The sequence below is a fragment of the Pristiophorus japonicus genome, chromosome 13 (assembly GCF_044704955.1).
Source record: "Pristiophorus japonicus isolate sPriJap1 chromosome 13, sPriJap1.hap1, whole genome shotgun sequence".
Lineage (NCBI taxonomy): Eukaryota > Metazoa > Chordata > Chondrichthyes > Pristiophoridae > Pristiophorus > Pristiophorus japonicus.
This window is the reverse complement of record NC_091989.1, coordinates 25,184,849-25,256,775: the sequence shown is the minus strand read 5'-3', so window position 1 is coordinate 25,256,775 and position 71,927 is coordinate 25,184,849. Positions and strand designations below refer to the sequence as shown.

The window sequence follows — 71,927 nt, the reverse complement described above, 5'->3', positions numbered from 1 at the left end:
CGTGTTGACTCTGCCCAATCCGATTATTATTTTCTAAGTGCCCTGTTACCACGTCCTTAATAATAGATTCTAGCATTTTCCCTACTATTGATGTCAGACTAATTGGTCTGTAGTTCCCCATTTCTCTCTCCCTCCTTTCTTAAATAGCGGGATTACATTTGCTACCTTCCAATCCGCAGGAACCGTTCTAGAATCTATGGAATTTTAGAAGTTGACAACGTATGCATCCACTATCTCTATAACCACCTCTTTCAAAACCCTAGGATGCAGGCCATCAGGACCAGGGGATTTATCGACTTTCAGTCCCATTAATTTCTCCAGTACTATTTTTTACTTATACTAATTTCTTTCAGTTCCTCATTCTCGCTGGACCCTTGGTTCTCCCTTGTTTCCCGGAGATTTTTTGTGCCTTCTTCAGTGAAGACAGACACAAAGTACTTGTTTAATTTCTTTGCCATTTTCTAATTCCCCATTATAATTTATCCTGTCTCATCCTGTAAGGGACCCATATTGACTTTCACTAATCTTTTCCTTTTTACATACCTATAGAAGCTTTTACAGACTTTTTATGTCTCTCGTTAATTTACTCTCATTCTATTTTCACTTTCTTTATCAATTTCTTGGTCCCCCTTTGCTGAATTCTAAAAATCTTCCAAATCCCCAGGCTTACGGCTCTTTTTGGCAACATTATACGCCTCTTTCTTTGATCTAATACTATTTTTAACTTCTCTTGTTAGCCACGGTTGGACCACTTTTCCTGTGGCATTTTTGTGCCTTAAAGGTATGTATGTTTGTTGTAAATTATGTATTAATTCTTTAAATGCTAGTCATTGCTCGTCTACCATCATATCTTTTAATGTAGTTTCCCAATCAACTTAGCAAACTCACCCCTCATACCTACATTGTTTGCTTTGTTTAGATTTAAGACCCTAGTTTCGGATTTAACTAAAACACTTTTAAACTTAATATAAAATTCTCATCATCATAGACAGTCTCTCGAAGCGAGGATGACTTGCTTCCATGCCAAAAAGGGATGTGTTGACAGGTGTTTCAATGAAGGACCTAATATTACAGATCCCGAACTACATTGTGAAGGGTGGAAGATGCCTGTGCTTGTATTTTTTTAACGTGTGGTGGCCGTTGCACACCGGGCTTGGCAGAGCTAGGTCTTGGTCCAGTGGCAAGGATTACCCAAGACTAACTGGAGACCAGCTCTGCTGCACAGACCGAGCGCGCGCACATATCGCAGTGTTGACTGGCCCGTGCTGCCCCTAGGCGCTCGCCTCTCTGGGCCCCAGATTCACGCCTCTTCTGGACCCCGGTCACTTCCCTCTATGGACTCTTGCCGCTCCTTCACCCTTCATAGAAACATAGAAAATAGGTGCAGGAGCAGGCCATTCAGCCCTTCTAGCCTGCACCGCCATTCAATGAGTTCATGGCTGAACATGAAACTTCAGTACCCCCTTCCTGCTTTCACGCCATACCCCTTGATCCCCCGAGTAGTAAGGACTTCATCTAACTCCCTTTTGAATATATTTAGTGAATTGGCCTCAACTACTTTCTGTGGTAGATAATTCCACAGGTTCACCACTCTGGGTGAAGAAGTTTCTCCTCATCTCGGTCCTAAATGGCTTACCCCTTATCCTTAGACTGTGACCCCTGGTTCTGGACTTCCCCAACATTGGGAACATTCTTCCTGCATCCAACCAGTCCAAACCTGTCAGAATTTTAAACGTTTCTATGAGGTCCCCTCTCACTCTTCTGAACTCCAGTGAATACAAGCCCAGTTGATCCAGTCTTTCTTGATAGGTCAGTCCCACCATCCCGGGAATCAGTCTGGTGAATCTTCGCTGCACTCCCTCAATAGCAAGAATGTCCTTCCTCAAGTTAGGAGACCAAAACTGTACACAATACTCCAGGTGTGGCCTCACCAAGGCCCTGTACAACTGTAGCAACACCTCCCTGCCTCTGTACTCAAATCCCCTCGCTATGAAGGCCAACATGCCATTTGCTTTCTTAACCGCCTGCTGTACCTGCATGCCAACCTTCAATGACTGATGTACCATGACACCCAGGTCTCGTTGCACCTTCCCTTTTCCTAATCTGTCACCATTCAGATAATAGTCTGTCTCTCTGTTTTTACCACCAAAGTAGATAACCTCACATTCATAACTTCCTCCTGTGCCTGCCTGCACTGCAATCAGCGACCTGGCGTCGTAGCCATCGCCCTCTTGTAGCAGCATATTATGGTCACTCTTCTCTAAGGGCCCATTTACAAAAGGTTATTAATTAATCCTTTCTCATCGCACAATACTAGATCTAAAATAGCCTGCTCCCTAGTTGGTTCCTCAACATACTGATCTAGAAAACTATCTTGTATACATTTCATGAATTTTTCCTCCACATTATTACTGCAAATTTGGTTTGCCTAGTCTATATATAGATTAAAGTCCCTCATGAATACCGCACCTCTAATTTCCTGATTTATACTGTGCCCTACATTACAACCAATGTTTGGGGGTCTATAAAGAACTCCCACCAATGTTTTCTGCACCTTACTGTTTCTTAGCTCCACCCAAACTGATTCGACTTCTTGATTTTCAGAGCTAAGATCCTTTCTCTCTACTGTCTTTATCCCATTCTTTATTATCAGGGCTACCTCTCCTCCTTTTCCAATTGGCCTATCTCTTCCAAAAGTTAAGTATCCTGGAATATTTAGTTCCCAACCTTGGTCACTTTGCAACCACGTCTCTGTACTGGCTATTAGATTAGACCTATTAATTTCTATCTGTGCTATTAATTCATCTATTTTGATGCGAATGCTTTGCACATTTAGATATAGTGTCTTTAGCTTTAACTTTTTTCGGTTTTTCCCTGATGTCACCTTAGTCACTGATGCCATATTACCTTTGTTACTCTCTCATGTTAGTGAGGTCACTAGTAACTTTGTGTTCTGTTTCTACGTTCGCTTGCTGTGAACGATTGCAACAGCGTTTGTTTGCTACCTGCATGAGTAGAGTTTCATCTTCTACTTTAATCCAGACTTGCTCAGGTGTAGGTTTGTTTCTGTTGCAGTTACTCAGTGCCTATCTGGCTGATTGGAGTTCCTGCTGGAAACAAAGAAAATGCTCTTGGCAGGGCAAGTTCCTGAGGGCTGGCAGACTCATGCGCCTAATTTCCTGTACCCTGAGTTTGACTAGAGTTTGTACTGCCGGTTGGCGTACATGTATTCGGCATGTACAAAGGGTAGGCAAACTGCAGAGCAGAAGGAGTCCCAGTCTTGCTCTAGACTAAAGTCGTACATTTGCTTTGCTGTGATGGAGAGGTATCCCCATTAGCTCTGAAGGATGCCGAATCAAAGCAACCAAGTTGTTAAATGTAACTCCAGAATGCTGCAGCTCCTGTCGGCTCTGGTTTTCATTTTGGACTGCATTAAGGTGTCTTCAAGGTGAACTCTGGGTCCGGTTTTACACCTGGATTCTTGTCCTGACATTGAGTTATCCCCTGAATTCTTCTCCCCTGGTCTGAATTACCCGCTGTGTCCCTATTTTTCATAGTCCATTAAGTCGGGTGGTTTCTGCAGAAGAATTTTGTGAGAATTTCTCCATATTTTGCAAATTATTACTGTTGTTAACTGGTAATGGAGTTAACATGACTGAGAATCAAAATGAAAATGGTGCCCAAGGTGGGCAGTGGCAACCAACACATCCAACTCCCCCTGACCCGACACATGGGAGCCAGCAGGTACTCAACTGCCAGCAAAGAGAGAGACACAACCGAATGGAGAAAGACCACAGGTGCAGAATCCGTATTTGCTGTGATGAGCTGAATTATCTTGTTCCATTCTGCAATTCTGAGACTGATAAAGCTACAACTTTACAATGGATCACTGCCTTTCTCAAGTATATTCAGGAAAAAGGTACTGAACCAGGAACTGAGTGTTCATCACGGATATCGTACCCACAACTAAAATTGAGAACGCTTAGGATATTAAAAGCCTCCTCGAGATAAAGGCCAACATTCCATTAGCCTTTCCCCGACCTGCGAGGAAACATCAGCGGCAGGTCGGGGCCTTAAAAGGAGCGGCATGGAGGCGGCATGCCACTGCACTGTACAGCGCGAGCCGGTTCAGGAAGACGACAACTTGGAGGATGGCGACTGGATTGGACGTCACCATAATCCAGGTTGCTGATTGGAGCATGGGCAGGCACAGCAGGAGAGGTGGCAAGCAGCAGAGGAACGGCGAGAGATTGTAGAGCGATGTGATTGTGGCCCAGGAGAGGCGTCATTCTGGAGCATCCGCGATGCTGAGGATGTCGTGAATAGCACGTTTAGTGAGTTAGTCACTTCGCAGGTAAAGGTTGCACAGCCAGAGAGGCAATGGGTGACCATCAGGAAGAGCAAGGGAAGGCAGGTACTGCAGGGGTCACCTCCCTCCAAAATAGATACACCGTTTTGGGTACTGTTGAGGGAGGTGGCTCATCAGTGGAAGGCAGCAGAAGCCAAGTCCATGGCACCATGGGTGGCTCTGCTGCACAGGACGGCAGGAAAAAGAGTGGGAGAGCTATAGTGATAGGGGATTCTATTGTAAGGGGAATAGGTAGGCGTTTCTGCAGCCGCAAACGAGACTTCAGGATGGTATGTTGCCTCCCTGGTGCAAGAGTCAAGGATGTCTCGGAGCGGCTGCAGTGCATTCTGGAGGGGGAGGGTGAACAGCCAGCTGTCGTGATGCATATAGGTACCAACGATATAGGTAAAAAATGGGATGAGGTCCTACAAGCTGAATTTAGGAAGCTAGGAGTTAAATTTAAAAAGTAGGACCTCAAAGGTAGTAATCTCATGATTGCTACCAGTGCCATGTGCTAGTCAGAGCAGGAATCGCAGGATAGCTCAGATGACTACGTGGCTTGAGGACTGGTGCAAAGGGGAAGGATTCAAATTCCTGGGACATTGGAACCGATTCTGGGGGAGGTGGGACCAGTTCAAACCGGACGGTCTGCACCTGGGCAGGACTAGAACCAATGTCCTAGGGGGAGTGTTTGCTAGTGCTGTTGGGGAGGGTTCAAACTAAAATGGCAGGGGGATGGGAATCAATGCAGGGAGGCAGAGGGAAGTAAAAAGGGGGCAGAAGCAAAAGGAAGGAAGGAGAAAAATAAGAGTGGAGAAAGAAATCAAGGACAAAAATCAAAGGGCCACATTACAACTTAATTCTAAAAGGACAAAGAGTGTTAAAAAAACAAACCTGAAGGCTTTGAGTCTAAGTGCGAGGAGCATTCGTAATAAGGTGGATGAATTAAGTGCGCAGATAAATGTTAACGGATATGTTGTAATTGGGATTACGGAGACATGGCTCCAGGATAACCAAGGCTGGGAACTCAACATCCAGGGGTATTCAATATTCAGGAAGGAAAAGGAGGTGGGGTAGCGTTACTGGTTAAAGAGGAGAGTAACACAATAGTAAGGAAGGATATAGGCATGGATGATGTGGAATCAAAATGGGTAGAGCTGCGAAACACCAAAGGACAGAAAACATTAGTGGGAGTTGTGTACAGACCACCAAACAGTAGTAGGTAGCTTGGGGACTGCATCAAACAGGAAATTAGGGACGCGTGCAGTAAGGGTACAGCAGTTATCATGGGTGACTTTAATCTACACATTGATTGGGTTAACCAAACTGGTAGCAATACTGTGGAGGAGGAGTTCCTGGAGTGTATAAGGGATGGTTTTCTAGACCAATATGTCGAGGAACCAACGAGAGAGCAGGCCATCCTAGACTGGGTCTTGTGTAACGAGAGAGGATTAATTAGCAATCTGGTCGTGCGAGGCCCCTTGGGGAAGAGTGAACATAATATGGTAGAATTCTTCATTAAGATGGAGAGTGACACAGTTGATTCAGAGACTAGGGTCCTCAACTTAAAGAAAGGAAACTTCGACGGTATGAGACATTAATTGGCTAGGATAGACTGGCGAATGATACTTAAAGGGTTGACGGTGGATAGGCAATAGCAGACATTTAAAGATCACATGGATGAACTACATCCCTGTGTGGCATAAAAATAAAAAAGGGAAGGTGGCTCAACTGGCTAAGAAGGGAAATTAGGGAAAGTGTTCCGAAACATAGAAACATAGAAAATAGGTGCAGGAATGGGCCATTCGGCCCTTCGAGCTTGCACCGCCATTCAATAAGATCATGGCTGATCATTCCCTCAGTACCCCTTTCCTGCTTTCTCTCCACACCCCTTGATCCCCTTCGCCGTAAGGGCCATACCTAACTCCCTCTTGAATATATCCAATGAACTGGCATCAACAACTCTCTGCGGCAGGGAATTCCACAGGTTAACAACTCTGAGTGAAGAAGTTTTTCCTCATCTCAGTCCTAAATGGCCTACCCCTTATCCTAACACTATGTCCCCTGGTTCTGGACTTCCCCAACATCGGGAACATTCTTCCCGCGTCTAACCTGTCCAGTCCCGTCAGAATCTTATAGGTTTCTTTGAGATCCCCTCTCATCCTTCTAAACTCCAGTGAATAAAGGCCCAGTTGATCCAGTCTCTCCTCATATGACAGTCCAGCCATCCCTGGAATTAGTCTGGTGAACCTTCGCTGCACTCCCTCAATAGCAAGAATGTCCTTTCTCAGATTAGGAGAAAAAAACTGAACACAATATTCCAGGTGAGGCCTCACTAAGGCCCTGTATAATTGCAGTAAGACCTCCCTGATCCTATACTCAAATCCCCTAGCTATGAAGGCCAACATACCATTTGCCGCCTTCACCGCCTGTTGTACCTGCATGCCAACCTTCAATGACTGATGAACCATGACACCCAGGTCTCGTTGCACCTCCCCTTTTCCTATTCTGCCGCCATTCAGATAATATTCTGCCTTCGTGTTTTTGCTCCCAAAATGGATAACCTCACATTTATCCACATTATACTGCATCTGCCATGCATTTGCCCACTCACCTAACCTCTCCAAGTCACCCTGCAGCCTCTTAGTGTCCCCCTCACAGATCACACCGCCACCCAGTTTAGTGTCATCTGCAAACTTGGAGATATTACACTCAATTCCTTCATCCAAATAGTTAATGTATATTGTAAAGAGCTGGGGTCACAGCACTGAGCCCTGCGGCACTCCACTAGTCACAGCCTGCCATTCTGAAAAGGACCCGTTTAACCCGACTCTCTGCTTCCTGTCTGCCAACCAGTTCTCTATCCACGTCAGTACATTACCCCCAATACCATGCGCTTTGACTTTGCACACCAACCTCTTGTGCAAGACCTTGTCAAAAGCCTTTTGAAAGTCCAAATACACCACATCCACTGGTTCTCCTTTGTCCACTCTGCTAGTTACATCCTCCAAAAATTCCAGAAGATTCATCAAGCATGATTTCCCTTTCAAAAATCCATGCTGACTTGGACCGATCCTGTCACTGCTTTTCAAATGCGCTGCTATTACGTCTTGAATAATTGATTCCAACATTTTTCCCACTACTGATGTCAGGCTAACCGGTCTATAATTACCCATTTTCTCTCTCCCTTTTTTAAAAAGTGGTGTTACATTAGCTACCCTGCAGTCCATAGGAACTGATCCAGAGTCGATAGACTGTTGGAAAATGATCACCAATGCATCCACTATTTCTAGGGCCACTTCCTTAAGTACTCTGGGATGCAGACTATCAGGCTTCGGGGATTTATCAGCCTTCAATCCCATCAATTTCCCTAACACAATTTCCCGCCTAATAAGGATATCCTTCAGTTCCTCCTTCTCACTAGACCCACTGTCCCCTAGTACATTCGGAGAATTATTCGTGTCTTCCTTCGTGAAGACAGAACCGAAGTATTTGTTCAATTGGTCTGCCATTTCTTTGTTCCCCATTATAAATTCACCTGAATCCGACTGCAAGGGACTTACATTTGTCTTCACTAATCTTTTCCTCTTCACATATTTATAGACGCTTTGCAGTCAGTTTTTATGTTCCCTGCAAGTTTCCTCTCGTACTCTATTTTCCCCCTCTTAATTAAATCCTTAGTCCTCCTCTGTTTAATTCTAAATTTCTCCCAGCCCTCAGGTTTGTTACTTTTTCTAGCCAATTTATATGCCTCTTCCTTGGTTTTAACACTATCCTTAATTTCCCTTGTTAGCCACGGTTGAGCCACCTTCCCTGTTTTATTTTTACTCCAGACAGGGATGTACAATTGCTGAAATTCATCCATGTGATCTTTAAATGTTTGCCATTGCTTATCCACCGTCAACCCTTTAAGTATCCTTTGCCAGTCTATTCTAGCCAATTCACGCCTCATACCGTCGAAGTTACCTTTCCTTAAGTTCAGGACCCTAGTTTCCGAATTAACTGTGTCGCTCTCCATCTTAATAAAGAATTCTACCATATTATGGTCACTCTTCCCCAAGGGGCCTCGCACAACAAGATTGGTAATTAGCCCCTTCTCATTACACATCACCCAGTCTAGGATGGCCAGCTCTCTAGTTGGTTCCTCGACATATTGGTCGATCAAATCATCCCTAATACACTCCAGGAAATCCTCTTCCCCGCATTACTACCAGTTTGGTTAGCCCAATCAGTATGTAGATTAAAGTCACCCATGATAACTGCTGTACCTTTATTGCACACATCCCTTATTTCTAGTTTGATGCTGTCCCCAACCTCACTACTACTGTTTGGTGGTCTGTACACCACTCCCACTTGCGTTTTCTGCCCTTTGGTATTCCGCAGCTCCACCCATACCGATTCCACATCATCCAGGCTAATATCCCTCCTTACTTTTGCATTAATTTCCTCTTTAACCAGCAACGCCACCCCGCCTCCTTTTCCTCTCTGCCTATCCTTCCTAAATGTTGAATACCCTTGGATGTTGAGTTCCCAGCCTTGGTCACCCTGGAGCCATGTCTCCGTGATGCCAATTACATCATATCCATTAACTGCTGTCTGCGCAGTTAATTCGTCCACCTTATTCCGAATACTCCTCGCATTGAGGCACAGAGCCTTCAGGCTTGTCTTTTTAACACACTTTTCCCCTTTAGAATTTTGCTGTAATGTGGCCCTTTTTGTTTTTTGCCTTGGGTTTCTCTGCCCTCCACTTTTACTATTCTCCTTTCTAATATTTGCTTCTGCCTCCATTTTATTTCCCTCTGTCTCCCTGCAAGGAAGAGCCATATAAATTGGCCAGAAAAAGCAGCAAACCCGAGGACTGGGAGAAATTTAGAATTCAGCAGAGGAGAACTAAGGGTTTAATTAGGAGGGGAAAAATAGAGTATGTGAGTAAGCTTGCAGGAAACATAAAAACTGACTGCAAAAGCTTCTATAGATAGTTGAAGAGAAAAAGATAGTGAAGACTAATGTAGGTCCCTTGCAGTCAGAATCAGGTGAATTCATAATGGGGAACAAGGAAATAACAGACCAATTGAACAAATACTTTGGTTCTGTCTTCACTAAGGAAGACACGAAAAACCTCTCGAAAATACTAGGGGACCGAGGGTCTAGCGAGAAGGGGGAACTGAGGGAAATCCTTACTCGTCAGCAAATGGTGTTAGGGAAATTGAAAGGACTGAAGGACCATAAATCCCCACGGCCTGATAGCCTGCATCCCAGAGTACTGAAGGAAATGGCCTAGAAATAGTAGAAATAATGGTCATATTCCAACATTCCATGGACTCTGGGATCAGTTCCTATAGATTGGAGGGTAGCTAATGTAACCCCACTTTTTGAAAAAGGAGGGAGAGAGAAAACAGGGAATTATAGACCGGTTAGAGTGACATTGGTGGTGGGGAAAATGCTGGAGTCAATTATTAAAGATGTAATAGCAGCGCATTTGGAAAGCAGTGACAGGATCGGTCCAAGTCAGCATGGATTTATAAAAGGGAAATCACGCTTGACAAATCTTCTAGAGTTTTTTGAGGACGTAACTAGTAGAGTGGATATGGGAGAACCAGTAGATGTGATGTATTTGGACTTTCAAAAGTCTTTTGACAAGGTCTCACACAAGAGATAAGTGTGCAAAATTAAGGCACATGGTATGGGGGGTAATGTATTGACGTGGATAGAGAAATAGTTGGCAGACAGGAATCAAAGAGTGGGAATAAATGGGTCCTTTTCAGAATAGCAGAGTGACTAGTGGGGTGCCGCAGGGCTCAGTGCTGGGACCCCAGCTATTTACAATATACATTAATGATTTAGACAAAGTAATTGAATGTAATTTCTCCAAGTTTGCAGATGACACTAAGCTGGGTGGCAATGCGAGCTGCGAGGAGAATTCTAAGAGGTTGCAGGGGGACTTGGACAGGTTAGGTGAATGGGCAAATGCATGGCAGATGCAGTATAATGTGGATAAATGTGAGGTTACCACTTTGGTGCCAAAAACAGGAAGGCAGATTATTATCTGAATGGTGACAGATTGGTAAAAGGGGAGGTGCAACGAGACCTGGGTGTCATGGTACATCAGTCATTGAAGGTAGGCATGCAGGTATAGCAGGCAGTAAAGAAAGCAAATGGCATGCTGGCCTTCATAGCTAGGTGATTTGAGTATAGGAGCAGGGAGATCTTGCTGCAGCTGTACAGGGCCTTGGTGAGACCACACCTTGAGTATTGGATGCAGTTTTGGTCTCCTAATCTGAGGAAGGACGTGCTTGCTATTGAGGGAGTGCAGCGAAGGTTCACCAGACTGATTCCCGGAATGGCAGGACTGACATATGAGGAAAGACTGGATCGGCTAGGCTTATACTCACTGGAATTTAGAAGAATGAGAGGGGATCTCATAGAAACATATAAAATTCTGACAGGACTGGACAGGTTAGATGCAGGAAGAATGTTCCTGATGTTGGGGAAGTCCAGAACCAGGGACACAGTCAAAAGATAAGGGATAAGCCATAGAGGACCGAGATGAGGAGAAACATTTTCACCCCGAGAGTTGTGAACCTGTGGAATTCTCTGCCACAGATAGTTGTTGAGTCCAGTTCGTTGGACATATTCAAAAGAGAGTTAAATGTGGCCCTTACGGCTAAAGGGATCAGGGGGTATGGAGAGAAGGCTGGGGTGGGGTACTGAGGTTGAATGATCAGCCATGATCATGTTGGATGGCGGTGCTGGCTCAAAGGGCCGAATGGCCTGTTCCTGCACCTATTTTCTATGTTTCTATGAATTCGGGGCCCAGAGGCAGCACGGGCCAGCCCACACTGCAATATGTGTGCATACTAGGTCCTTGCAGCAGAGCTGGTCTCCAGTCATCTTGGTTAATCCTTGCCACTGACCAAGACCTAGATCTGTCAAGCCCAATGTGGTAGCTGGTGTGCAACGGCCACCACATGTTAAAAAAATCCATACACAGGCATCTTCCACCCTTCAATATGTAGTTTGGGACCTGGAATATCAGGTCCCTTTTTGTAACAACTGAACTTTTTGGTGTCGATGCAAGTAATCCTTGATATGAGGGACCGCATAAGAAGTCGTTACTCTCTCTGTCCCTTCCTGACCCACTCTGTTTAATTTTTACCCAAAACTGCTCTGCTCTAAAGCCATGACATTTATCTTGCTGCTTTTAAATTTACTCTTTCCTGAATCCTCCCAAACCCCACCGCCCCCCCCCCCCTTCATTAGTTTAAAACCCTGTCTACTGCTCTAGTTATTTGATTCACCAGGTCACTAGTTCCAGCCCAGTTTAAGTGGTGCCCGTCCTAACGGAACAGCTCCCTCTTTCCCCAGTACTGGTGCCAATGCCCCACGAAACAAAACCCCTGCCTCCCACAACACTCTTTGAGCCACGCATTTAACCTTCTAATCAGCTTATCCCTATAAAAATTGGTGCGTGGCTCAGGTAACAATCCAGAGATTATTACCTTTGAGATTCTGCTTTTTAATTTGGACCCCAACTCCTCAAATTCTCTCATTCATAGTTCATTCTACGTCATTGGTTCCTACGTGGACCACGATAACTGGATCCTCCCCTTCGCACTCCAGTTCTTCTCCAGCCACGAGAAGATGTCTTTAACCCTGGCACTGGGCAGGCAACACAAACTTCGGAACTCCTGGTCATGGCTGCAGAGAACAGTATCTATTCCTCTGACTATACTGTCTCCTACCATAACTATATTCCCTTCCACTCTCCCCCACATGAATGGCCTCCTTCACCATGGTGAGAGAAGGAGGGGAGATAGAGTGGAGAACTCCAGTTCCAACTGTCACAGGGCACAAGAGTGGAGAGTGTAATAGAGCTCCACTTACTGGACTACTGTGATAATGCAACTACTGATGTAAATAATAAAGGATCATGTGGTAAAGTCACATGATGACAGTTGGAGCCATCTTGTAGAGTGTGTTTGTTAGTGATGTCATAAGAATATATCACGTCGTCGAACGAGCATAGGATAATTGGATTCCCTCGCTGAAATTTTTGTCGGTGGGCAATCCAGCCAGCCGACTGAGAGACTTTGCGAGGTTCTTTGTTTACAGAACAACTAAAAATCCAAGGTAAATGGCAAGCACACTTGGCTGACTGTCAGAGTCTAGATGGCTGTGCCTATGGGAATAATAGGGCGCTTGGGTGAGTTCCATCATGACCGAGAGACTTTCAGAGCGTATGTGAAGCTGCTAGAAATGTTTTTCCCCGCAAATAGTATCGTCGAAGTCCCCGATAATGAAAACCATAACCAGGTGGTGTTGGAAAGGAAACGGACTACTTTCTTGACTGAAGCAGGCCCCGAGGTGTATAAAACTCTGAAACTTTTGCTGGTTCCCGTCAAGTTAAAGGACATGCCATTGACGGAGATTCTAACCAAGTTAGAACAGCACTACAGTCCTGAGCCATTGGAAATTGCTGAAAGTTATCGTTTCGGAATACGAGATCAATTCACTGACTAGGGTATCAGTGAGTACATTGTATCTATTCACTATAATTTCGGAAACTTTCAGGACCGAGCATTGCGTGACCGCTTTGTGGGATGAAAAATGAAGCAATCAGAAGAAAGTTGTTGACAACCCCTACCTTGACTTTTGATTTAGCTTGTCATACAACTATGTTGGTGGATATGGCCGACCAATACTCCTGAGAATTTCGCGAGATTTCCAGTCGTCAGACAACCGAGCTGAATCGCCTGCAGGTTAAAAGTAAAAGGCAGTTGGGCCCCAAGGCCTCAGCAACTGGCCATGGTAACAGCACAACTTCAGTGCACTATCAGTGCCTTGGACAACACATCACTCAAAGCTGTCCGTATGTGAAGGCAGAGTGTTTCTTCTGCAAGAAATATTGGCATCCTGCGAAGGTATGCCGACTGAAGAATAAACTGATGTTCGATTCTAGAAGTAGAAATTGCCAGACACTACATAACATTGAAGAGAAGCAACAGGATGATGAGGTTTTAGAGCTAACTTTCTTGGCATAATCTTAGAATAAGGGGCTGCCCATTTAAAACTGAAATGAAGAGAAATTTCTTCTCTGAGGATTATGGATCTGTGGAATTCGCTGCCACAGAGAGCTGTGGAAGCTAGGACATTGAATAAATTTAAGACAGAAATAGACAGTTTCTTAAACGATAAGAGAATAAGGGGTTATGGAGAGCGGGCAGGGAAGTGGACCTGAGTCCATGATCGGATCAGCCATGATCATATTAAATGGCAGAGCAGGCTCGAGGGGCCATATGGCCTACTCCTGCTCCTATTTCTTATGTTCTTATAAACATCATCAGGAGTACGAGGGTATATAACGATTCGCAAAGTATCATCATCCAAGTAGACGTTGCAGGAACCAGTATACCCATGGAAATCGGCATTGATGCATCCGTGAGCATAGTACCGGAATCGCTATATCTCGACAAGTTGAGCGATTTTTGACTGGAGAAATCGAAGGTAGAGCTGCGAAGCTACTCAGGAGAACAAATCCCTGTTGTAGCTTATATCACCATACCAGTGAAACACAAGGATCAGTTTCAGAGCTTGCCTCTCATAGTACTGGCAGGAGACAAGCTTGCCTTGATAGGTAGAAATTGGTTGGGATCATGAAGCTGGATTGGAATTAGATTTTTCATGTAGAAATGAAATTTGAATCGAAAGATGACATCATCAAGCAGCATCCAAAGGTGTTCCGTGAAACAGGCAGTCCGATCCAAGACTTCAAGGCAAGTGTCAGAATGCAGAAGGACGCAACACCAGTTTACTGCAAGCCACATCCTGTACCATACGCATTCAACGAGAAAGTTGAGCAAGAACTCAAAAGACTAGAAACTCAGAACATTATCTCTAAGGTAGATCAAAGTAATTGGGCTACACCCATTGTTGTTGTACCTAAGTTAGATGGTAAGGTAAGGTTGTGTGGTGATTATAAAGTTCCACCATACCACCCTCCTTCAAATGGTGCAGCAGAGTGCATAGTACAAATGCAGCCCTCATCAACCAAATGTTGGATCCAAATCCAAAGAAATGACAGTTGTCGTTGGACCACAAATTAGCAAATTTTCTGATTACTTATAATACTCTTCATACTGGCAGAACACCAGCAGAGTTGTTTCTCAAACAACAGCCACAAACCAGGTTCTTGTTGTTAAATGCAAACTTGGCAGTCAGTAGAAGAGAAACAATCAAGACAGAAAGAGAATCATGATAGAGGTAGAGTAAAAGAGAAGTGTGAAATTGAATCAGAAAGTGAGAATGACGAACCATCACCATAAATGGTTAAAGTGGTTGTCAGGAAGAGTGATGAAGATATGTGCCCCTCGCAGATATTTGGTCAAGATGTGTGATCATGGAAAGGTTAAGTTTGTTCACATTGATCATATTTTACCTACAGATGTGGAAGGAGAGTTGAAAGTCGGAATGATTCGATTACTTCTGATGAATCAGATAGTCTTGTTACGAGTACCAGTAGTAAATCCTCCGTCAGATATACTAGAAACAAGTCCAAGAGAATGTCAGAATTTAAGTCTAAGTCAGGCAGACAAACAGTCTGAGGTTGTAGAGAGTTCAAATGTAGATCAAGGGTTACCCTTGGAGAAAAACTCTCCTCAGGCTCAGCCTAGAATGAGTCCAAGTCCTACCACAAGATTGGAAATTTCTGTTCGAGAGCGAAAACCAGTGGTTAAGTTTAATTTGTAAATATGGAAAAATATGTCCATATCTTTTATTGCATATAACTATGTAAGTTATGTATGCTGATTATTTTATTATGATTACTTTTTCATTAAGAAGTGTATTAGAGTTCCGCCTAGTGGACTACTGTGGTAATGCAACTACTGATGTAAATAATAAAGGATCATGTGGCAAAGTCACATGATGACTGTTGGAGCCATCTTGTAGAGTGTGTTTGTTAGTCATGTCATAAGAATATGTCACACAGAGCACCAGTTCAAACTCGCAGTACGGGAGAGTGGAGAGCACTAGCTTCATATTAGCAATAGAGCCCATAAATGTTTAAAATATTTAATTCTTCTCTAAATGTTATGTTTTAAGTGCTTCTTTTAGTATTATTATTGCAGTGAAACAGTATTCCCAATTTTTGCGTGGATTTATTTCTGTAATATTAGTGTTTGTTTCAATGGTAGTCTGCAAATTTACAAAACGTCTGGCGTAGGTGAACTGCCAGTTGCCTGAATTGGCTACAGTCGAAGGGTTAAATCCCAGACCTATACCGGCCTGATTTTAGCCAGAAAAGCTACAATTGGCTTCAGCACCCCTGGGCAATGGCGAGAGAGGAGAAATGGAAAATTAGCCTAACAGGTAATTTCTGGTCTTAATGCTACACTGGGTGCATTCCCCGGGTTGTGTTGAGTGAGCTGATCTCATCCAGGACAGCAGTTGGAGGCATTGTAACTGGCTTCATAGAAGCGTGGAGCAGGCGAAGGATGTTGACAAACTTTTGGGGGCATCCAAAACGGAAGAGGATGCTCCATAAGCCCTCATGGTTGACTTTGTAAGATGGAAAAAGGCCATGTATAAGGGCTGGTGCTGCTCTCTGCATTTTTCCTGCATCTGTCGCGCTGCAAAGATCATGTCCGTTGTGCCCCATAGGGGCCAAAATCCGCACTGTGGTTCTGGGAGGAGCTCCTCGGCCACAGGGAGAAGACGGTTGAGAAGAACTCGAGCGACAACCTTCCCAGTGGCTGATAGCAGGGAGATTTCCCTGTAGACATGCAGGCCGTGATCCTTACCAGCGGTTCCATTACTGACCCAATCCACGTCTGGACCAGAGTCAAACAGGGCTGCGTCATCGCTCCAACTCTCTTCTCAATCTTCCTTGCTTCCATGCTCCACTACACAGTCAACAAGCTCCCTGCTGGAGTAGAACTAAACTACAGAACCAGTGGGAAGCTGTTTAACCTATGCCATCTCCAGGCCAGGTCCAAGATCACCCCAACCTCTGTCGTTGAGCTGCAGTACGCAGACGACGCCTGCGTCTGCGCATATTCTGAGGCTGAACTCCAGGATATAGTTGATGTATTCACCGAGGCATATGAAAGCATGGGCCTTACACTTAACATCGTAAGACAAAGGTCCTCCACCAGCCTGTCCTTGCCACACAGCACTGCCCTCCAGTCATCAAGATTCAATGCGCGGCCCTCGACAACGTGGACCACTTCCCATACCTTCGGAGCCTCTTATCAACAAAGGCAGACATTGATGCGGAGATTCAACATCGCCTCCAGTGCACCAGTACAGCCTTTAACCACCTGAGGAAAAGATGTTCAAAGACCAGGCCCTCAAATCTACCACTAACCTCATGGTCTACAGGGCTGTAGTAATACCCGCCCTCCTGTATGGATCTGAGGCATGGACAATGTACAGAAGACACCTCAAGTCACTGGAGATATATCACCAACGATGTCTCCGCAAGATCCTGCAAATCCCCTGGGAGGACAGGCGCACCAACATCAGTGTCCTCGTCCAGGCGAACGACCCCAGCATTGAAGCATTGACCACACTCGATCAACTTCGCTGGGCAGGCCACATAGTTCACATGCCAGACACGAGATTCACTAAACAATTGCTCTCTGCGGAGCTCCTTCATGGCAAACGAGCCAAAGGTGGGCAGCTGAAACGTTACAAGGACACCCTCAAAGCCCAGCTGGTAAAGTGCGACATCACCACTGACACCTGGGAGTCCCTGGCCGAAGACCGCCCTAGGTGGAGAAAGTGCATCCGGGAGGGCGTTGAGCTCTTCGAATCTCAACGCCGCGAGCATGAAGAGGTCAGGCGCAGGCAGCGGAAGGAGCGTGCAACAAATCAGTCCCACCCCCCCCTTTCCCCGATGAATGTCTGTCTGTCCCACCTGTGACGGGGTCTGTGGCTCTCGTATTGGACTGTTCAGCCACCAAAGGACTCCCTTTAGGAGAGGAAACAAGTCTTCCTCGATTCCGAGGGACTGCCATTGATGATAGAAGCATACAGCACAGAAGGCCATTCTGCCTCTCATGCCTGTGCTGGCTGTTTGAAAGAGCTATCAAATTAGTCCCGCTGCCCTGCTCTTTCCCTATAGCCTTGCAAATGTTTCCTTTTTAAGTATATAAGAAACTACATCATATTTGAATTCTGAATTTAGTGGGTAGAAAAGCAACGAATAATCAAATATCTTTGATCCAATATTATGTCTGATTTATACGTACATCGCTGACTCTCAATCGTTAAATAACTGAAAACACTTCACAGGAACAAGTAATAAACTGTATCTCATTCAATGACAAATTCTACAAAGACAAGGACAAGAACAAGATCATTTACAGCATTTGTGGAATCCTGTAACTCAAAATGTTGGAGTTGGTAGAATTGTAGAGATCAACCCAGCTGAAAAAGGGGTTAATATAGATGTTTTTTAATAAAGATACTTGCAATTAATATTTTATTTAAGTTGCATATTTTTAAGGGTTCTCTAATTACAGCATCAGTACCTGAAGACTGAAGGATTCATAAAAAGAGAAATAACCCTGGAAATTATGAAACAATTTGCCGTTTTTAGCTCCTGCCGTTGCATTTTACAGGGCCGATTTTCAATGTGCCACCGGATGTTAAACTGATGCTGTGGATTGCCTGCCTGTTATACAATCGGGCTCATTTTCAGTTTGGTTCACCAACCAAGGTAAATATTACTACCACTGTCTTGTTGAATTCACTTCAGACTGTCCGTGAGCTGTAGATATTTTCACATGAAATATTTTTCCAATAATTAGCTTACTTCAAATTTAGCAAAAAATTATAAACAAAGAACATATGATTCAGATGGGAAACGACTAACTTCTCCACCCACCTGTCCCATCCAGACATTGGGCTATCTTTGCCCTCCTGAATGATCCTAGAGTTAGTGGCATTGAAGAGCTGAGTGTGGTCCGAGCCAGATCTAGTGATGGGTGACTGAGGCAGCTATGCTTGTTTGTGGCCCTCGGACTTCAGAGAGCAAAGAGGGGACCTGTACAGGGGATTGACAGGGATGGAGAGCAGCGGATGTATTGCAAGTAACATTGACTGTGTTGAGCAAATCAACACAGTCGAGTTAATGTGACAATGGTAGTCTTAAGACTGGGCAGTTGGGAGTCTAAAAGTTCACTTTTGTATCACACAATATCAGTCTTACTTTATCACACTCTATCTCACTCAATCACTAACTCACTCTCACTCATTCTATCCCTCTCACAATCTCTCTAAATATCAATCACACACTCACTCTCTACCTCTTGCTCTCAATAGCCTATCACGATCACTTTATCACACAGAGCATAACTCTATTATACACTATCACTAACTCTCCATGATTGTCTTGCACTCTCTAACTATCTACTATTCTAACTTTATCACTCGTGCCATCACTCAGTTCCTCTGCCACTCGCTCTCTCTTCACCATTTCCCTCTTTCTATTAATCTCATTCCATCACTCTCACTCTCTAGTGTATCACTCTTTCACTATTTCTCACACAACTATTACTCCCCCACTGTAACATGGCTCTGTCATTTTCATGCTCTCTCTTATATCACTACCTCTACTACTTCCATTCTATCGCTCCAATATTCTGTCCCTCTCTCAATACATAATGTCCTTCTCTCACACACTGACTCAGTCCTCTATTACTATTTTCCCTCTATTATTCTGTTTCTCTCTCTATCTAATACTCTCTTGCACGTTCTGTTACTTCACTTTCTATTATCTCCTACTCTTATTGTAACACAGTGACACATGATCAATCACTGTCACACTATTACTGTTTCTCATCCCATTACTATCTCACTCATTTTCCTGATTTATTACGGTCATTCAGTTTATTTTACTGTCACTCTCAATTGCTCCCTCTCCCCATTATTTCCTATTGCTCTCCCTTTCTCCATTACTCTTCCACACCATATCTCCATGTTAATCTCATTCTATTTTATGATTCTGTGCCTGTATTACTCTCACTCTATTAATCTCTCACTCACTTAACTCTCTGTATTACTCTGTCTCTCCCACTCTCCCCATTACTCCATCACTTTATCATTCTCCCGATTACTCTCACACTCCGTGTTACATTGATTGGATCTTTGTGGTACTAATACTTTTATTCTCCCTTTATTCTTATTCACCCTATTACTGCTATGCTCCATATTATTCTCCCTCTCTGTTACTCTCACTCTCCTATTACTCTCACTATTTTTGCATAGAATTTACTGCACAGAAACAGGCCACTTGACCCAACTGGTCAACTATTCTTCACATGAATCTCATCCCACCTTACTATCAGCACACTCTCTCATACTATCAGCATATCCTACTATTCCTTTCTCTCATGTGTTTACCTAACTTTCCCTCATTATTCTCCAACTCTATTACTCTCTATTATTACTTAATCTCTCAGTTACTCTCACTCTTATTGCATTCCCCATATTACTCACCCCAATACTCTCCCATTGCTCCACTTGGATTATTCTCTCTCCTATTACTTCCATTGGATTACTCTCTCAGCATTACTCCCCCTGGATTACTCTCTCCCATTACTCCCCCTAATTCTGCCCTCTTGTGCATCCCTGATTATAAATCGCTCAACCATTGGTAGCTATGCCTTTTGTTGCCTAGGCCTCAAGCTCTGGAATTCCCTGCCTAAACCTCTCCGCCTCTCTTTCCTCCTTCAAGACCCTACCTCTTTGACCATGCTTTTGGTCACTTGTGCTAATTTCTACTTATGCAGTTCGGTGTCAATTTTTTAAAATCTCATAATACTCCTGTGAAGCACCTTGGGACGTTTCACTATGTTAAAGGTGCTATATAAATACAAGTTATTGTTGGCTTAGACTCTCCATTACTTCCCTGGATTACTCTCTCTCCATTACTCCCCTGGATTACTCTCTCTCCATTACTCCCCATGGATTACTCTCTCTCACCATTACTCCCTCTCTCCATTACTCTGCTGGACTATTCTCTCTCTCCATTACTTGCCTGGATTTCTTTCTCTCTCTCTCTCTCTCTCTCCCCATTACTCTCCTGGATTACTCTCTCTCCATTACTCCCCTGGATTTCTCTCTCTCTCTCTCTCTCTCACCATTACTCCCCTGGATTACTCTCTCTCCCAATTACTCCCCTGGATTTCTTTCTCTCTCTCTCCCCATTACTCTCCTGGATTACTCTCTCTCCATTACTCCCCTGGATTTCTCTCTCCCAATTACTCCCCTGGATTTTTCTCTCTCTCTCCCCATTACTCCCCTGGATTACTCTCTCTCCATTACTCCCCTGGATTACTCTCTCTCCATTACTCCCCTGGATTTCTCTCTCTCTCTCTCTCTCACCATTACTCCCCTGGATTTCTCTCTCTCTCACCATTACTCCCCTGGATTACTCTCTCTCCCAATTACTCCCCTGGATTTCTTTCTCTCTCTCTCCCCATTACTCCCCTGGATTACTCTCTCTCCATTACTCCCCTGGATTACTCTCTCTCCATTACTCCCCTGGATTTCTCTCTCTCTCTCTCCATTACTCCCCTGGATTTCTCTCTCTCTCTCTCTCACCATTACTCCCCTGGATTTCTCTCTCTCTCTCTCTCTCACCATTACTCCCCTGGATTTCTCTCTCTCTCTCTCTCTCACCATTACTCCCCTGGATTACTCTCTCTCCCAATTACTCCCCTGGATTTCTTTCTCTCTCTCTCCCCATTACTCTCCTGGATTACTCTCTCTCCATTACTCCCCTGGATTTCTCTCTCCCAATTACTCCCCTGGATTTTTCTCTCTCTCTCCCCATTACTCCCCTGGATTACTCTCTCTCCATTACTCCCCTGGATTACTCTCTCTCCATTACTCCCCTGGATTTCTCTCTCTCTCTCTCTCTCTCTCTCACCATTACTCCCCTGGATTTCTCTCTCTCTCACCATTACTCCCCTGGATTACTCTCTCTCCCAATTACTCCCCTGGATTTCTTTCTCTCTCTCTCCCCATTACTCCCCTGGATTACTCTCTCTCCATTACTCCCCTGGATTACTCTCTCTCCATTACTCCCCTGGATTTCTCTCTCTCTCTCTCTCTCTCCATTACTCCCCTGGATTTCTCTCTCTCTCTCTCTCTCTCTCTCACCATTACTCCCCTGGATTTCTCTCTCTCTCTCTCTCTCCAGTACTCCCCTGGATTACTCTCTCTATTACTCTCATTGTGACTGTTGCTTTGTTTGGCCGAGCCCATGGCGCCGCTCTGGCCGCTGCTGTTGGGCCTGGTCCTGGCCGCCGCGGGCCCCGGGGTGGTGGTGTTCCTGGCCGATGACCTCGGGTACGGGGACCTGGGCTGCTTCGGGCACCCGAGCTCCCGGACCCCCAACCTGGACCGACTGGCGGCGGCGGGCCGGAGATTCAGCGATTTCTATAGCGCGGCCAGCGTCTGCAGCCCGTCCCGGTGAGAGCGGGAGGCCGGGGGAGCGGGAGCGGGAGACCGGGGGAGCGGGAGCGGGAGCGGGAGACCGGGGCCCCGGGGGACCCGAGAGCGGGGGACTGGATCAATAATCTGCATTGATTAATATCAAAGAACTTCCAGTTATCTAGACAGAAAATGCTGGAAATCTCAGCGGGTCAGGCAGCACCTGTGGGGAGAGAAACAGAGTTAACATTTCAGGTCGAGGGGAGCGGGTAGGTCCGAAGGCCTCCTCGTAGGACTGCTCCTGGGCACGGCCAAGGGAGCCATCAGCCGGTCCAGGCAGCGGGCGGTCGAGGGGGTCGTTCAACCTGACTGCCTGCCTCTCTTCCGCTCTTACATCAGGTCCAGGGTGTCCTTGGAGATGGAGCACGCGGTGTCCACCGGTACGCTCGCGGCCTTCCGCGAGAGGTGGGCACCGGAGGGACTGGAGTGCATCATCACGCCCGGCAACCAAATTTTAATTTGATTTTACGTTTTAAAGTTTAATTTGTTTTAATTGCCGGTGCTTTTAGTGTCCCCTTCCCTTTTATAGGGGGCACTGGGGAAAATTGTGAATTTAGTGCCCAAAAAAAACCCAAAAAAACGGAAAAAAAAACAAAAAAAAGGGGGGGAAAAAAAAGGGCCTTGTAAATGTCTGGAGTGTCACCCAGGTCGGGTGGCACAGTTTAATGTTTTATGTTTTGCAGGTGAACTCCAAAAAGAGTTAACATTTCAGGTCGAAGACCTTTGTCACAACTGGAAAAAGTTCGAAATATAAAAATTTTTAAGGAAGTGCTGGGACCCTGAAAGGGGGAGGGGAGGAAAGAGCAAAAGTGAAGGTCTGTGACAGGTTGGAAGGCAGGAGAGATTTGAGAGACAAAAGTGGATGATGGGCTAAATTGAGATGGTAATAGCACAAGTTAGGAAACAAAGGGTGAGTCTAGATAGGGTGTGGATGGCAGAATGATTACCAACTGTCACGGGAAACAGAAAACATAGAAAAATAGGTGCAGGAGTAGGCCATTCGGCCCTTCGAGCCTGCACCGCCATTCAATAAGATCATGGCTGATCATTCCTTCAGTACCCCTTTCCTGCTTTCTCTCCATACCCCTTGATCCCCTTAACCGTAAGAGCCATATGTAACTCCTTCTTGAATATATCCAGTGAACTGGCATCAACAACTCTCTTCGGCAAGGAATTCCGCAGGTTAACAACTCTCTGAGTGAAGAAGTTTCTCCTCATCTCAGTCCTAAATGGCCTACCCCTTATCCTAAGGCTATGTCCCCTGGTTCTGGACTTCCCCAACACCGGGAACATTCTTCCCGCATCTAACCTGTCCAGTCCCGTCAGAATCTTATATGATTCTGTGAGATCCCCGCTCATCCTTCTAAACTCCAGTGAATAAAGGCCCAGTTGATCCAGTCTCTCCTCGTATGACAGCCCAGCCATCCCTGGAATCAGTCTGGTGAACCTTCGCTGCACTAAATAATAAAAAGGCGGGAGGAGGTTTGTAAAAAAAAGAGAAAAGTGAACAAAATATGGACAGAGGTTATGGTCTGAAATTGTTGAACTCAATGTTGAGTCCAGAAGGCTGTAAAGTCCCTAAACAAAAGATGAGGTGCTGTTCCTCGAGCTTACGTTGAGCTTCATTGGAACAATGTAGTAGGCCAAGGACAGAGAGGTTTATTTTTATTATTTTTGACCCAGTCACTGCTGTTTAAATGATGTCCCTTTGTCTCTTGCACTGTTCACCATTGCTGATGACCTGCACTGTGGGTCTACACCTGGGTTTCTCAATATCTTAGAAATGAAGTGTAGTGTAGTGAGTTATTTTTACATTGGTCGGTAATCTTCATGTTTTACCTCCCCATTTTAGGGCAGCCTTGCTTACAGGCCGTTATCCCACTCGGTCGGGGGTTTACCCAGGCGTGTTCTACCCTGGATCGAGGGGCGGGCTCCCGCTAAATGAAACCACCATCGCTGAGCTGCTGAAACAGCAAGGATATGTCACAGCGATGCTAGGGAAGTGGCACTTGGGCTATGGGCCCAATGGGACCTACCTACCCATTCACCAGGGCTTTGATGAATTCTTGGGCGTTCCGTACTCCCACGACATGGGGCCCTGCCAGAACCTGACATGTTTTCCACCAGACACCAAGTGCTACGGAATGTGCGAACAAGGTGTGGTCCTCTTGCCCCTGGTCAAGAATAACAAGATTATCCAGCAGCCGGTTGACTTTCCCACGCTCACGCCGCTGTACAATCGCTTTGCGAGAGACTTCATTCTGAGAGCAGCAAAGCAGCGCAAACCGTTCTTCCTTTACTATGCATCACACGTGAGTACAGCCTTTCCATTGTATCTTGGCAAAATTTCAACTCGTGCTGACCTGGCCCACCAATGCCTCAAATTTAAAATTCTCATCCTCGTGTTCAAATCCTTCCATGGAATTGCCCCTCCCTATCTCTCTAACCTCCTCCAACCCAACAACCCTCTGAGATCTCTACGCTCCTCTAATTCTGACCTCTTGCGCATTCCTGATTTTCATTATTCCACCATTGCCGGCCGTGCTGTCAGCTGCTGAGGCCCTAACCTCTGGAATTCCCTCCCTAAACCTCTCTGTGTCTCTTTCCTCCTTTTAAGAGGCTCCTTAAAACCTACCTCTTTGACCAAGCTATTAGTCACCTGTCCTAATACCTCCTTATATCTTTGTCTGATAATGCTTCTGTAAATGTTATTGAAAGTTTAGAATGGGGATTGGGCAGTACATTGGCTTAGACACTGACATGAGGGGCAGTGACACAACACTGACCCTAGTTGATGTGGAAATGCCACAACGATGTAGTGACGCCTTTTCTTCTGAGGCTGGGCTGAGGGTTAAAGGGGGTCAGTGTCGAGGTATATTTACTTTGCAAGTGACCTGCATTCCACCTCACGCTGCACACACTAACATCCTGCACATGAGAGAACAAATTCAGAAATCGAGATTGTGTAGTAATTTGTACCTTTTTGAAGATACCGATCATGCTGGCACATCACCCTGTAATGCTCCGCACCCCTCACTGTATTCCTTGATGTGTATTGTACAGCTCCTTCTCTGATGGAGACACAGTGCCCTCTGCCACTCTCTGCATTACCGGGCAGAGAATTACATTGGGTGGCCAGCGACTCGCCAATAGCTCCTCCCGATGAGTGAGGCTCCACACAGGGTGCGCGCGCTGATAAAATTCACCACAGGGTGTAGACGCCACTTGTGACTGCAATCCTAATGTTCTGTTGCTATGTTTGCAGCACACCCACTATCCACAGTTTGCTAGTGTGGACTTCACAGGAAAATCCAATAGGGGTCCTCTGGGGGACGCGCTGATGGAATTTGATGGTTCGGTGGGGGTGATAATGAAGGCTTTACAAGACGCCGGAGTGGAGAATAACACGCTAGTCTTCATCACCAGTGACAACGGGTACGTTGGATTAGAGATACACGGATTCTGTTCATTCTCTGTGGCTGAGATCTGTTAGAATAGGAAGGTTTTTTTAAATTCCATTTATTCATTCTGGGGATGTGGGCGCCTCTGGCAAGGCCAGCATTTATTGCCCATCCCTAATTGACTGTAAAGGCGGTGGTTTGATGCAACTGACTGTCCTGCTAGGCCAGAGGGCAGCTAAGAGTCAACCGCATTGGTGTGGGACGGGAGTCACATATAATTCAGACTGGGTAAGAACGGCAGGTTTCCTTCCCCAAAGGACCACAGCGTGAGACACACCAGTTGGATTTTTACAACAATCCACAGCTTCATGGTCACTTTTACTGATGCCAGCTTTTTATTTCCCGATTTCTTAAACTGAATTTGAATTCTCAAACTACCACAGTAGGATTTGAACTCACATTCTCTGGATATTAGCATAATAACATAACCATAACACCACCATATCCGGCTAATGCCCAGGGTCCATCTACGTGAATCTTTCGCTGCTGTGTTGTGTTAGAAGTCAACATTTTGTATCTTCGCACTCTTCCCGTGGAGAACAGTGTGATATAGTGGAAGGATTCGCAGGCTGATTAAAAGTCTGACAGGCCATGACGTCAATGCTCCTTCCATGGCCGGAACCATCTCTATACCGGCTAATAGGGGGTTATTCCTGTATGGGGGGGGAGGAGGGTTTTATGGGCTCCCACAGCCTGACGATGAGAGGGGGCCACCCACACCCACTGAACGTGGATATTGCGGAATTCGGAGCCAGAACTCCACTCTCCGGGACTGTCTGGAGTTGGGTTCTAACCCTGCACCTTCTGACTCCAACCTGACTCCCCTTGCAGTCAGAATCAGGTGAATTTATAATGGGGAACAAAGAAATGGCAGACCAATTGAACAAATACTTTGGTTCTGTCTTCACTAAGGAAGACACAAATAACCTTCCGGAAATACTAGGGGACCAAGCGTCTAGCGAGAAGGAGGAACTGAAGGAAATCCTTATTAGTCAGGAAATTGTGTGAGGGAAATTGATGGGATTGAAGGCCGATAAATCCCCAGGACCTGATAGTCTGCATCCCAGAGCTCTTAAGGAAGTGGCCCTAGAAATAGTGGACGCATTGGTGGTCATTTTCCAACATTCTATAGACTCTGGATCAGTTCCTGTGGATTGGAGGGTAGCTAATGTAACCCCACTTTTTTAAAAAGGAGGGGAGAGAAAACATGGAATTATAGACCGGTTAGCCCGATATCGGTAGTGGGGAAAATGTTGGAATCAATTATTAAAGACGTAATAGCAGCGCATTTGAAAAGCAGTGACAGGATCGGTCCAAGTCAGCATGGATTTATGAAAGGGAAATCATGCTTGACAAATTTTCTAGAATTTTTTGAGGATGTAACTAGTAAAGTGGACAAGGGAGATCCAGTGGATATGGTGGATTTGGACTTTCAAAGGGCTTTTGACAAGGTCCCACACAAGAGATTAGTGTGCAAAATTAAAGCACATGGTATTGGGTGTAATGTATTGACGTGGGTAGAGAACTGGTTGGCAGACAGGAAGCAAAGAGCAGGAATAAACGGGTCCCTTTCAGAATGGTAGGCAGCGACTAGTGGGGTACCACAAGGTTCAGTGCTGCCCCCAGCTATTTACAATATACATTAATGATTTGGACAAAGGAATTGAATGTAATATCTTCAAGTTTGCAGATGGCACTAAGCTGGGTGGCAGTGTGAGCTGTGAGGAGGATGCTAAGAGGCTGTAGGGTGACTTGGACAGGTTAGGTGAGTGGGCAAATGCATGGCAGATGCAGTATAATGTAGATAAATGTGAGGTTATCCATTTTGATGGCAAAAACAGGGAGGCAGAATATTATCTGAATGGTGACAGATTAGGAACATAAGAACATAAGAATTAGGAACAGGAGTAGGCCATCTAGCCCCTCGAGCCTGCTCAGCCATTCAACAAGATCATGGCTGATCTGGCCGTGGACTCAACTCCACTTACCCGCCCGCTCCCCATAACCCTTAATTCCCTTATTGGTTAAAAATCTATCTATCTGTGATTTGAATGCATTCAATGAGCTAGCCTCAACTGCTTCCTTGGGCAAAGAATTCCACAGATTCACAACCCTCTGGGAGAAGAAATTCCTTCTCAACTCGGTTTTAAATTGGCTCCCCCGTATTTTGAGGCTGTACCCACTAGTTCTAGTCTCCCCGACCAGTGGAAACAACCTCTCTGCCTCTATCTTGTCTATCCCTTTCATTATTTTAAATGTTTCTATAAGATCATCCCTCATCCTTCAGCAGTCCAACGAGTAAAGACCCAGTCTACTCAATCTATCATCATAAGGTAACCCCCTCATCTCCGGAATCAGCCTAGTGAATCGTCTCTGTACCCCCTCCAAAGCTAGTATATCCTTCCTTAAGTAAGGTGACCAAAACTGCATGCAGTACTCCAGGTGCAGCCTCACCAATACCCTGTACAGTTGCAGCAGGACCTCCCTGCTTTTGTACTCCATCCCTCTCGCAATGAAGGCCAACATTCCATTTGACTTCCTGATTACCTGCTGCACCTGCAAACTAACTTTTTGGGATTCATGCACAAGGAACTCTCCTTTTATAGGGGGCACTGGAAAAAAGGAAAAATTTGATTTTAGTGCCCCAAAAAAAAAAACCACAAAAAAAAAACAAAAAAGGGCCTTGTAAATGTCTTGTGTGTGTCATCCAGGTCGGGTGGCACGGATACATGTTTTATGTTTTCGCAGGTAAACTCAAAAGAGTTTCATGCACAAGGAACCCCAGGTCCCTCTGCAAAAGGGGAGGTGCAACGAGACCTGGGTGTCATGGTGCATCAGTCATTGAAAGTTGGCTTGCAGGTACAGCAGACGGTGAAGAAGGCAAATGGCACGTTGGCCTTCATAGTGAGAGGATTTGAGTATAGGAGCAGGGAGATCTTACTGCAGTTGTACAGGGCCTTGGTGAGGCCACACCTTGAATATTTGTGTACAGTTTTGGTCTCCTAATCTGAGGAAGGACATTCTTACTATTGAGGGAGCAAAGGTTCACCAGACTGATTCCCGGGATGGCAGGACTGACATTTGAAGAAAGACTGGATCGACTAGGCTTATAGTCACTGGAATTTAGAAGAATGAGAGGGGATCTCATAGAAACATATAAAATTTTGACGGGATTGGACAGGTTAGATGCAGGAAGAATGTTCCCAATATTGGGGAAGACCGAGATGAGGAGAAACTTCTTCACTCAGAGTTGTGTACCTGTGGAATTCTCTACCACAGAAAGTTGTTGAGGCTAATTCATTAGATATATTCAAAAGGGATTTAGATGTGGCCCTTATGGCTAAAGGGATCAAAGGATATGGAGAGAAAGCAGGAATGGGGTACTGAAGTTGTATGATCAGCCATGATCATATTAAATGTTGGTGCAGGCTCGAAGGGCCGAATGGCCTACTCCTGCACCTATTTTTTATGATTCTATGTTACCACTGAGCTGAAGCCTCACTACATATGTTAGAAGCGCACTGTTATAAATACCCCCCCCCCCCCCCCAGTCATGGTCTTACTGGCAAGTCCACCACCTGGTGTGATACTAAGCCATATAGACCAGCTGGACACCAGTTGAGACTGTGTCAGCTATTCATAGAATCATAGAAATTTACAGCACGTAAGGAGGCAATTTCGGCCCATCGTGTCCGTACTCTCTGCTGGGCTGCACTAAGGTAACCACCATTGTCCTCAATAACCCAATACTGATGGTGATTAGATGTACACGCCTGAGGTGGCACAATGGATTGGATTGATTCTCACCGGGACTGAAGCGCTCTCATCCATTTGAAATGAGTTTGGTCAGTCTCAACCCAAGTCCTAGTGGGCATGTGACCACAGCAGTGAGACATACCAGAAACATCAGGCGAGTGCGGAGTGTACTGTATCTAGCCTCTGCTGTATCTGCCCTGGGAGTGTTTGGGACAGTGTAGAGGGAGCTTTACTCTCTATCTAGCCTCTGCTGTATCTGCCCTGGGAGTGTTTGGGACAGTGTAGAGGGAGCTTTACTCTGTATCTAACCTCTGCTGAATCTGCCCTGTGAGTGTTTGATGGGACAGTGTAGAGGGAGCTTTACTCTGTATCTAACCCATGCTGTACATGCCCTGTGAGTGTTTGATGGGACAGTGTAGAGGGAGCTTTACTCTGTATCTAACCCATGCTGAATCTGCCCTGGGTGTGTGTTTACCCAACAGCGGGTGCAAGGTGTGAAAAGTCCTGTTTCCCTAGATGGAGGAGACCGATTTGATTAGTTATTGTAGCAGTAAGAATCCATCTTCAGCTGACTTCCTATTTTGTCTTTAGCCCGGAGCTGATGCGGAGATCACGTGGCGGGAACGCGGGGCTGCTGAAGTGCGGAAAGGCCACCACGTACGAAGGAGGAATGAGGGAACCTGCTGTTGCCTACTGGCCCGGCCGGATCACTCCAGGTCCGTCACTCTTGGTCAAGCTCCAAGCTGGAATGTGTCATTTTGCTGGTAACACAGCCCAGAGCCCCTTTAAACCACGCCCCAATCAAGATTCCAGTCAACTTCAGACAGGGCCGGTGGGAAAAAGCATTGACCGAAGCCTTGTTACTCGTTCAGTGGCTAATCTGTACCCCACTCCATTTTCTGCCTTTGCACCATATCCCTCAATACCAAACAAATATCTATTGATTTCAATGTCAATTGACCCCTAGCATCCACAGCTTTTGGGAGAAAGAGTTTGAGATTTCCACTACTCTTTGTGGGGGGAAAAAGTGCTTCCTGATTTCAATTCTGAACAGCTTGACTCTAATTTTAAGATTTCATCCCCTTGTTCTGAATTCCACCACCAGAGGAAATCATTTCTCTCTCTATTTACCCTACCCTATCAATTCCTTTTATCAGTTTGAAGACCTCGATTAGATCCCTGCTCAATCTTTCTTTGGAAACATCGCCTGGCTGTGTTCCTCTACAAAAAACTTGCACTAAATCCCTTTCTGCACACTTTGAACACAGATGTTATCGAGATTGTTTTAAACGGGGAGGATGGGATTGTGTTACCAAACATTTCTTCAACAACAGCGCCAGTCAGGAATGATGCATACCAGGACGTCATCTTTCAGATATTAACGGGTATGTTTGCTCTGTTTACAGGTGTGACCCATGAGCTGGCCAGCACCCTGGACATCCTGCCAACAATTGCTAGCCTCTCGGGGGCGAAGCTTCCGCGGGTCAAACTAGACGGATATGACCTGAGTGACGTCCTCTTCAATAATGGGAAGGTGCGGGTTGTCAAATCTCAGACCGTACATTACCCCAGGGCTCAGTGCTGAGACTGTGGCTCATCTCTCTATCTGTCAGTCTGCCTGCCTGTGTCTGTTACTCCATCTGTGTTTATCTATCTTATACGTGGACTTGGGTATAGGGGGCACAATATTAGCATTTGCAGATGACATAATAAAGGCATGTCATTAACTGAGGAGGACTGTAAGTGACCAGGACAGAGACAGGTTAGGAAGTTGGGCAGAGAGATATCAGATGACATTTAATACAGAGAAATGGGAGGTTTCACAAAATGGTGACAATTTTGTGACAATGAATAAGGAGTGAATGTACAGTGAATGTGAAACATTTAAATGGAGCAGAGAGACTTGTAAATCTGTAGAAAAATGGGGGAAGGCAAGTTGATAAAGCTGTCAAAATAAAAAACATACGGGATCCAAGTTTTCTAAACGGGTATATAGGGTACAAAACAAAGAGATAATGGTGAACCTGTACAAGCCATTGCCAAGGCTGCCGAGAATATTGTGTCGGTTACTTGGGCTTGTTACTTCAGGAAGGATGTCAGGGCCACGGAGAGGATGCAGAAGTGATTCGCTGAGATGATCCCAGGGATTAGAGCGTTTAGTTACTATGAGAGACGAGAGAAACTGGGGCTCTTTACATTCGAACATACAAGGTTCAGAGAACATCTGATTGAGGGGCTGAAAATTATGAAAGGTTTTGATGAAGTAAATGGGGAAGAATTATTTCCACTGGTCACTGAGTCGGTAATTGGAGGCATCAATTTAATATCATCACCAAAAAAAACAAAGGGAGAGGTTAGAAACAATATTTTTGTGTAGAGGGTTGTTAAATTATGGACTGTGACCAGAAGAAGCAGAATCCAGAATAAATTTTTAAATTGATGGGGATAAATATTTGAAAGAGAAGTGTGAGGTAATGCATTTGGGGAGAGCTAACAAGGCAGAGGAATATACAATAATGGTAGGATACTGAGAAGTGTAGAGGGACAGAGGGACTTTGGAATACATATCCACAGCTCCCTGAAGGTAGCAGGACAGGTAGATAAGGTGGTTAAGAAGGCAAAGAAACATAGAAAATAGGTGCAGGAGTAGGCCATTCGGCCCTTCGAGCCTGCACCACCATTCAATAAGATCATGGCTGATCATCACCTCAATATCCCTTTCCTGCTTCCTCTCCATATCCCTTGATCCCTTTAGCCATAAGGGCCATATCTAACTCCCTCTTGAATATATCCAACGAACTGGCATCAACAACCCTCTGCGGTAGGGAATTCCACAGGTTAACAACTCTCTGAGTGAACAAGTTTCTCCTCATCTCGGTCCTAAATGGCTTACCCCTTATCCTTAGACTGTGTCCCCTGGTTCTGGACTTCCTCAACATCGGGAACATTCTTCCTGCAACTAATCTGTCCAGTCCCGTCAGAATTTTATATATTTCTATGAGATCCCCTCTCCTCCTTCTAAACTCCAGTGAATACAGGCCCAGTCGATCCAGTCTCTCCTCGTATGTCAGTCCTGCCATCCCGGGAATCAGTCTGGTGAACCTTCGCTGCATCCCTCAATAGCAAGAACGTCCTTCCTCAGATTAAGAGACCAAAACTGAACACAATATTCTAGGTGATGCCTCACCAACTGCAGTAAGACCTCCCTGCTCCTATACTCAAATCCCCTAGCTATGAAGGCCAACATGCCATTTGACTTCTTCACCGTCTGCTGTATCTGCATGCCAACTTTCAATGACTGATGTACCACGACACCCAGGTCTCGTTGCACCTTCCCTTTTCCTAATCTGCCGCCATTCAGATAATCTGCCTTCGTGTTTTTGCCACCAAAGTGGATAACCTCACATTTATCCACATTATAATGCATCTGCCATGCATTTGTCCACTCACCTAACCTGTCCAAGTCACCCTGCAGCCTCTTAGCATCCTCCTCACAGCTCACACTGCCACCCAGCTTAGTGTCATCTGCAAACATGGAGATACACTCAATTCCTTCATCTAAATCATCGATGTATATTGTAAATAGCTGGGGTCCCAGCACTGAGCCCTGCGGCACCCCACGAGTCACTGCTGCCATTCTGAAAAGGACCCATTTATCCCGACTCTCTGCTTCCTGTCTGCCAACCAGTTCTCTATCCACGTCAATACATTACCCCCAATACCATGTGCTTTAATTTTGCACACCAATCTCTTGCGTGGGACCTTGTCAAAAGCCCCACACAAGAGATTGGTGTGCAATATGGGATCATTTCCTTTATAAGCCAAGGCATCGAATATAAGAGCCAATTTATGCTTGAACTGTACAAAACACTAGTTAGGCCACAACTAGAGTATTGCATGCTGTACTGGTCAGCACATTATAGGAAAGATGTGATTGCACTCGAGAGGGTACAGAGGAGATTTACGAGGATGTTGCCAGGACTGGAGAATTTTAGCTGTGAGAAAAGATTGGATAGGCTGGGGTTGTTTTCTTTGGAAAAGAGGAGGCTGAGGGGAGACTTAATTGGGGTGTATAAAATTATAAGGGACCTGGACAGAATGGATAGGAAGGACCTATTTCCCCTAGCAGAGAGGTCAATAACCAGGGGGCATAGATTTAAAGTAATGGGTAGAAGGATTGGAGGTGAGTTGAGGAGAACCTTTTTCATCCAGAGGGTGGTGAGCATCTGAAAGGGTGGTAGAAGCAGAAACACCCATCACATTTAAAAAGTACTTGGATATGCACTTGAAGTGCCGTAATAACATAAGAATTAGGAACAGGAGTAGGCCATCTAGCCCCTCAAGCCTGCTCCGCCATTCAAAAAGATCATGGCTGATCTGGCCGTGGACTCAGCTCCACTTACCCGCCCGCTCCCCGTAACCCTTAATTCCCTTATTGGTTAAAAATCTATCTATCTGTGACTTGAATACATTCAATGAGCTAGCCTCAACTGCTTCCTTGGGCAGAGAATTCCACAGATTCACAACCCTCTGGGAGAAGAAATTCTTTCTCAACTCGGTTTTAAATTGGCTCCCCCGTATTTTGAGGCTGTGCCCCCTAGTTCTAGTCTCCCCGACCAGTGGAAACAACCTATCTGCCTCTGTCTTGTCTATCCCTTTCATTATTTTAAATGTTTCTATAAGATCACCCCTCATCCTTCAGCAGTCCAACGAGTAAAGACCCAGTCTACTCAATCTATCATCATAAGGTAACCCCCTCATCTCCGGAATCAGCCTAGTGAATCGTCTCTGTACCCCCTCCAAGGCTAGTATATCCTTCCTTAAGAAAGGTGACCAAAACTGCACGCGGTACTCCAGGTGCGGCCTCACCAATACCCTGTACAGTTGCAGCAGGACCTCCCTGCTTTTGTATTCCATCCCTCTCGCAATGAAGGCCAACATTCCATTCGCCTTCCTGATTACCTGCTGCACATGCAAACTAACTTTTTGGGATTCATGCACAAGGACCCCCAGGTCCCTCTGCACATCAGCATGTTGTAATTTCTCCCCATTCAAATAATATTCCCTTTTACTGTTTGTTTTTTCCAAGGTGGATGACGTCACATTTTCCGACATTGTATTCCATCTGCCAAACCTTAGCCCATTCGCTTAACCTATCTAAATCTCTTTGCAGCCTCTCTGTGTTCTCTACACAACCCGCTTTCCCACTAATCTTAGTGTCATCTGCAAATTTTGTTGCACTACACTCTGTCCCCTCTTCCAGGTCATCTATGTATATTGTAAACAGTTGTGGTCCCAGCACCGATCCCTGTGGCACACCACTAACCACCGATTTCCAACCCGAAAAGGACCCATTTATCCCGACTCTCTGCTTTCTGTTAGCTAGCCAATTCTCGATCCATGCTAATACATTTCCTCTGACTCCGTGTACCTTTATCTTCTGCAGTAAACTTTTGTGTGGCACCTTATCGAATGCCTTTTTGAAATCTAAATACACCACATCCATCAGTACACCTCTATCCACCATGCTCGTTATATTCTCAAAGAATTCCAGTAAATTAGTTAAACATGATTTCCCCTTCATGAATCCATGTTGCGTCTGCTTGATTGCACTATTCCTATCTAGATGTCCCGCTATTTCTTCCTTAATGATAGCTTCAAGCATTTTCCCCACTACAGATGTTAAACTAACCGGCCTATAGTTACCTGCCTTTTGTCTGCCCCCTTTTTTAAACAGAGGCGTTACATTAGCTGCTTTCCAATCCGCTGGTACCTCCCCAGAGTCCAGAGAATTTCGGTAGATTATAACGAATGCATCTGCTATAACTTCCGCCATCTCTTTTAATACCCTAGGATACATTTCATCAGGACCTGGGGACTTGTCTACCTTGAGTCCCATTAGCCTGTCCAGCACTACCCCCCCTAGTGATAGTGATTATCTCAAGGTCTTCCTTTCCCACATTCCCATGACCAGCAATTTTTGGCATGGTTTTTGTGTCTTCCACTGTGAAGACCGAAGCAAAATAATTGTTTAAGGTCTCAGCCATTTCCACATTTCCCATTATTAAATCCCCTTTCTCATCTTCTAAGGGACCAACATTTACTTTAGTCACTCTTTTCCGTTTTATATATCTGTAAAAGCTTTTACTATCTGTTTTTATGTTTTGCGCAAGTTTACTTTCGGAATCTATCTTTCCTTTCTTTATTGCTTTCTTAGTCATTCTTTGCTGTCGTTTAAAATTTTCCCAATCTTCTAGTTTCCCACTAACCTTGGCCACCTTATACGCATTGGTTTTTAATTTGATACTCTCCTTTATTTCCTTAGTTATCCACGGCTGGTTATCTCTTCTCTTACCGCCCTTCTTTTTCACTGGAATATATTTTGTTGCGCACAATGAAAGAGCTCCTTAAAAGTCCTCCACTGTTCCTCAATTGTGCCACCGTTTAGTCTGTGTTCCCAGTCTACTTTAGCGAACTCTGCCCTCATCCCACTGTAGTCCCCTTTGTTTAAGCATAGTACGCTCGTTTGAGACACTACTTCCTCACCCTCAATCTGTATTACAAATTCAACCATACCGTGATCACTCATTCCGAGAGGATCTTTTACTAGGAGATCGTTTATTATTCCTGTCTCATTACACAGGACCAAAGCTAAGATAGCTTGCTCCCTTGTAGGTTCTGTAACATACTTTTCTAAGAAACAATCCGGTATGCATTCTATGAATTCCTCCTCAAGGCTACCCCGTGCGATTTGATTTGACCAATCAATATGTAGGTTAAAATCCCCCATGATTACTGCCGTTCCTTTTTCACATGCCTCTAGTATTCCCTTGATTTTTGTCCTAAAAAAAGGATGAGGTCCTACGAGACGAATTTAAGGAGCTAGGAGCTAAATTTAAAAAGTAGGACCTCAAAAGTAGTAATCTCGGGATTGCTACAGTGCCACGTGCTAGTCAGAGTAGGAATCGCAGGATAGCGCAGATGAATACGTGGCTTCAGCAGGGAGGGATTCAAATTCCTGGGGCATTGGAACCGGTTCTGGGGGAGGTGGGACCAGTACAAACCGGACGGTCTGCACCTGGGCAGGACCGGAACCAATGTCCTTGGGGTAGTGTTTGCTAGTGCTGTTGGGGAGGAGTTAAACTAATATGGCAGGGGGATGGGAGCCAATGCAGGGAGACAGAGGAAAACAAAATGGAGACAGAAGCAAAAGACAGAAAGGAGATGAGTAAAAGTGGAGGGCAGAGAAACCCAAGGCAAAAAACAAAAAGGCCAATGTACAGCAAAATTCTAAAGGGTCAAAGTGTCATAAAAAGGCAAGCCTGAAAGCTCGGTGCCTCAATGCGAGGAGTATTCGGAACCCAGGAGAGGGCTCTGAGCTAGTTAGAGTGGGTGAGAGCGCAGATGAACAGGACCCCAAGGAAGAATGCAAAAGGCAGGAGGCAACAGAGCAGAGTAGCATTGGGGTAAGTGTAAACCACAAGGTGATAGGAAGGGACAATATGTATGAATATAAAGGGGCTGCAGGAGGGGTCAAAACTAAAAATCATGGTTTAAAATATAGTATTAAAACACTCTACCTAAACACACGCAGCATTCGAAATAAAGTAAATGAGTTGACGGCACAAATCATTACAAATGGGTATGATTTGGTGGCCATTACAGAAATGTGGTTGCAGGGTGGCCAAGACTGGGAATTAAACATACAGGGGTATCTGACAATTCGGAAGGATAGACAAGAAGGGAAAGGAGGTGGGGTAGCTCTGTTAATAAAGGATGATATCAGAGCAGTTGTGAGGGATGATATTGGCTCGAATGAACAAAATGTTGAATCATTGTGGGTGGAGATTAGAGATAGTAAGGGGAAAAAGTCACTGGTGGGCGTAGTTTATAGGCCCCCAAATAATAACTTCACGTTGGGTAATCTTCAGGGCTATGGAACAAGAGCTGGAAAGTGGGATTAGGCTGGGTAGACTTTTTCGGCCGGCACAGACACAATGGGTCAAATGGCCTTCTGTGCTGCAAACTTCTTTGATTCTATAAGAATGTAAAAGGGTCTGGGGAAAGAATAGAGGAACGGGAGTAAGTGGAGAACTTGTTCAGAGAGCCGGTACAGACACGATGGGCCAAATGGCCTCCTTTCCTGCTGTAAAATTCTCTGATTCTGAGCAACCCAACATAACCTGTTCAATCGCAAGACCTTATCACCAGGGAGGAGAGCGGAAAGACAGCTCTTAAGGTGCATTGTCTTTTATTTTTGTAAGTTTTAGGATTGCTTTATACTGTAGTGCCTCAAGGTCAAACAAACCCGTTTTGGAAGAGATAATAAACCGAGGCCCCGTCCTTCCTCTCAGGTGGACGTAAAAGATCCCATGACACTATTTCGAAGTGTTCTCCGTGGTTTTCCTGGCTTATATTTACCCCTCAGCTATCATCAAATTATCTGGCCATTATCTCAGTGCTGCTTATGGGAGCTTGCTGTGGGCAGATTAGGTGCTGTGTTTCCTCCATTGCAACAGTGACAACAGTTCAAAATTACTTCATTGGCTGTAAAATGCTTTGGGTCGTGCTAAGGTTATGAAAGGCACGATATAAATGCAAGTCTTTCTTACCTGGGAGTTCAGCGGGCACCATGGACAGCCATTAAAGCAGGGCCACACTTACCTTGGTGCCAATGCCAAGTGGCGCTCCCTCTGCAGGCTCCAGGTCAGCAGCAAGGCAGTTACTGCACTGTGCCAGCTACCACACTCCGTCCTGCAGCACAGAGGTAGCCTGGGCAATGACAGTCCCTCAACTTGGGGACTGGGAAAATGGGATTAGTTCCTATTTCTGGCTGGTGAACTCTTGCGTCAACGTCCTCTCGTGTTTGTTAATGTGTTGCAGAGCAAGCAGAAGACCATGTTTTACTATCCTGTCGGCACCAGCAAGAAGCTGGGAGTTTTTGCTGTACGGTACGAGCAGTATAAGGCCCATTACTTCACTGAAGGTAAGTCAACTCGGATTCACATCCCAGTCATGTAGTATGCTAGTGTGTGTCAGAGAGAGAGAGAGAGGCTAATATGCCGTGCATGGGATACAAACTGGGGCAGCTGAATGTGTTCAACTGTGACTATCCCTGTGTGCAACATCAGCTATCACACTGTGTGTGTGTGTGTGTGTGTGTGTGTGTGTGTGAGAGAGAGAGAGAGAGAGAGAACGGCACTGTGTGTGTGTGTGTGTGTGTGAGAGAGAGAGAGAGGCACTGTGTGTGTGAGAGAAAGAGAGCGGCACTGTGTGTGTGTGTGAGAGAGAGAGTGGCACTGTGTGTGTGTGTGTGTGTGTGTGTGTGTGTGAGAGAGAGAGAGTGGCACTGTGTGTGTGTGTGAGAGAGAGAGCGGCACTGTGTGTGTGAGAGAGAGAGCGGCACTGTGTGTGTGTGTGAGAGAGAGAGAGCGGCTGTGTGTGTGTGTGAGAGAGAGAGCGCGGAACTGTGAGAGAGAGAGCGCGGCACTGTGTGTGTGTGAGCTGCACTCGGTGTGTGTGTGTGTGTGAGTGAGAGAGAGGCACTGTATATGTGTGTGTGTGTGAGAGAGAGGGTATTGTTAAGGCCGCACCTGGAGTATTGCGTGCAGTTTTGGTCACCTTACTTAAGGAAGGATACACTAGCTTTGGAGGGGGTACAGAGACGATTCACTATGCTGATTCCGGAGATGAGGGGGTTACCTTATGATGATAGATTGAGTAGACTGGGTCTTTACTCGTTGGAGTTCAGAAGGATGAGGGGTGATCTTGTAGAAACATTTAAAATCATGAAAGGGATAGACAAGATAGAGGCAGAGAGGTTGTTTCCACTGGTAAGGGAGACTAGAACTAGGGGGCACAGCCTCAAAATACGGGGGAGCCAATTTAAAACCGAGTTGAGAGGAATTTCTTCTCCCAGAGGGTTGTGAATCTGTGGAATTCTCTGCCCAAGGAAGCAGTTGAGGCTAGCTCATTGAATGTATTCAAGTCACAGATAGATAGATTTTTAACCAATAAGGGAATTAAGGGTTATGGGGAGAGGGCGGGTAAGTGGAGCTGAGTCCACGGCCAGATCAGCCATGATCTTATTGAATGGCGGAGCAGGCTCGAGGGGCTAGATGGCCTACTCCTGTTCCTAATTCTTATGTTCTTATGTTCTAGAGCGGCACTGTGTGTGTGTGTGTGTGTGAAAGAGAGAGAGAGAGCAGCCCTGTGTGTGTGTGTGGTGTGTATGTATGAGAGAGAGAGCGGCACTGTGTGTGTGTGTGTTTGTGAGAGCGCACTCTGTGTGTGTGTGTGTGTGTGTGTGTGTGTGTGTGTGAGAGAGAGAGCGCGCATTGTGTGTGCGAGAGTGTGTGTGTGTGAGAGAGAGAATACACTGTGTGTGTGTGTGTGAGAGAGCGCGCACTGTGTGTGTGTGAGTGAGAGCGCACTGTGTGTGTGCGAGAGAGAATACACTGTGTGTGTGTGTGTGTGTGTGTGTGAGAGAGCGCGCACTGTGTGTGAGAGAGCGCACACTGTGTGTGTGAGAGCGCACTGTGTGTGAGAGCGCACTGTGTGTGTGAGAGAGAACGCACTGTGTGTGTGGGAGAGAGAGAACACACTGAGAGAGAGCGCACTCTGTGTGTGTGTGTGTGTGTGTGTGTGTGTGTGAGAGCGCACTGTGTGTGTGTGTGAGAGCGCACTGTGTGTGTGTGAGAGAGCGCACTGTGTGTGAGAGAGCGCACTGTGTGTGTGAGAGAGCGCACTGTGTGTGTGTGTGAGAGCGCACTGTGTGTGTGTGAGAGAGCGCACTGTGTGTGTGTGAGAGAGCGCACTGTGTGTGTGTGAGAGAGCGCACTGTGTGTGTGTGAGAGAGCGCACTGTGTGTGTGTGAGAGAGCGCACTGTGTGTGTGTGAGAGAGCGCACTGTGTGTGTGTGAGAGAGCGCACTGTGTGTGTGAGAGCGCGCACTGTGTGTGTGTGTGTGTGTGTGTGTGAGTGAGACCACATTGTGTGTGTGAGAGCGCACTGTATGTGTGTGTGTGTGTGAGAGAGCGAGCGAGCGAGCGCGCGGCACTGTGAGTGTGAGATTGCACGCTGTTTGTCCAACTGTAACTATGTGTGTTTGTGTGTGGGTGGGGGTGTGTGAGAGAGTGTGGAACACCAAGTGACAGGCTGGCATTGGTTTGGAGATGCGGTGGGACAGACCATCCAAAGAAATTATTCTGGTATCTGCAGACACGAATTTTTATTCCTCTCCCCACCAGGCTCCACTCTCAGTGACAGTACCCCGGACCATGACTGCAACTGGAACGCACTGCTCACCTTTCATGACCCTCCGCTGCTCTTTGACTTGGAAGCAGATCCTTCCGAGAACTATCCTCTCAGCAGCTCCGACATTCCCAATTACAGTTGGATAATTGAGCAGATCCGCAAGGAAAAGGTCAAGTTTGAGTCGGGAATGGTGTTTGGGGAAAGCCAAATTGAGAGAGGAGTTGACCCAGCTCTTGAACCGTGCATTAACCCCGGATGCAGCCCACGGCCTGGCTGCTGCAGGCAGACCTAGACTGGAAGAAGCAAGGAAGGCAAAATACTGCCTAACAGCGCTTGGTTATAACTAATGACTGCTTCTCCTGATCCTTAAAGGACAATTGCTGAGCCTCTCTGAGTCAGTGGTAACGTGGTGTGGGAAGAGGGGAGGGGAGTGCTAGCTCAGGGGAGCATCGGCAGTGTCTTGACAGCTGGAAACCGAGGCGCAGTCTGGGCACTCCGGGATGATTGAGGACGAAATTGAGAGATTTACCCTTTCGAGCAGAAGGAAAATCTCAGCAAAAATGAGCCAGGTACTCAGGGCGCCGTGAAAAATCAAATCATTGCATCGAATTCTGATTAATTACAGCATCTTTTTACCTTTCTCGCTATTCTATTTCTACTTCACTTCCACTTTCTCGACCCCTCCTCGGTCTCTAAATTGTCAGACTGCTTCTCCGACATCCAGTTCTGGATGAGCAGAAATTTTCTCCAATTGAATATTGGGAAGACTGAAGCCATTTCAGTCCCCGCCACAAGCTCCATTTCCTAGCCACTAACTCCATCCCTCTCCCCAACTTCTGTCTGAGGCAGAACCACACTTCGCAACCTTGGGGTCATATTTGACCCTGAAATGAGCTTTTGATCAGATATCCACAGCATAACTAAGACCGCCTATTTCCACCTCCATAACATCGCCACTCTCCATCCTTGCCTCAGCTCATCCGCTGCTGAAGTCCTCATCCATGCCTTTGTTATCTCTAGACTTGACGATTCCAACGCACTCCTGGCTGGCCTCCCACATTCTACCCCACGTAAACTAGAGGTGATCCAAAACTCAGCTGCCCATGTCCTAACTCGCACAAAGTTCCGCTCACCCATCACCCCTGTGCTCGCTGGCCTTCATTGGCTCCTGGTTAAGCAACGCCTCGATTTCAAAATTCTCATCCTTGTTTTCAAATCCCTCCATGGCCTCGCCCCTCACTATCTCTGTAATCTCCTCCAGCTCCACAATCCCTCCCGAGATATCTGCGCTCCTCTAATTCTGTTCCTGAGCATCCCTGATTATAATCGCTTAACCATTGGTGGCCATGTCTTCTGTTGCATCGGCCCTAAGATCTGGAATTCCCTCCCTAAACCTCTCTGCCTCACCGTCTCTCTACCTCTTTCCTCCTTCAAGACACTCCTTAAAACCTACCCCTTTGACCACCACTAATTTCTTCTTATGCGGCTCAGTGTCAATTTTTTAATCTCATAATACTTCTGTGAAGCGCCTTGTGAAGTTTCACTACGTTAAAGCCGCTATATAAATACAAGTTGTTATGTTATTTACTCGTGTGTATTGTTTTTTGACCAGAGTTGATAATATTGCGATCTTAAGTTCCAAATCTGCCATCCTACCCACACTCCTTCATCCCTGCAATCCTCATTGTGTTGAAATCGAGATGCATTGCAACTCTATGGCTCATGCTTCAACAGGGCCGCAACACACTGTGGAACTCCTTCTCTCGCCCTGTCTTTCCCCCCTCCCCGGCTCTGTCTCCCCTCGTTTCTACAATCAACAGGCTTTTAAAACCCAATCTTGGTGTCACCTAAACAATACTTTACCTCCGCTTCCCTAACCTTAATGTTCGAGATCTTAGACAAGGGCACTCCTGTTTTTTTTTCTCAGTGGAGAGGGGAGCCCATTTCGCCCCTTTGCTCCCTATCCCTTGAAACCCTTACCCAACAAAAATCTCTCAATCTCGATCTTGAAATCTCCAATTGACCCCCAGCAGCCTTTTGGGAAAGAGAGTTCCAGATTTCCACTACCCTTTGTGTGAAGAGATGCGTTCTCATTTCACTCTTGTAGTCAGCAAAGCTTAAAATGTTTGAAGGGAGAATTAACTGCACTAATTAATCACTGGTTGATTGTTTTGTACACTCAAGATGTAATAAATATATCTATGTATCCTGTTGGAGAAATTCTTTTTGTAAACTATTATGTTGCAGTTCCTTGGGGAAAAAAAACACTTGCATTTATATAGCATCTTTCACAACCACCGAATGTCTCAGCACTTTACAACCAATGAAGTACTTTTGGAGTGTTGTCACTGTTGTAATGTGGGAAACTCAGCAGCCAACTTGTGCACATCAAACTCCCACAAACAGCAATGTGATAATGACCAGATAATCTGTTTTTGTTGTGTTGATTGCTAAATATTGGCCAGGACACCGGGGATAATTCCCCTGCTCTTCTTCGAAATAGTGCCATGGGATCTTTTGCTTCCACTTTTAACATCTCATACGAAAGACGGCACCTCTGACAGTGCAGCACTCCCTCAGCACAGCACTGGAGTGTCAGCCTAGATTTATGTGCTCACGTTCCTGGAGTGGGACTTGGATATACAACCTTCTGATTCTGAGGTAAGTGAGCTGCCCATTGAGTCATAGCTGACGGAACGAAGGTGGAGGGGGAGAGACAGAGCGAGGGGTGGGTGAGTCAGCCCCAGCATGAGTCAGCACCTTCAGGTGAGGGGAGAGTGAGCCTGAACATGAAATGAAATAGAATGTTTCTCTGGCTTTGTGCTCATGTCCAGTATTTCGACTTATCCCCAAAAACAGACCTTGGACATGATCGACTGTTTAAAGACTGCCAGAAATGATCAGGGAGAGTTGGCAACAGCGAGCAACATTCTGCGTCATCTCAGGTGCCTGGAGAAGGCATCGGGCTCCTGCCAAGGAGCTCCGATTCCATTCGTTCATTCACTCGCTCAAGCTCACAGCGTCAGAGCCGCTGTTTTTTTTATTTGTTCTCGGGATGTGGGTGTCACTGGCAAGGCCGGCATTTATTGTCCATCCCTAGTTGCCCTGAGTTGAAATGAGTGTAACAGCCTTGGGATCAGCCAGTTATTAGTGGTGGTTGTGCATCAGTCCTGGTGTTTTGAGCAGAGTGTGGGACTGGTAAGACAGGTGCCCCTGGATGAAAGTATTTGCCTACCCCAGTTGTCCAGTTTTTGGCATTTATTGCTGGCCTTGGTTTGGTGGTCCTTGAATGTAGCAGATCAGGTGCTTTCATGGAAGTTGGGATTTGTGAGCGGGAGAATTTCTGCCGTCAATCCAACCCATCCCCCACTCCCTCCTCCATATCTTGGCGCAATGCAAGCACAAATTTCACTGCCAAACTTCCCTCCGCACTGGTATGAGTAGCACTGCTTGGTGATTGAGGGTCTCTCGTTGACATGTGGTTGGAGCTCCATGTCTTCCCCTCCCCCCATGTTTGCCTTGGCACAGGCACAATGGGCAGAATGGCCTCATTCTGTGCTGTATCATCCTGTGATTCTACTTACTGTGCCACCTAAGTAGACAGTATCAAAGGCAGTAAATGAATCAAGTGGAGAGAGTTACACACGCCAATTGGCCTTCTCTTGTCCTTGCCTCATGATCCATCAGTTTGAGCAAATAACATGAGACCTGAACAAATAAATTGCACAGTTTCATTGATTTAAAACGTTATTGACATAGAGGCTATCATCAAGGAAAGCAGACAACGAAAGACATCTTTGTAGACCTGTGGGTGCAGATCAGACGGGTGTCTTTAGATAAAGAGAGACACCAGCCCGACTGCCGTGAGAAAGCCAGAAACTTGTGAATGGACGGCGCTGTCCTTGTCTGATGCCGATGATATGCGACCACCATCGGGTGCCATTTGCTTTTGGCCCAACTTCGATGTCTTCCACTCGATCCAGTCGATGTATTTCCGGACAGATGTGTAGATGCCAGGGTGGTTCTTGTGGCCACAGCCCAAGCCCCAGTTGGTGATTCCCAGTTGATAGAATTTCCCCCCTCCAAGCACTTTACAGACCAGCGGGCCGCCACTATCTGTCTGCAATAAAACAGGAAGAGAGTGATTGTAAGGCCAGTGTCTGACCCACACACCCCACCCAGCTTTCCCATCAGAAAAGAAGAGAGACTTATCTTCTCTGGGATGGATTTGAACCCAGGTCCCAGAAATGTAAGGCCAGTCCCCATCCCATCGTCCAGTACCCCATTAGAGAGTGTGGGCTATCCTCTCTATTTGGGCTTGATTTGAGCCCATGTAGGGGTCTAAGGCCTGTGCGCAACTCCACCGTCCCACCCAGTTCCCCTCAACACTCACAAGTTTCGATTCTTTGCGTTAAGTACATACCTGACACCTGTCCGGTCCCGCCCATTTAAATCCAGCACACAAGACTTGATCAGACAACGAGCCATTATACCAGTCGCCTTGGTTACAGATAGCTGTCGGGATGATACTAATCTCTTGCTCCTGTAAAATATCCGATCGTTTACCTAAGGCAAATAAAACCAACTTGTAAGCTCGGTTATGGTATATTGATTTTGTGGGGATTGAAATGAGAAGTTCGACACTGGGATCTTGCCCAGCAACCTTCATGCCTCACTCATGCACTAGTGGTTGTGGTTTCCCGATGAATGTTCATTTGGTCTGATGATTGTCTACACTTTAAGATAAATAATCCCCTCTCAGATTAAAATCAAACCAGCCAATGCTTTACCAACATCCGGCCCACCTCGAGGGGGTGTTGCTGCTTGTACAGTGAAACTCTCTCACAACTTTATTGGGCTTTAGACAACCGCTTTATCCATCAGTGAACAAAGGTTCCCTCTTCAATCCCAATACTATGCTAATTAACTGCTTTGAGAAGGAGATGGAAGAGTACCTGCCTCCTAATCTGTTTTTTAATTATTTCAGAATATTGTGCAAACTGCAAATATTACACTGGTGCAGTAGACACTCTGCTGACACGGAGGGTTCAGGCAGATCATTGAACAGTGTGAAGGAAGCTTTACTTTGTAACTTATGCTTTAACTGCCCTGGGAGTGTTTGATGGGACAGTGTTGAAGGAGATTTACTCTATATTTAACCTGTGCTATACCTGCCCTTGAAGTGTATGATGGGACAGTGTAGAGGGAGCTTTACTCTGTATCTAACCCATATGGTACCTGCCCCAGGAGTGATGATGAGGCAGTGTAGAGGGAGCTTTACTCTGTATCTAATCAATGCTGAACCTGCCCTGGAAGTATTCGATGGGACAGTGTAGAGGGAGCTTTACTCTGTATCTAACCCATGTTATAACTCGGTTGGAACAGCTCAAAGTGATTGGGTATTAATATCCTATCCTGCTACAGATACCCGTTGAACCTCAGGACAGCTCAATACTTGTTGATCTCTCCAAACAAGAGAGTGCCACATCCTGTAACCTGTGCGTGGCCAGGATTGGCTCCAACTCACAGACTGGAACTTTAGATATTATGCAACCGCACCCCGATGCCAAAGCCAAATAAAATGGAATTATATGCCATCTTCAAACAGAGTTCTGATTCGTATTAATAAGTTGAGAAAATGATTCTGGAATTCAAGAGTTGTTTCTGCTCTATACCAAAAATGATTTAAGCCTAACAAGACCTCTCAATTGCCCATGACTGGAGCCGCCTCACCTCAGGGCTCAGCCTCTTGTTTCCCACATGAATTTATTGTGAATAGAAACAGTTTCTTTTTTTCTCGAGATATGGACGACACACTTGTTGACCATCTCTGAGAAGCTGGTGGTGGGCCTTCTTGAGGGGCTGGCTAAGCCAATTCAGAGGGCATTAAGAGTAAACCACACAGTGTGAGATTGGAGTGACATGTTGGCCTGACCAGACCAGGTAGGTGGGGCAGGTTCCCTCCCTGAGGGACATTGGTGAACCAGCTGAGTTTTGAAGACAGCTTTCACATTAACTTATTCTAGTGCCTGCCCAATTTGGCATAGTGAGATTGGATCTCCACGACTTCTGGATTGCGAGAAGTTACCATTAGTTACCGTGACCTACACGCTACTGTATCCGCATCCATCTCTTTGGACCTCAGCCAATACCAAACGTGGTTCTCTCCTTGTGCAGTTGGCAAGGAAGTGAGTGCTACACAAACTGGCAGGTATCTTACCTCTCCCCTCCACCATGCCCCATCCAGCAGTGACACAGGGCTTCAGTTCAGCAATGTCGAGTCTCTGGTACTGAAGGCACACTGGCTGCACGTAGTCGGTGAACACAATGGGGTCGGTGACCTTGATGAGGGCAATGTCGTTAGACTCTGTGTCCGGATTGTAATTCTCATGTTTGATGACCTCTGCAACCGGTCTGGCAAATGTGTCTTTACTAAACCTCGAGATCTGTTCTAATCCAAACACCAGCATAATTTTCTCCACGTTGCTTAAGGAGGATATAAGGAGATTCGTATAAATTAGAGGGACATGACCAGCAGCTGTTTTACCAAACTGAAGATTACATGGACAGCTCCCTCACTCAATAACCCACCGGTACTGAGATCTAGAAATGCCATTGTTTGGGTCAGTCTCTAACTTAACTGATCCCAGTTGGGTTGGGAACATTACAAATTGGGTCTCAATGTTCCTGAGTTTGCGGGAGGGGAAGGGGGGAGAATCAGCCAGGGTTCCTGCTCCTGATTGCTATCAGTGATGTCAGGGGAGGGGTGGGCATGAGAAGAAAACTGCATTTAAAAAAGGGACAAGTGGAGCCTGTTTGATTGATGTACAAGACTACAATCCAGCAAGCCTTCCGTGCTTATCTTCCATTTGGCAAGACAATACATGACTGGTCTATTGTAGTTACTGAAGCACATCTTAAAACAGGAGTCTCCAAGCTTTCTTTTTAAAAACTATGGGCTTCAGGGGTCATACGCAAAGGTTAAATCTGAACACCTCATAATTTGCACACCCCTCAAGCTGCTGGTGCTAACCAATCTCAGTGTTCTGAATTAGGACTTATTCACATGTGAGATAACAGCTCATTCCAAACCTACAGGCCATTAAAGTCCAAACAGAGCTGGGCATCACTTCAAAATACACACATTTTCTCTGTTCTGTTGTATATTGCCATACACTTCCCTTCATCTGCCATCCCCTTATCCCATCCACTGAACGTAGCCATTTATTTTTTGGCCAGTCAGGTGCTAACACACATGGAGGCCGATCTCCTGGCTGGAGTCCCGAAAACCCGCTGCTGAGAATCTACACATCTGGAATTACTACATTGGTTGTGTCCTGTTTGTAACTACAATATAACACAACTGTATTACTGTATACACTCAACTTAGATGCACACCTTGACCACAGGGGGTGAACTTGTGGGAGACACTCCTTACCTGATCACACAGGTATATAAAGGGAGGTCCCACGCAGGGTCATCACTTCTGGAGTCCTGAAATAAGGAGTTAAGGTCACAGAGTGGCCTTGTCCCTGGAATGTGCCTCGTGTGGTTTCATGCTGTAGAGTAAGGACTTTACATTGGCGACGAGAAACGGGAATTCACGACCCACGAGAATGACCACCGGTAGCACAGAGGAACGATACTGTGTTGGGGAAGACTGGGACGATTTTGTCGAGAGGCTTCAGCAAAGCTTCGTTACGAAAGAATGGCTGGGGGATGCAGCGGCCGACAAGCAAAGGGCTCATCTCCTGACCAGCTGCGGACCAAAGACTTATGCGTTCATGAAGGACTTACTGGCACCCGAAAAGCCGTCAGACAAAACCTTTGAAGAGCTTAGCAAATTAATCGGGGAGCATCTCAAACCGGCGAGCAGCAGACATACGGCTCGACAGATTCTACACCCACCGACGTCATGAAGGACAGAGCATACCGGACTTTGTAGCGGACCTCCGGCGTTTGGCCAGTCTCTGTAAGTTCACAGACGCCTGCAGGGGGGAGATGCTAAGGGACTTCTTTATCGAGGGCATCAGTCATGTGGGAATTTATCGCAAGTTAACTGAGACCAAGGACTTGACCTTGGAAGCTGCGGCGTTGTTAGCTCAAACTTTCATGGTGGGGGAGGAAGAGACGAAAATGATTTACGCCCGCAATTCTGCCTCCAACGCGGCGATGGATCAGGGAGTCAACATCATCAATGAGACTCAGAGCCCCGCAGGCAGGCAGGGGCAGTCCGACATTTACCAGGCAGCAATAGACCCCAGAACAGGACCTCAACAGAGACAATGACAGGCTGAATGGGCGTTCACGCCATCACAATGGACAATGCGGCCCGGGATGGGGCCATTGACACCCATTAATAGGGTACTTAAAAGCAGTCAAAGGGACAATCAGCATTGAATTCCTGGCCATAGTCCCATTGTCCCCAATAATGGGAACTTTAACTCCTGTTGGAAGTGTGGGGGAAAACACTCAGCCAGATCTTGCAGATTTCAACAGTTTGTCTGCAGAAACTGCAATCTCAGTGGCCATTTAGCTCGAATGTGCAGAAAACCTGCAACCAGACTAATATATGAGGCAGATGGGCCAGAAGAGGGTTCTGTGAGGCAGGATGACTTTTGAGGCAAACCGATGGACGCCGAGGTTCAGCGGGTCCATGCGGCGAATATTCACATTTCATACACCAAAACACCACCAATGATGATGAGGGTTTTGTTGAACGGTATCCCAGTACGCATGGAGCTGGACACTGGGGCCAGCCAGTCACTCATGGGCATTCAGCAATTTGAGAAGCTATGGCCACTCAAAGCCAGTAGACCCAAATTAGAACGTATTGAGACACAATTACCGACTTACACCAAGGAAATCATTCCGGTGCTAGGCAGTGCAATGATGGCTGTCACACACAATGGGTTTGTGAATCGGCCGCCGTTCTGGATTGTCCCGGGCAATGGTCCCGCACTGTTGGGGAGGAGCTGGTTAGCCGAGATGAACTGGAAATGGGGGGATGTTGACGCAATGTCCTCGATGGAGCGAAGCTCGTGCTCACAAGTCCTACAACAATTTGAGTCACTATTCCAACCGGAAGTCGGGACTTTCAAAGGCACTAAAATAGTGATACACATCACCCCGGGCGCCAGGCCAGTGCACCACAAAGCCAGAATGGTGCCGTATGTGATGTGGGAAAAAAATCGAGAGGGAATTGGACTGGCTGTTGCGAGAAGGCATCATCTCGCCTGTTGAATTCAGCGACTGGGCGAGCCCCATCGTTCCCGTTCTAAAAGCGGATGGCTCTGTCAGGATCTGTGGCGACTACAAGGCCACCATCAATCGGGTGTCCCGACAAGACCAGTACCCGCTCCCGAGAGCGGAGGACCTCTTCACCACGCTGGCAGGCGGCAAGCCGTTCACCAAGTTGGACCTCACTTCAGTCTATATGACCCAGGAACTGGCCGACGAATCTAAACTACTGACCACCATCACCACGCACAAGGGACTGTTTGCGTATAACAGATGCCCGTTTGGCATTCGATCAACGGCCGTGATTTTTCAACATAACATGGAAAGCCTGTTTAAATCCATTCCGGGAACGATCGTATTCCAGGACAACATCCTCATCATGGGTCGAGAAATGAGGAACACCTCCACAACCTGGAGGAGGTGCTACGCTGACTGGACTGGGTAGGCCTGCGACTCAAAAAGTCTAAATGTATGTTCCTGAGGTTGAGTTTCTGGACAGGAGGGTTGCTGCAGATGGGATTTGGCCCACCGAATCCAAAACAGAGACGATTCGACAAGCACCCAGGCCCTGCAACACATTGGAGCTGCGTTCATTCCTGGGACTGTTGAACTATTTCGGGAACTTTCTGCCGAACTTGAGCACGTTGTTGGAGCCGCTACACGTGCTCCTGCGTAAGGGTCGTGATTGGTTTTGGGGGGACTGTCAGGAACGGGCTTTTGATCGGGCGCGAAACCTACTTTGTTCAAATAAGTTGTTGACCTGTACGACCCCTGTAAAAAATTGGTTCTGACATGTGATGCATCGTCCTATGGGGATGGGTGCGTGTTGCAGCAGGGTAATGCTGAGGGTCAGCTACAACCTGTGGCTTATGCCTCCAGGTCGCTCTCTCAAGCAGAACAGGACTATGGGATGGTCAAGAAAGAAGCGCTTGTATGTGTCTATGGTGTAAAAAAAATGCATCAGTACCTCTTCGGTAGGAAGTTTGAATTAGAGACAGACCACAAGCCACTCACACATCCCTGTTGTCAGACAGCAAGGCTGTCAATGCCAACGCATCAGCTCACATACAGCGGTGGGCTCTCATGCTAGCTGCTTATGACTACTCCATCCTGCACTGGCCCGGCACTGAAAACTGCGCTGACGCGCTCAGCAGGCTCCCATTGGCCACCACCGAGGGGGCAGCTGAGCAAAGTGCCGAGATGGTCATGGCTGTCGATGCCTTTGACAGTGCAGGCTCCCCCATCACAGCCCGCCAGATCAAAATCTGGACAAACAGAGATCCCCTCCTATCCTTGATTAAGAAATGTGTCCTGACTAGGGATTAGGCGCCCGCACACGGAGCATGCCCTGAGGAGGTCAGACCATTCCACAGACGGATGGATGAGCTCTCCATCCAAGCCGACTGCCTACTATGGGGCAGTCGAGTAGTCATGCCCCAGAAGGGCAGGGAGGCATTCATCGGGGAACTCCACAGCGAGCACCCAGGCATTGTGATGATGAAGGCCACTGCCTGATCACACGTTTGGTGGCCTGGAATTGATTCAGACCTGGAACACTGTGTTTGCAGGTGCACGACCTGTGCCCAGCTGGGTAATGCCCCCAGGGAGGCCCCGCTCAGCCCATGGCCCTGGCCCACCAAGCCGTGGTCACGTGTTCACATTTACTATGCGGGCCCGTTCATGAGGAAGATGTTCCTCATTGTAGTAGATGCATACTCGAAATGGATCGAGTGCATCATCCTGAATTCATGCACGTCATCCACCACCGTGGAAAGCCTATGTGCGATCTTTGCAACCCATGGCTTGCCGGACATCCTGGTTAGTGATAATGGCCCGTGTTTCACGAGCTATGAATTCCGGGAGTTTATGTCGGACAGTGGCATCAACCATGTCAGGGCTGCGCCATTCAAGCCGGCCTCCAATGGCTAGGCGGAACGGGCAGTCCAAATCATTAAGAAAGGGATGCTCAGGATTCAAGGACCCTCCCTACAATGCCGCCTATTGCGCCTCCTGCTGGCCTATAGATCCCACCCGTACTCGTTCATGGGGGTCCCGCCCGCAGAGCTACTCATGAAACGGACACTCAAAACTCGGTTGTCCCTCATCCACCCAGTCCTGACCGACATAGTTGAGGGCAAGCGCAAGTCACAAAACGAGTACCATGACCGTAATTCAAGGGGGAGATGTATAGAAATAAATTATCCTGTATTCATTCTCAATCACGCCATGGGACCCAAATGGCTTGAGGATACTGTAATTGACAAAGAGGGGAATAGGGTCATCGTGGTAAAACTCAACAATGGCCAGATATGCCGTAATGGACCAGATATGGACCAAGTAAAAAAAAAGGCTCAGCATGGACATGGAGGAACCTGAAGAAGACCATGAGATGGAGCTCACAGTACCGCCAGCGAACATGCAACAAGAGCAATCAGAAGAATGCACAGCCCCTGAGGTCAGCCCGGACAGGCCGGAATCACCACAGGTGACAGACACTCACATCAGGGTCCAACAACCAGAGCCCCAACTGTGGCGCTCCACGAGGGAGTGTAGACCACCTGAAAGACTAAACCTATGATCCCAGTAAGACTTTGGGGGGGGGCGGTGGGGGGGGAGGTGATGTCATGTTTGTAACTACAATGTAACACCACTGTATTACTGTATACACTCAACTTAGATGCACACCTTGACCACAGGGGGGCAAACTTGTGGGAGACACTCCTTACCTGATCACACAGGTATATAAAGGGAGGTCCCACGCTGGGTCATCACTTCTGGAGTCCTGTAATAAAGAGTTAAGGTCACAGAGTGGCCTTGTCCCTGGAATGTGCCTCGTGTGGTTTCATGCTGTAGAGTAAGGACTTTACAGGTTGCACATTGTCTCCCTGTGGGGAGAAGTCCCAGGTCTAACAGGTTGTCGGAGACAAGGCTTTGGGACCTCCCAAGTGTATAGAGGGGTAGTGCTGGAGCCGGCACAGAGCAATAGTAGTCTTCCTACTGCTTATCTAACCTGGACCACCTTATCCATTAGGGCAGGGTCTTGAAGACTTATCTGGATCTGAGTGGGAAGAATCCCAACTGCTAGATCCACTTAATTGATCCAGATTCCTTTGAATGGAACAAGGCCCCTTCACCTCATAGTTTGATGTCATCAGCACAATATGCTCAGAGTTCTCCCCGGTGTCCTGGCCAATATTTATCCCTCAATCAACACCACGAATAAAGACTGATTCCCTGGTCGTTTAGCTCATTATTGTTTGTGGGAGCTTGCTGTGCACAAATTGGCTGCCGTGTTTCCCTACATTACAACAGTAACTACACTTCAAAAGTACTTCACTGGTTGTAGAGTACTTTGGAATGTCTTGAGGTTGTGAAAGGCACTTTTTATTACAAGGATTAAGTTCAAATGATGAGGGATAGGATGGGCTGTTGTCTGTCATGCGTTTAAGGTTATTAGGTGCTTGAATTTGCTTCTGGACTTCTTTCAATGAAGAAGTTCTGTAGTTTGGCCTAGAACAGCTTAGGCAGGCTCTCGGTCCCTACTGTTGCTATGGTGATGGCAAGTCCAGCTCATGCATCCTTCGAATTGATAGTGAAAGCCATTCACCCTTCAGTGTAACAGAAGAAATTATTCGTATTCTGGAGGCATAGGGCACCGCCAAGTAAAACAGTGCCATGTCCGTAGATCAGTTTGAGGTCTGTCCATGCGGAGTTGGATGTGCTTGGCCCCTTTCCTTGAGTTGGCACCAGCATTAACGCACAATCCAACACAAACACAACCAGCTGCCAAACATGGCGAGGGTATGAATATCAACAACAACAACTTGTATTTATATAGCGACTTTAGCATACTAAAACATCCCAAAGTGCTTCACAGGAGCGTTATAAATTTTGACACGGAGCCACACTAGGAGAAATTAGGGCAGATGACCAAAAGCTTGGTTGAAGTGATAGGCTTTTGAGGAGGGTCGAAGGAGGAGAGAGAGGTAGAGAGGTTGAGAGGTTTAGGGAGGAAATTCCACAGCTTAGGACCTTGGCGGCTGAAGGCATGGCCACCAATGGTTGAGGGATTAAAATCAGGGATGCTCAAGAGGGCAAATTAGAGGAGCGCAGACATCTCGGGGGGTTGTGGGGCTGGAGGATATTACAGAGATAGGGAGGGGGCGGCCATGGAGGGATTTGAAAAGAAGGATGAAAAATTTGAAATCGAGGCATTGCTTAACCGGGAGCCAATGTAGGTCAGTGAGCACAGGGGTGATGGGTGAACAGGACTTGGTGTGAGTTAGGACAGGGGCAGCTGAGTTTTGGATAACCTCAAGTTTACGAGTGGGAGGCCAGCCAGGAGTGTCAAGTCTAGAGGTAAGAAAGGCATGGATGAGGGTTTCAGCAGCAAATGAGCTGAGGCGAGGCAGAGTCGGGCGATGTCATGGAGGTGGAAACAGGCGGTCTTCATAATGACATGAATATGTGGTTGGAAGCTCATCTCAGGGTCAAATATGACACCAGGGCATTGAGGAGAACTACAGAACACAATACCTCACCCAACCAAGAAACATTGCGTTAGGCGTTGTGTCTCCCTCTTTCTGCACTGAACACATCTGGTTATGTTTCCTCCAACTCTCTGCAGTCAACAATTGTCTCCCACCCGCTCCCTCCCTGTTGTGTTCAAGGAGTGAGGCTCACCCAGGCAGTTTGCGCAGTACACATTATACGGTTAAGATTCAGTCAGAAGGTACAGCTTTCAAGGGAACAGTGTGAAGATACAAAAGCAACAATCCCCATGTGCAAAATGAGCTCACCTGAGTGTGGTGGAACAATGGGTGCCAATGTTAGCCTCAGTGCCTCTGACTGAGGGAGGGCTTGCTGGATGTGTGCCTGTGTTGGTGTTGGGTGAGAACAGTAACTAATGGCAGTGACACCCTCCCAGCTGTGGGTGAACCGTTTGTCGACACTCACTGCTTCGGCTCATACCTGGAGTGGTTTCGTGGGTGAGGCACCCGGGGAATAGTTGGGGGATGTGGAAGCTCCATACTTCAGGGAAAGTCACAATATCCAGGAAAGCGTAAATCTGGCTGAGAAACAAAGGAGGAAAAGGCCAGGTACAGGTATAAGTCTATACAGGTGTGGGTCACAGATGAGGATACAGGTACCAGTCTATACAGGTGTGAGTCCATGGGGAGGTACAGGTACCAGTCTGTACAGGTGTGAGTCCATGGGGAGGTACAGGTACCAGTCTGTACAGGTGTGAGTCCATGGGGAGGTATAGGTACCAGTCTGCACAGGTGTGAGTCCATGGGGAGGTACAGGTACCAGTCTGTACAGGTGTGGGTCCATGGGGAGGTACAGGTACCTGCTCTGTATAGGTGTGAGTCCATGGGGAGGTACAGGTACCAGTCTGTACAGGTGTGGGTCCTAGAGGAGGTACAGGTACCAGTCTGTACAGGTGTGGGTCACAGGAGAGGAGGGTACAGGTACCAGTCTGTACAGGTGTGACTCCATGGGGAGGTACAGGTACCAGCGCTGTACAGGTGTAGGTCCTAGGGGAGGTACAGGTACCAGTCTGTACAGGTGTGGGTCTCAGAGAAGGTACAGGTACCAGACTGTACAGGTGTGGGTCTCAGAGAAGGTACAGGTACCAGACTGTACAGGTGTGAGTCTCAGAGAAGGTACAGGTACCTGACTGTACAGGTGTGGGTCTCAGAGAAGGTACAGGTACCGGACTGTACAGGTGTGGGTCTCAGAGAAGGTACAGGTACCAGACTGAACAGGTGTGGGTCTCAGAGAAGGTACAGGTACCAGACTGTACAGGTGTGGGTCTCAGAGAAGGTACAGGTACCGGACTGTACAGATGTGGGTCTCAGAGAAGGTACAGGTACCAGACTGTACAGGTGTGGGTCTCAGAGAAGGTACAGGTACCAGACTGTACAGGTGTGAGTCTCAGAGAAGGTACCGGTACCAGACTGTACAGGTGTGGGTCTCAGAGAAGGTACAGGTACCAGACTATACAGGTGTGGGTCTCAGAGAAGGTACAGGTACCGGACTGTACAGATGTGGGTCTCAGAGAAGGTACAGGTACCAGACTGTACAGGTATGGGTCTCAGAGAAGGTACAGGTACCAGACTGTACAGGTGTGAGTCTCAGAGAAGGTACAGGTACCAGACTATACAGGTGTGGGTCTCAGAGGAGGTACAGGTACCAGTCTGTACATGTGTGGGTCCTAGGAGAGGGTACAGGTACCAATCTGTACAGGTGTGGGTCCTAGAGGAAGATATAGGTCCCAGCCCTATACAGGGCTACAACTATTTTAGTTGAACCAGTAAATCAAATGTCCCCTTATTAAAGGGGCACCAAAACCGACAAATGAACAAATGAAACTTTAGACACTAAGAGATCAAATTAAAATTTGGTTGCCGGGCGTGATGATGCACTCCAGTCCCTCCGGTGCCCACCTCTCGCGGAAGGCCACGAGCGTACCGGTGGACACTGCGTGCTCCATCTCCAGGGACACCCTGGCTCTCTGTACAAGCTAAGCTTCCTCGCAGGGTAGGTAATGGTAACCAATAGCGGTCCCAAAATTGTTTCCAAACGGGAAGCTGATCTGGGGTTGAATCTATGGCTGGTTGCTGGGGATTATTCAGTCTGGTTATACAACTCACTGAGTTAATTTGGAATTAGTAACTGATTTATCAGGGGGATCACAGATTGCCTCCTTACTTAGCTACTTTGGTCTTGAAGCAGTGAGCTGCCGTCAGCACCCAGTAATGGTCGATCACGGATCCTCCACAGGTGTGACCATAAGTTCCGTCCTTTGATGCAATCTGTACACTGACCAACCAGGGCCAGGCGCCCGGATCAGCTTCGTGATTCCCCAGTGTCTCCGAATTCAGGTCTTCCTCTTCTTCGTTCACCGCCGGTCGGCGGCTGCATTCTACAAAAGGAAAGGACAAGCTTATCTTGGAGTGAACAGTTGTCGCCTTAATGGAAGGCTAGTGGCACCTGTCTCCTCTGCTCTTCTCCACAGCCATCAGGGACCCTCCATCAAGCAGCCTCTCATGGTGCCGGCTGTGGGGACCGTCAGAAGGTCATGGCTCCAAGTCCCACTCCAGGGACTTGAGCACAAAGTCCATGCCGACAGTCCCAGTGCAGTGTTGGTGGGGAGGGGTGCTGCACTAACGGAGGAGCCGCTCAGATGGACTATTCCAAGAAATACGGGGGAGTTCTCCCAAGTGTCCTGATCAATATTTATCCCTCAACTAACATCACAAAAAAAACAATGATCTGGTGATTTATCACATTGCTGTTTGTGGGACCCTTCTGTGCACAAATTGGTTGCTATGTTTCTTCCATTACAGCAGTGATTATACTACTCCATAGCACATTGGGATGTCCTGAAGTGGAGAAAGGCGATATATAAATGCAAGTTCTTTCCTTTACAAGTGATCCCAGACAGTACCATTGGCATTGCAGCTACGTGCAGTCTAGTCCCCAGCCGATGCTCGGACACACTCACATGGCCAGGTCTCAGAGTGGAGTGACCAGCTCTCCGCTGTTACTGATGTGGAGCCTATAGGTTGATCCTTTACCCATTGTGTCCCTGGCAGAGGATCATGTCGGGTCTGAACGTTCAGTACCCAGCCATTCAGTGGAATCAATGGGTCACACTGCCTCATTCATTGGCTCTCGTATTGCACAAGTACATCCCTCAAGTACCCAAACTCATTGTAGCCCATCCCTCTAATACCCCCTCATATCAAAGCCCACCCCTTTAGCACCCTAACTCTCCTATTGAAACCCATCCCTCGAGTACCCTAACTCCAAATCTTGAGTAGATTGGGCCTATACTCTGGAGTTTAGAAGAATGAGAGGTGATCTCTTTGAAACATAAGGTTCTGAGGGGGATTAACAGGGTAGATGCTGAGAGGCTGTTTCCCCTGGCTGAAGAACCTAGAACTTGGGGGCATAGTCTCAGGATAAGGGGTCAGCCATTTAAGACTGAGATGAGGAGGAATTTCTTCACTCAGAGGGTCATGAATCTTTGGAATTCTCTACCCCAAAAGGCTGTGGATGTTGAGTTGTTGAGTATATTCAAGACTAAGATCAATAGATTTTTGGACTTTAGTGGAATCAAGGGATATGAGGATCGAGCAGAAAAGTGGAGTTGAGGTCGAAGATCAGCAAAGATCTTATTGAATGGCGGAGCAGACCCGAAGGGCTGCATGGCCTTCTCCTGCTCCTAATTCTTATGTTCCTGGCAGAGGATCATGTCGGGTCTGAACGTACAGTACCCAGCCATTCAGTGGAATCAATGGGTCACACTGCCTCATTCATTGGCTCTCGTATTGCACAAGTATGTTTTTATGTACTTGTGCTCCAATCAAAGCCCATGCCTCGAGGACCCTAACTCACATTGAAGCACATACCTGTAGCACCGCTAGCCCTTGGGATTAAAGGTGCAGTAGCAGCATGGATACAAAGCAGAGAGGAGTGATGAACAGTTGTTTATCAGATGGGAGGGAAGTATACAGAGGTGTCCCCCAGGGGATGGTATTAGGACCACTGCTCTTTTTACTATATATAAATGATCTCACCTTGGGTATACAAGACATTATTTCAAAGTTTGCAGCTGACACAAAGCTTGGCAATGTAGTAAACAGTGAGGAGAATAGTAATAGACTTACAATCTATATTAATGACCTAGATGAAGGGACCGAGTGTCATGTATCCAAATTTGCTGATGATACAAAGCTAGTTGGGACAGTAAGCTGTGAGGAGAACACAAAGTGTCTGCAAAGGGATATAGATACACTAAATGAGTGGGCAGTAAGGTGGCAGATGGAGTATAATGTCGGGAAATGTGAGGTTATTCACTTTGGTAGAAATAGAAAAACAAAATATTTTTTATATGGTGAGAAACTTTTAAATATTGGTGTTCAGGAAGATTTGGTATCCTTGTGCAAGAAACACAGAAAGCTAGCATGCAGGTACAGCAAGCAATAAGGAAGACAAATGGCATGTTGTCCTTTATTGCAAGGGGGTTGGAGTATCAGAGTAAGGAAGTCTTGCTACAATTGTACAGGGCCTTAGTGAGACCACACCTGGAGTACTGTGCACAGTTTTGGTCTCCTTATCTAAGGAAGGATATACTTGCCTTGGAGGTGGTACAACAGAGGTTCACTAGATTTAGTCCTGGGATGAGAGTGTTGGGAGGTTGTTTCTCCTGGCTGCAGTGTCTAGAACTAGGGGGCACAGTCTCAGGATAAGGGGAAGATCATTTAAGACAGAGATGAGGAGGAATTTCTTCACTCAAAGTGTTGTGAATCTTTGGCATTCTCTGCCCCAGAGGGCTGTGGATGCTGAGTCTCTGAATATATTCAAGGCTGAGATAGATAGATTTTTGGTGTATAAGGTAATAAGGGGATATGGAGATCGGGCTGGAAAGTGGAGTTGAGGTCAATGATCTTATTGAATGGCGGAGCAGACTCGAGGGGCCGCAGGGCCTACTCCTGCTCCTATTTCTTATGTTCTTCTTGAGGAGAACATAGACAGACTGGTGAAATGGTGAAATGGGCATACACATGGCAAATGAAATTTAACGAAGAGAAGTATGAAGTAATACATTTTGGAAGGAAGAAATAGAAGATAATATAACTAAATGGTACAATTTTAAAGGGAGTGCAAGAACAGCGAGACCCCCTGGCGATTCACATATACAAATCTTTGAAAATGTCAGGACAAGTTGAGAAGGCTGTTAAAAAAAGCATACGGGATCCTTGGCTTTATAAATAGAGGCAGAGAATGCAAAAACAAGGAAGTTATGGTAAATCTTTATAAATCATTGATTAGGCCCCAGCTGGAGTATTGTGTCCAATTCTGGGCACCACACTTTAGGAAGGATGTCAAGGCCTTGGAGAGGGCGCAGAGGATGAGGGACTTCAGTTATATGGAGAGGTTAGAGAAACTGGAAGTGTTCTTCTTAGAGCAGAGAAGATTAAGGGGATATTGAATAGAGGTGTTCAAAATAATGAGGGGTTTGATAGAGTAGATGGTAAAAAATTGTTTAAACTGGCATAAGAATTGGTAACCAGAGGACACAGATTTAAGATAATTGGTTAAAAAAATCCAGCTGGTAGATGAGGAGAAATGTTTTTACACAGCGACTTGTTGTGATCTGGAATGCACTGCCTGAAAGGGCGGTGGAAGCAGATTTAATAGTAACTTTCAAAAAGTTGGATAAACACTTGAAGGGGAAATTTAAAGGGCAATTGGCAATGAACAGGTGAGTGGGATGAAAAGGATGGTTCTTTCAAAGACACGATGGGTCAAATGGCCTCCTTCTGTGCTGTATGATTCTATGATTTCATGATACTCATCTCTCCAGTTGACACTCATCCCTCTAGTACCTTAACCGTAACAACATGGCAACACAGTGTAAGAGCGGTGTAAACACTGACAGGTATACATCCATATGCAGCAGACTCTGGGAATGAGTTCAACCTGTGACAGCTCCTCAGGCCCAACTCAGTTGCTCCTTTAAGAAGCACCTGCTCCTGATAAAGAATCAGAATTTTTCTTTGATTGGAAAATATATTTTTTTAAATAGACTAAGTGTTCTGGAGCGTAGAGATTATAATTTCATTGCTGAGACTTGGCTTCATATCCGGCCTAGTGAGAGGGGATAAATCCTCTCAGGTCTTTTAACTCACAGCCCCTGAGCTCCTTCTGACCAGACAAAGGTCTCCTCTCCCCATTATCGGAACAGTCCCCGATAAAAGTCTCAGTTTAGCTGGTGTGAGAAATTAAAATCTCTTACTAGTGGGACTGAGGTTTATATCTAACCCGTGCTGTACCTGCCCTGGGAGTGTTTGATGGGACTGTGTAGAAGGAGCTTTACTCTATATCTAACCCCGTGCTGTACCTGCCCTGGGAGTGTTTGATGGGACAGTGTAGAGGGAGCTTTACTCTAAATAACCCCGTGCTGTACCTGCCCTGGGAGTGTTTGATGGGACAGTGTAGAGGGAGCTTTACTCTAAATAACCCCGTGCTGTACCTGCCCTGGGAGTGTTTGATGGGACAGTGTAGAGGGTGCTTTACTCTGTAACTAACCTGTCTTGGGAGTGTGTGTTGTAAGTGATAGTCATTCCTGACCTGCCATAACCTTTGGCGCCCCCACCCCCATAATCTTTAGTTCTGCCATCTTGCCTTAGTTTTCAGATTAACTCAATCCAGTTGCGTTGCTCACTGTGAGAATTTTGAGAGGTTATTCGGTTTGAGTGGTTTCCCCCTGTGTGGACAGGTGAAACAAAATATAAACCCAAGCTGCCAACACAATCCAATTCAGTGCAAGAAAACCTCATCTTCAATAAAGTTCAGTGAGTCAAGTCCCTTCTCCTGTCCCAATGCAGCTCCAATCTCCAACAACTGCTGACTAAAACTTTCAAAGTCCTTCAGTTAACGTTGATTCTTAAAACATAAAGTATTCCCTATTCTAAGGCTACAATCATGTATTATCAATACACACAGTCCCAGAGAGATACAGTTAGATGTAACACTGAGAACTAGATCAATAAACTCTGACTAAAACATGTCGATCTCAGTCATTGATCAGAGTTTGCTACCTTAGTGTTGAGTAATTAAGCAGCAAATCTGCCCCTCTCGGTCTACACAGCCAATAGTCCCAGTGTTTGCTGCTGACACTGGGTGCCTGAAATCGAACATGTCCCATTCCCTTAGATGCTACTTCAACCTCAACCAGCACAGAAATCAAAAAATAAAAATAAAATCTACTGCAATTTCACTGACCGGTAAATCCAGCTCTCCCTCTCCCTCTCCCTCTCCCTCCCCCCCCCCCCCCCGCCCTGCCAGCAGTATTTCACTTCTCTCCACCCACTTACCAGCGTCTGGATCCACAGTCGCAGTAACACCACAACACAAACCCAGTAGGAAGAGGTGAAAGAAGGCAGGTTTCAATAATTGCATGTTTTCAATTTCTTACTGAAACTCAAAGGCCCACCCAACTGGGCTTATCGGTGTGACTCAGACATTTATTGTTCACCTGAGGGAATGGCTGCCTGCCCAGCTTCATTGTTACACCAAGTGATGTCACAGCCGCTATTGTTACACAGAGTGATGTCACAGGTAGTCATCGCTGCTAGAATGATGTCACAGCCCCAGACTTACCAATGTTGTCGTGCACAGAGATTACTGCATTGGGTGAAAAATAATGGGATTATCGGCAGAATGGCTTCACTGGCTTCAATTCCAGCCCAGATTGATGGATTGAAAGTCTCCTCGTTCTGCTGTGGCAAGGTTTCAGTGAGTCTTAATCCAGCTCCAAGTGAGTAGCGGCCTACAGCACTAGGCTTCTTTGACAGAACCTCCCAACCCCGTCACTGCCATCATCTTGAAGGACAAGGCCATGGGAACATCATCACATCCCAAGTTTCCCGCCAAGTCACACAACATCCCGTCTTGGAAATATATTGCCATTCATTCATCGTCGCTGGGTCAAAATCCTGGAACTCTCTCCCTAACAACACTGTGGGAGTACCTTCACCACATGGACCGCAGCGGTTCAAGAAGACAGCTCACAATTTCCTTCTCAAGGGCAATTAGGGATGGGCAATAAATGCTGGCCTGGCCAGGTGACGCCCACATCCCTAGATTGAATTATTTTAAAGGCCGTGGGATAGTTCGTGTGGGATTATGTAAAATTGCTACATAGGTGCAATAGTTGGCTGTGAGTGCACATCTGAAATGGAAAGTGTCCCATTCCACAGCACGAATATTTCTCACCTTGGTGAGCAGAGAATTCCCTAAAAGTTTAAATTGTCGCCGAATTGGAGAACCAGTGTGGGAGTGCTCAGCAGGATGGGAATATCATAGTCATGATAAGATACCTGGGAATGAGCCCCATGTTGGTTTCCAGATCCTTAGCGAGCTTGGGCCAATGGCACAAGAGTGCCCTCAAATCAGTCCGAGGTGTCAACTGTGGCTCAGTGGGTAGCACTCTCACCTCTGAGTCAGAAGGTTTTAGATTCAAGCCCCAGTCCAGAAGTTTGAGCACAATATCTAGGCTGACCTTGCAGTGCAGTGCTGAGGGAGTGCACCACTGTCAGAGATGCCGTCTTTCAGATAAGATGTTACACTGAGACCCTGTCTGCCCTTTCAGGTGAACATAAAAGATCCCATGGTACTATTCCAATAAGCACAGGGAAGTTCTCCTTGGTATCCTGACCAATATTCATCCCTCAAAAAGATTACCTGGTCATTTATCTCATTGTTGTTTGTGGGAGCTTGCTGTGCACAAATTGGCTGCCACATTTTCTACATTACAAAAGTGGCAACACTTTTAAAGTGCTTCATTGGCTGTGAAGCGCTTTGGGACATGCTGAGGTTGTGTAAGGTACGAAATAAAGGCGAGTCTTTTCTTTCTGGCTGGTGCTCTACTTGAGAGAGGTCACAGGATGCACCAGACGGCCCAGTCTGGATGTGCAATTGTGAACACAAACCCCTTGTTTTCAGTCTGGTTGCTAATTACTGGACTATCCGGTTCAGAAGCAGGCAAGTGCTCACCCAACTCACAGGCAGTTCCCAAGGTGCCTCTAGTGATTGTAATCCCTCACAGTGGGCCTGAGAATTAAACCACGTTATTGAATTTCAGCGCTCTGGGCCTGTATCTCAAAGGCCAATGAAGAATCATATCAGGAACAGGTCGGCATAGGACCATCTGGAATCACCCAACTAAATTAACTCCAACAATATGGAGGATATAGTAAGGCTTAACTAACAAAAATCTATCAATCCCAGTCTTGAAAGCTCCAATTGACCCCGAACATTCACAGCCTTTTGGGGAAGGGAGTTGCAGGTTTCCACTGCCCTGTGTGTGAAGAAGTGCTTCCTGAATTCATCCCTGAACGGCCCAGCTCTGATTTTAAGGTTGTGCCAGCTTGTTCTGGATTCCTCCACTAGTTTATCTGCATCTACTCTTGCTCTCCAACAATCTTTTACAATTTGAAACACCTTAATTGGATCACCCCTCAACGTTCTAAACTCAAGGGAATACAAGCCAAATTTATGCAACTTGTCCTTATAATTTAACCCTTTAAGCCCTGGCGAATCTGCGCTGCACCCGCCCCAAGGACAATCTATCCGTCCTGAAGTGCAGTGCCCAGGACTGAACGCAGTGTTTCAGATGGGATGTGACCCAGGCTCTGTACAACTGAAGCATCATTTTTTGCACTTTGTATTCCAGCCCCCCTCGAGATAAAGGCCTTTGGTTTTGTACTTGTCCAGCGTTTAGTGATTTGTGAACATGAACACCCAAATCCCTGTGCTCCTCCACAGCTCCTAGTTTCTGAGCATTTGGAAGTGGATGACCTCCTGACCAAAGCGGAATGTTGAGCAGTGATCTTAGGATAAAGTTCGTCAATGGCACCATGCCTGGTACGACCCTCAGGTTACTGAGGCCAACTGTTGCCTCAACTGAGCCCCGCAAACTGAGAACAGACCGGGGCTCCAACCTGGGACCGGATGGTCCCGACAGCTCTGTACTGGGCAGCACACTGAGACATCGGGAGAATCTCGCTGTGGCAAGGACGTTGTAACAGTGACCCTCAGCGTGGAGGGAGTTTATATTTACAGTCTGTATAATATTGGGTTCGTTCATCTCACACATCTTCTGTGCACTTGGGGTGCATCTATATAATACATCAAAAGTATTACATGGAGAATTATATCGGGTCTACAACACAGAAACAGGCAGTCTGGTCCATGTTGGTGCTTATGGTGCACACAAAGCTCCTCCCACTTCCCTTCTCCTTAACTACTCCCTGTGACAGTGAGTGCCACATTCGAACCACTCTCTGGGTAAAGAAGTTTCTGCTGAATACCCGATTGGATTTATTAATGACTTATATTTATAGGCCATTGTTTTGGTTGGCCCCACAAGCGGAAACAACTTCTCTACATCTACCCTATCAAATCCCTTCATAATCTTAAAGACCTCTGTAGGTCACCCCTCAGCCGTCTCTTTTCTAGAGAGAAGAGACCCAGCCTGTTCAGTCTTTCCTGATAACGCTAACCTCTCATTTCTGGTATCATCCTTGTGAATCTTTTTTGCACTTTCTCTGGTGCCGCTATATCCTTTTTATAACATGGAGACCAGAACTGTGCGCAGTACTCCAAGTGTGGTTTAACCAAGGTTCTATACAAGTTTAACACAACTTCTCCTCTGTTTAATTCTGTCCATCTAGAAATGAACCGCAGTGCTTTGTTTGGCTTTTTTTATAGCCTTATTAACCTGTGTCACAATTTTTAGTGGTATAAATCTGGCTAATAGTTTGTAGGTAGTCCCATCATCCAGGCCACACAACACAGCCAAGTGGCATTAATATAGTCCTGTTCCCTCATTTCTATCTCCTTTACCCTCTTATTTCTTTGCCTCCCATTCTTGTTGTATTTATCATTCTCACTTCACAGTTCACCTGTGAATGTTTTGCTGGAGAGCAAGAGGCAGCTATCGAGTTGGGGATATCCCAGCAGTCTCAGTGGTAATGAAATGCCTCGACTGAAACTATAGCTGAGTATTTACTCCTACTCATCATTACCCTACTCATCCTCTTCATTCACCATAATACAAACCAATAATTCAATCCAGCTTCACTTCAGGAGGAGTCAGCCATAGCTCAGCAATAGCACTCTCGCCTCACAGTCAGAAAGTTTCTGGGTGTCAATTCCCACTCAAGAGACTTGAGAGTTAAATCCAGGCTGAAACTCCCAGTGCAGTCGGAGGTGCCATCTTTTGGCTGTGACGTTAAACCAAGGTCCCGTCTGCCCCCTCAGGTGGATGGAAAAGATCCCATGACACTATTTTGAAGGCCAGGAGAGTTCTCCCTGGCATCATGGCTAATATTTATCTCTCAACCACATCACTAAAACAGATTATCAGGCCATTATCTCATTGATGTTTGTGGGAGCTTGCTTGTGCGCAAATTGACTTACGCATTTCCCACACTACAACAGTGACTACACTTCAGGTATATGTTATTCTATATAAAAACCACCCAAACATTTTGATTAGAATCCAGCCTGTAACTCACTCCTGAGTATCTGTTATTCTATATATAAAACCCCCGAATCACTCAATTAGCAGACTGTGAGACTATTGAAAACTCAATTGTATTCATTCTAAAGTAACCGCCAAAAATGTGTATGGCTGTATTGTGCCATTTATTGTATGAGTTGCATTTAATCAAATGGTATGAGGTTCTTCACTAATCAATGACCTGTCATTCAAAAGCCTGCTGACTGGCCAGAAGCAGGAGAGTGCAGCACACAGCAATGAGCTGATCAGATTGATTGACCATGCAATCTCCACCAGCGGGAAAAGCTCCATGATAACGTCCCCAATCGAATTCTCAATCAGAACATGCTCTGGTTCTATGGCAAGGTCCTTTGTGTCATCTTCCACACACTCTTGACTCAGTCCCATGCTCCCAGTGTTGATGCTGTACTCTTGTTCACTCAGTCGCGTACTCCTGGTGTTGTCTTCTTTACACTGGTCACTCACTCTCGTACCCCCGGTGTTGTTGCTCTTCTGCTCTTCACTCACTCCTGTACACTCCCCAACACCAACTTCCAGTTCCATGTCGTTCCTTCCCTTTTTCTAACTCCCGCTGTCTCCGTCCTTTCCCTCCCTAAGGCACTAGACCTTCCCAAATACAATGATCTTCTGCAAGTCTTCGTCTCCAAGCTTCCGTGTGCCTCGCTGACCGCCTGAAACAACAAGAGTTTGAGGTTTAAGCCTTCAGTGCCAACGCTGCCTACAATTGTATCGGAATTGTGACAGTTACTGTTAGCAAATAGAGAGAACACAGCGAAAACACTTCAGTTTCATTCAAGGACTGGCGGATGGTAAATTAATTCTTGCAACTTCAGGGAATTCTGAGATCCCTGGTTCAGCCATTTTCAAGTCTCACTTTCAGCCCCTGACCAGAAGTGTCCCTCCCCCAATTTTCTCTCCTCGCCCGTTTGATAATTAAATACCACAGGGTACATTTTCCCAATTCATGCTCCTGGGGTAGTGATTCCAGTGAACAGTGCAAGAACACAACAGGAACTGGGGGGTCAGAGGTCAGTGGGCCTGGACCACAAGGTCATAGAGTTCATCTTTATATTTAAAATGTTAGGAATCTTCGCCAGGGATTGGCTGGTCCAGTGGGTTAGGCCATTATCCTTTTATCTCCGATGTCTCGGGTTCAAATTTAGCCCATACTGATTGGAGGCTGAAGTTGTCTCAATCCAGTTCATTTTGGGCAAAGCTCCACAGCATAAAATGGGCAGCAAGACTCAGTCAAAGAGATCGCAAAACTGGCTGGTGTGAGGAATGAAAATCTCACCGTGGTGCAGTGGGAGGTGCTCTTCTGAGGGGGTAGGGGTGAAGATACAACAACAACAACTTGTATTTATGTAGCGCCTTTAACATAGTAAAACATCCCAAGGCACTTCACAGGAGACAAAGCATGTCACCAAGGGGCAACATGTAGCTGAGAAATAGGAGGGGGCCAAGGATAGATCCATGGGGGACACCAGAGGTAACGATGCAGGAGCGGGAAGAGAAGCCGTTGCAGGTGATTCTCTGGCTACGATTAGATAGATAAGAATGGAACCAGATGTCAGATGCCGCTGAGCCACATAAGGAGAAATTAGGGCTGTGACCAAAAGCTTTATTCAAAGAGGTAGGTTTTAAGGAGCATCCTAAATGAGGAAAGAGAGAAAGAGAGGCAGAGAGATTTAGGCATGGAATTCCAGAGCTTGGGACCCAGGAAACAGAAGGCAGGGCCAACAATGGTTGAGCGATTATTATCAGGGATGCTCAAGAGGGCAGAATTAGAGGAGCGTAGATATCTTGGGGGGGGTTGTGGGGCTGGAGGAGATTACAGAGATAGGGAGGGGCAGGGCCATGGAGGGATTTGAAAACAAGGATGAGAATTTTGAAATCGAGGCATTGCTTAACCGGGAGCCAATGTAGGTCAGCAAGTACAGGGGTGATGGGTGAGCGGGACTTGGTGCGAGTTAGGACACGGGCTGCTGAGTTTTGGATGACCTCAAGTTTACGTAGGGTAGAATGTGGGAGGCCAGCCAGGAGTGCATTGGATAGTCAAGTCTAGAGGTAACAAAGGCATGGATGAGGGCTTCAGCAGCGGATGAGCTGAGGTAAGGCTGGTGATGGGTGATGTTACGGAGGTGGAAATGGATGGTCTTACTTATGCTGTGGATATGTGATCGAAAGTTAATTTCAGGGTCAAATATGACACCAAGATTGCGAACAGTGTGGTTCAGCCTCAGACAGAAGTTGGGGAGAGGGATGGAGTCAGTGGCTAGGGATTGGAGTTTGTGGCGGGGACCGAAAACAATGGCTTTGGTCTTCCCAATATTCAATCGGAGAAAATTTCTGCTCATCCAGAACTGGATGTCGGACAAGCAGTCTGACAATTTAGAGACCGTGGAGGGGTCGAGAGAAGTGGTAGTGAGATAGAGCTGGGTGTTGTCAGTGTACATGTGGAAACTGATACTGTGTTTTCGGATGATGTCACCAAGGGGCAACATGGAGATGAGAAAAGGAGGGGGCCAAAGATAAATCCTTGGGGAACACCAGAGGTAACGATGTGGGAGTGGGAAGAGAAGCTGTTGCAGATGACTCTCTGGCTACAATTAGATATATAAGAATGGAACCAGGCGAGTGCAGTCCCACCCAGCTGGACGATGATGGAGAGACGTTGGAGAAGGATAGAGTGGTCAACCGTGTCAAAGGCTGCAGACAAGTCAAGATGGACGAGGAGAGACAGTTTACCTTTGTCACAGTTACAAAGGATGTCAGATGCCATTTGTGACTTCGATGAGAGCCGTTTCAGTACCATAGCAGGAGCAGATACATGATTAGAGGGATTCAAACATGGAATTACGGGAAAGGTGGGCATGGATTTGGGATGAGACAGCATGTACAAGGAGAGGAAAGAGAGGTTGGCAATGGGGCGGTAGTTTGCAAGGACAGATTTTTTTGAGGAGGGGGCGATGGTGGCAGATTTGAGGGAGAGGGGGACAGTACCTGAGGAGAGAAAACCGTTAAAAATGTTAACAAACATGGGAGCCAGAAAAGGAAGTTGGATGATCAGCAGTTTGGTGGGAATAGGGTCGAGGGAGCAGACAGTGGGTCTCATGGAAAAGGTGAGCTCGGAGAGGTCCTGAGGGGAGATCGTTGAGAAACTGGAGAAAGATGTGAGGTCAGGGCTAGGGCGGGGGGAGATCCTTGGAGGAAGTTTGGCTCGGTGGGCTAGGGGAAGGAAGGGAAGTGGCAGAGGCAGCCGAACGGATGGTCTCAATCTCAGAGATAAAGAAGTCCATGAGTTCCTCACACTTGTTGTTGGAGGTGAGGATGGAGGAGACGGGAGAGGGGTTTAAAAAGACAGTTGGCAGTGGAGAATAGAAGCTGGGGTTTATCTTTGCATTCCTGAATGATTCTGGAATAGTGAGCAATTTTAGCAGACGAGAGCAGGACCAAATAGTGCTTTATGTGGTCTAGCCAGATCTGGCGGTGAATGGCTAAACCAGTTGTCCACCATATCCATTCAAGTTTGCGTGCCTTGGCCAAAAGGGAGCGAAGATGAGGGCCGTACCAGGGGAACGGCAAGGTGAGAGAGAGTAATTGCTTTAAGAGGGACTAGGGCATCAAAGGTGGTGGTGAGGGTGGGGTTGAGAAGATCAGTGGCTGCAGAAATGTCCTGGTGAATGGAGGGCCAAAGGCTGGGCAGTTGGGAGTTGATATGTGCAGTTGTAAGAGAGTTGCGAGAGAGGTTTTTTCCAGGGGCGGACACAAAAGTAGGATTGGAGGCAGTGGGGGGGAGTGGGGGAGGTCATGGAAGGGGGATGTAGGTGGAGAGTAATATGGGGAAGTGGTCAGAGATGGCCTTATCTGCGATTAACACGATGGGAGTAGCGAGCCACGAGAGGTGATAAGATCGAGGGGGTGGCTTTGAACATGGGTTGGGGAGTGTACAATAGGGCAGTGTAGAGGGAGCTTTACTCTCTACTTGCCTTGGGAATGTTTCATCTGACAGTGTAGAGGGAGATTTATTCTGTAACAAACCCGTACTGTACATACCCTGGGAGTGTTTGATGGGACAATGTGGAGGGAGATTTATTCTGTAACTAACCCGTGCTGTACCTGCCCTGGGAGTGTTTGATGGGACAGTGTAGAGGGAGCTTTACTCTGTATCTAACCCGTGCTGTACCTGCCCTGGGAGTGTTTTATGGGACAGCATAGAGGGAGATTTATTCTGTAACGAACCTGTGCTGTACTTGCCCTGGGAGTGTTTGATGGGACAGTGTAGAGGGAGCTTTACCCTGTATCTAACCCTGTGCTGTACCTGCCCTGGGAGTGTTTGATAGGACAGTGTAGAGGGAGCTTTACCCTGTATCTAACCCCGTGCTGTACCTGCCCTGGGAGTGTTTTATGGGACAGTGTAGAGGGAGCTTTACCCTGTATCTAACCCCGTGCTGTACCTGCCCTGGGAGTGTTTGATGGTACAGTGTAGAGGGAGCTTTACCCTGTATCTAACCCCGTGCTGTAACTGCACAGCACCTGAGAAAGAAAATCCTCAACCCTAGTCTGGGCTCAATTTGAACCTGGGTGAAAGGACTGTGTTTGACCCACAACAACTATTTTTCTGTATTTTAATCTTACACAACAAACTCTTACCTGTGGGAAATGTAGCTGCTGTCAGTAATGATGATACAGAACAGCACCAATGCTCACAGTATCCGAGGAGGTTAGCTTCATCCTTGGCTGCAGTGGCCGAATTCACTGTCTGAGTGCAACATAGCAGTAAATCAGTTCTTGGCTAGCAACCTTTGTGATATCATCTACAACACTAACCATCACAATGAGATGGCATCATCTGTTATTGGGTGTAACACTCCGGTATATTTTATATAATGACACACTGTGTGGTACTGGGTGTAACACTCCGGTATATTTATTACATAATACACTGTATGTTACTAGGTGTAACACTCCTGCATATATAATTACACACTATATGTTACTGGGTATAACACTCCTGTATATATTATATAATAACTCACCGTGTTACTGGGTGTAACACTCCAGTCATCATAGGCAGTCCCTCGGAATCGAGGAAGACTTGCTTCCACTCCTGAAGCGAGTTCTGTGGTGGCTGAACAGTCCAATACGAGAGCCACAGACCCTGTCACAGGTGAGACAGACAGTCGTTGAGGGAAGGGGTGGGTGGGACTGGTTTGCCGCACGCTCTTTCCACTGTCTGTGCTTGATTTCTGCATGCTCTCGGCGTTGAGACTCGAGGTATTCAGCGCCCTCTCCGATGCACATCCTCCACTTAGGGCGGTCTTGGGCCAGGGACTCCCAGGTGTCAGTGGGGATGTTGCACTTTATCAGGGAGGCTTTGAGGGTGTACTTGTAGCATTTCCGCTGCCCACCTTTGGCTCGTTTGCTATGAAGGAGCTCCAAGTAAAGCACTGCTTTGCGAGTCTCGTGTCTGGCATGCAGACTATGTGGCCTGCCCAGCGGAGCTGATCGAGTGTGGTCAGTGCTTCAATGCTGGGGATGTTAGCCTGAATGAGGACGCTGATGTTGGTGCGTCTGTCCTCCCAGGGGATTTGTAGGATCTTGCGGAGACATCGTTGGTGATATATCTCCAGCAACTGAGCCATACAGGAGGGCAGATATTACTGCAGCCCTATAGACCATGAGCTTGGTTGCGGTTTTGAGGGTCTGCAGATACTCTTTTCCTCAGGTGGCCGAAGGCTGCACTGGCACACTGGAGGCGGTGTTGAATCTCGTCCTCGATGCCTGCTCTTGTTGATAGGAGGCTCCCAAGATATGAGAAGTGGTCCACGGTGTCCAGGGCCGTGGATCTTGATGACTGTGGGACAGTGCTGTGTGGTAAGGACAGGCTGGTGGAGGACCTTTGTCTTACGGATGTTTAGCGTAAGGCCCATGCTTTCGTACGCCTCGGTAAATATGTCGACTATGTCCTGGAGTGCAGCCTCTGTATGTGCGCAGACGCAGGCGTCATCCACATACTGTAGTTCGACGTCAGAGGTTGGGGTGGTCTTAGATCTGGCCTGGAGACGGCGAAGGTTGAACAGGTCCCACTGGTTCTGTAATTTAGTTTCGTTTCAGCGGGAAGCTTGTTGACTGTGAGGTGGAGCGTGGCGGCGAGAAACATAGAACCATAGAAACATAGAAACTAGGTGCAGGAGTAGGCCATTCGGCCCTTCTAGCCTGCACCGCCATTCAATGAGTTCATGGCTGAACATGCAACTTC

The 71,927-nt window shown here is 46.5% G+C and overlaps 2 protein-coding genes across 2 annotated transcripts; one reads left to right on the top strand and one right to left on the bottom strand.

Moving 5' to 3' along the window:
- Positions 1 to 21,412: 21,412 nt before the first annotated feature.
- Positions 21,413 to 42,529, top strand: arsa (arylsulfatase A). The gene is made up of 7 exons (XM_070897278.1): positions 21,413 to 21,829; positions 23,703 to 24,162; positions 25,116 to 25,285; positions 29,659 to 29,783; positions 30,474 to 30,601; positions 37,951 to 38,053; positions 40,317 to 42,529. The coding sequence occupies exons 1-7, from the start codon at positions 21,621 to 21,623 to the stop codon at positions 40,613 to 40,615; spliced, it is 1,494 nt and encodes a 497-aa protein (XP_070753379.1). The 5' UTR covers positions 21,413 to 21,620; the 3' UTR covers positions 40,616 to 42,529.
- Positions 42,530 to 44,155: 1,626 nt separating this feature from the next.
- On the bottom strand, positions 44,156 to 60,757 carry LOC139278066 (acrosin-like). Its single transcript, XM_070896727.1, has 5 exons — positions 60,709 to 60,757; positions 56,278 to 56,491; positions 46,544 to 46,809; positions 44,747 to 44,889; positions 44,156 to 44,443 (listed from the first exon to the last, which is right to left on the bottom strand). The coding sequence occupies exons 1-5, from the start codon at positions 60,755 to 60,757 to the stop codon at positions 44,156 to 44,158; spliced, it is 960 nt and encodes a 319-aa protein (XP_070752828.1).
- Between the last annotated feature and the right edge of the window lie 11,170 nt (positions 60,758 to 71,927).

Bases quoted from the DNA above. Each gene is read 5' to 3' on its own strand.
- arsa (XM_070897278.1), top strand. From the start codon at position 21,621: ATGGCGCCGCTCTGGCCGCTGCTGTTGGGCCTGGTCCTGGCCGCCGCG. The intron at 25,286-29,658 runs GTACGTTGGATT...TTTTGTCTTTAG, and splicing joins TTCATCACCAGTGACAACGG to CCCGGAGCTGATGCGGAGAT. The intron at 29,784-30,473 runs GTCCGTCACTCT...CTCTGTTTACAG, and splicing joins GCCCGGCCGGATCACTCCAG to GTGTGACCCATGAGCTGGCC.
- LOC139278066 (XM_070896727.1), bottom strand. From the start codon at position 60,757: ATGGCAGAACTAAAGATTATGGGGGTGGGGGCGCCAAAGGTTATGGCA. The intron at 56,492-60,708 runs GTCAGGAATGAC...TTCCTTTTGTAG, and splicing joins GGCGCCAAAGGTTATGGCAG to AATGCAGCCGCCGACCGGCG. The intron at 44,890-46,543 runs GTAAGATACCTG...TATTTGCCTTAG, and splicing joins GGGCATGGTGGAGGGGAGAG to GTAAACGATCGGATATTTTA.